Source organism: Populus trichocarpa, chromosome 2, assembly GCF_000002775.5.
Source record: "Populus trichocarpa isolate Nisqually-1 chromosome 2, P.trichocarpa_v4.1, whole genome shotgun sequence".
In the NCBI taxonomy this organism is placed as follows: Eukaryota; Viridiplantae; Streptophyta; class Magnoliopsida; order Malpighiales; family Salicaceae; genus Populus; species Populus trichocarpa.
Genome location: NC_037286.2, coordinates 23880083 through 23952171, shown reverse-complemented (window position 1 = coordinate 23952171; position 72089 = coordinate 23880083). Strand labels below are relative to the sequence as shown.

The 72089-nt window shown below is 32.0% G+C and overlaps 7 protein-coding genes and 1 non-coding gene across 9 annotated transcripts in view; 4 read left to right on the top strand and 4 right to left on the bottom strand.

The window, feature by feature from the left end:
- LOC7459506 (auxin-induced in root cultures protein 12) overlaps positions 1-600 on the bottom strand; it is a 1217-nt gene extending 617 nt beyond the window's left edge. The window contains exon 1 of the mRNA XM_002301777.4: positions 1-600. This exon is cut by the window's left edge and continues 617 nt beyond it. Within this exon, the coding sequence (XP_002301813.1) occupies positions 1-266 (266 nt within the window). The 5' untranslated portion in view covers positions 267-600.
- Positions 601-4696: 4096 nt separating this feature from the next.
- On the bottom strand, positions 4697-8388 carry LOC7471179 (protein NRT1/ PTR FAMILY 4.2). Of its 2 annotated transcripts, XM_024594974.2 has the most exons (7): positions 8222-8388; positions 7974-8125; positions 7644-7749; positions 6739-6956; positions 6245-6649; positions 6038-6129; positions 4697-5753 (listed from the first exon to the last, which is right to left on the bottom strand). In XM_024594974.2, the coding sequence occupies exons 2-7, from the start codon at positions 7974-7976 to the stop codon at positions 5015-5017; spliced, it is 1563 nt and encodes a 520-aa protein (XP_024450742.2). In that variant the 5' UTR covers positions 7977-8125; positions 8222-8388; the 3' UTR covers positions 4697-5014. The 2 variants fall into 2 exon arrangements, with proteins under 2 accessions (XP_024450742.2, XP_002301812.3); XM_002301776.4 differs by having other exon boundaries at positions 7974-8377.
- Positions 8389-14374: 5986 nt separating this feature from the next.
- On the top strand, positions 14375-16172 carry LOC7459505 (60S ribosomal protein L32-1). The gene is made up of 4 exons (XM_002303040.4): positions 14375-14526; positions 14647-14741; positions 15611-15792; positions 15888-16172. Exons 2-4 carry the CDS (start codon positions 14652-14654, stop codon positions 16015-16017), a joined length of 402 nt encoding a protein of 133 aa, XP_002303076.1. The 5' UTR covers positions 14375-14526; positions 14647-14651; the 3' UTR covers positions 16018-16172.
- LOC112326715 (small nucleolar RNA snoR100) lies at positions 15068-15184 on the top strand. Its single transcript, XR_002980645.2, has one exon. It is a non-coding gene; the product is annotated as a small nucleolar RNA snoR100 (small nucleolar RNA).
- A 4768-nt stretch (positions 16173-20940) lies between the features above and the next one.
- LOC7471178 (serine/threonine-protein kinase OXI1) lies at positions 20941-22536 on the bottom strand. The gene is made up of 2 exons (XM_002301775.4): positions 21954-22536; positions 20941-21866 (listed from the first exon to the last, which is right to left on the bottom strand). The coding sequence occupies exons 1-2, from the start codon at positions 22370-22372 to the stop codon at positions 21020-21022; spliced, it is 1266 nt and encodes a 421-aa protein (XP_002301811.1). The 5' UTR covers positions 22373-22536; the 3' UTR covers positions 20941-21019.
- A 4745-nt stretch (positions 22537-27281) lies between these two features.
- Positions 27282-31312, top strand: LOC7471177 (adenylylsulfatase HINT3). The gene is given in 8 exon segments (XM_002303039.4): positions 27282-27768; positions 27913-27968; positions 28395-28452; positions 29655-29721; positions 30407-30462; positions 30694-30747; positions 30836-30937; positions 30939-31312. Coding segments are annotated over 8 exon segments (603 nt in total). The 5' UTR covers positions 27282-27579; the 3' UTR covers positions 30960-31312.
- Positions 31313-32876: 1564 nt separating this feature from the next.
- Positions 32877-37525, top strand: LOC7459504 (E3 ubiquitin-protein ligase CHIP). The gene is made up of 8 exons (XM_002303038.4): positions 32877-33288; positions 33370-33437; positions 33528-33591; positions 33995-34066; positions 36349-36482; positions 36605-36767; positions 36869-36979; positions 37074-37525. Exons 1-8 carry the CDS (start codon positions 33169-33171, stop codon positions 37203-37205), a joined length of 864 nt encoding a protein of 287 aa, XP_002303074.1. The 5' UTR covers positions 32877-33168; the 3' UTR covers positions 37206-37525.
- A 7413-nt stretch (positions 37526-44938) lies between these two features.
- Positions 44939-47671, bottom strand: LOC7471176 (U-box domain-containing protein 9). The gene is made up of 2 exons (XM_002301774.4): positions 47030-47671; positions 44939-46298 (listed from the first exon to the last, which is right to left on the bottom strand). The coding sequence occupies exons 1-2, from the start codon at positions 47312-47314 to the stop codon at positions 45213-45215; spliced, it is 1371 nt and encodes a 456-aa protein (XP_002301810.3). The 5' UTR covers positions 47315-47671; the 3' UTR covers positions 44939-45212.
- Positions 47672-72089: the final 24418 nt, after the last annotated feature.

Sequence of the window (72089 nt, the reverse complement as noted above, 5' to 3'; positions counted from 1 at the left end):
CCGGTGCCGTTAAGGTTGATGCCCCAACCGGTCCAGCCATCGGGTTTGGCCGGAGAAGCGATGAACGCGACTGAGAGTGAGGAATTGGAGGAGTTGTAGGTGTAGTGGAGGTATGACTTGAGGGCAGGTAGGGCAGTGCAGTTAGTGTAATGCTTGTTGTTGGTGAATTTTTGTGAGGTGCTGCAGGTTAGTGAATGCGTGGGCAAGACTAGCAGAACACAGAGGGAAAAAAACAGAGAGAGGGCAGAAAAGGGAAGGGAGGCCATTGTCAAGACTTAAACAGAGGAGCTTGTGTGAGGATACTCCTCTAGATTTGTAAGAATATATAGAGGCCATAGTGGGAGCGTGGTGTACGCCAAAAAGTGCAAGTGAGGTGTATGCTATTTACAGTGTGCTCACCAATTAGCTGGTGACACGTAAACATGGGGGGTGAGGTCTTGGACGTGGATTTATGTTAGTGGTTAGACGAACTGTGGTAGTTTACTTGGATTTGCGGAGGTGGGAGTCGGTGGGGGAGCTCGAAGAAAGGGGAGGAGGGAGGATTGTAAGGGAAGCATTAAAGGAACGTGGAAAGAGCATGTGGGTGATGCCTAGCTACTTGCAAAAATGTACCGTTAAAGGAGCAGTGAGAAGTGGTGGCGTTGAAATGTAGGGGAGGACATGTTCACACTTCCACTGTCCATCCATATTTCTTCATAATTCAATTCACCGAACTTTTTAAACAATTTTTTTTTAATATCACTGTAACGGTACTATAGTTAGAACACCTCTGTGAAAGTGTCCATACCTCCTACCTATGTGAAGTACAAGATTTTAAAGCAAACATGTTTTTCAATGGAATTCCAGTCAGAAAGAGGGCCCAAAAACACGTTTGACTGAAAAATTGGTTTTAGCAAACATACTCGAAAAACATATTACAAAAACATATTAGGTTATTGCATCAACCTTCAGATCATCATTTTCATTAAAACAATATTATTATTTTTTCCAAAATAATTCTTGTTATTAACTCAATAGGTTCTGTAGAGCCAACCAGATCACTAAAAATCCAACCAGATTAATTGAGATAATTTAATTAAAAACTTAACTCGAATTAGATTTTAATCAACTCATTAAATAGATAAAATTTAACATTTATAGTTTTGAAAGTGGATTTTTCACGTGAAAGTAAATTGTCAACAATATCGCACTTAAGAATTTCGAGGTTGGGTGGAGAAAATGTAGGTATCATCGCATTTGTGTGAACTGGCTGAAATCCCATCATCAAAAAGGGAAAAGAAATCAGCAGAGGATCCTTCTGTTCTTTGTTTCAGACTTGAAAAGGCCAGCCAACAAAGCCCTCCCTCCCTCAAAAAATAAGTCGGAAAAAGTGACTTCGTGCACTGAATAACTTGTTTGGTAATTGATCATTGAGCAATCCACAAGACACCGAATCCTTAGTGACCATGTGAACTTCACCGATTATCCAGAGATTTTGACTCAAGGCTGAGATTGCGTTGGTCAAAATAAGCTGCTAGACTTAATAGTACCAATCTTCAAAGCAGAGAGAGAGAGAGGGGGGGGGGGGGTGTTCCTAATTTATGTTTTATTAATTATTTTAAAACTTCATCTCAAAGAAAATTATCTATTTATAGAAATATTACTTTACAGTTTAGTTGTGAGTCAACCCATGGTGGTTGTGGTCCAGCATTTAATTTTTTAAAATAAAATTTTAAGTTTGAGCTTTGTGTATGAAATATATTATTATTAAAAAAAATTATTTTTTAATAGGGTAATTTTATTCTACCAGATTAGTCGAGATTGAGGTTAAAAAAATCAGGAGACAGATAGAAGGCTCGCAACCAAAAATACAATAAAAAAAACTTATGTATTGATTTAACGTCTTGTTTGTTTTTGTTTTTTAAAAGTATTTTTAAAAAAAATTAAATTTTTTTTTATTTACTTCAAAATAATATATTTTTGGTATTTTTTTGATTATTTTGATGCACTGATATAAAAAATAATTTTTAAAAAATAAAAAAAATATTATTTTGATATATTTCTAAGTAAAAAATATTTTAAAAAACAATCGCAACTATATTTTCAAACAAAATATTTTTCTAAAGGATATAATGGTAGTTTTATTGTGCAAATAATAATAAAACAAAATAAAAAAGCCCTTGAACCAATATATACATTTGTTTTGCTATTTAAGGGCAAAAATAAATTATACCTTTGAAAAAGGTGATTCTGCCCCTGCCAGCCTGGCTTCGATTTGTGTGGAGAAGGGTAAAAAAAGACAATTCAGTCTTGTAATCCAGTGGATTTTGTCACACGATACAGTTGTAAATGCAGGGCTAGAATTTTAAGCAAAGAAATATATACAATTGGGATTGACTCCAGTATGAATGCAGGTGCACCGAATTAATATGATCGTGCATGTGAACAGAACATAGAACACGATCAGATTCATTGTTTATCTTTATCTTAGCTTTTAATATATATATATATATCCAGTGTTTTCTTATTTATTTATTTGCTTACTGAAAGGTTTGCTCTCTGATCTTCCCACACTTCAGTAGTAAGTTACAAATTTTAAAATGTCCTCCATGTGCTAGAACAGCTTCTACAGGATACTTAATTATTAATTATAAAAGGCATAGTTGTGGGTCAACCTGAAATTTAAATCGATTCGGGTTAGAAAAAAAAAAAAAAATTAATTGATAACGTCAAAAATCCAGGTTTACCAGTGACCTCGGTTTAACCCGGTCAAAACCCGACCAGTTAACCTGGTAATTTTTTATTAAAATAATATTATTTTGATTTTTTTAAAAAAAATTAAAATTTAGAATTAATACAGATTGACTTGAAATAATTTATATTTTTTTATTAACGTGGGTGTCCGAGTTAGTTTGCGTATATCTTAACTAATTTCACGAGTCCTGAAATTAATGATCATATAAATTTCTAGTAAATATAAAAAAAATTTAAACTTATAATCATTGAAGTACATACTCAAAATCGGAACATAATCTTACCGCATGTTGATACTCGGAACGAGATTTACAACTATAATAAAAGGAATGCTACCGTGATTTATTAACCAAGGTGTGAAACGGGTATGAAAAGGTTGCTTCAGAGCATTTCACTAGTAATTGGGATTTCGAAATTTGTTTTGCATCTCTTGGTAATAAATAATAATGTGAATTAGGTTTCCGAATTAATAAAATATACTTTATCAATCTGATATATATAATTATCAACTATATGTTTTATGTCAATTTATTTTATTATATGTCTAAGAAAGCAACCAAAACCTTATTAGATTTAGATTAAAGATAACATTGATATAATCCATCATATTATTCTTAATTTTCGGACAACTCAATCCCACATTACTTTGCGAAAATTATTATAAACAGCATGCTCGAATAAGCTTTGTCAAAATGTTCAATAAACAATCATGTCTACTAACTTTCCATCAACATGTTAACTGATGACTCCTAAATTTATACACAGTAAGCTGTCGGGATCCGGTGAAAAAGCATGTCAAAGTGTCTGTGTTCGTACTGCAGTTGTTTTTGCAGTTAAGGTAGGTTATTCGCAACTAAAATCTTAAAATTCATATAAAATTACAGTGCGTGTTAATTAATCAAATATTTTTAAAATTATGATTAAGAAAAAAAAACATTCCGGACGGTGGTCTCTAATTATGGCTGTCTTTTTAGCAACAAGCATAAGCTCATTTAACATTTGAAAATCACTCAGGATGATGAACACTTCTTTCTCAAACGGACCAGGGTGGGCCAAACCTCGCAAACTTCTTATCATGTTAATTTGGTATGATTAGCTGACAATAATCGGTAATTAGTAGATAGGAGAACTTTTTAGTAGATTGGTGAAACATGGTGGAAATCTCTAGATGGTCAGCTATATATTAATTATTACACAGCTGTAGTAGAAGACATCTTTCAAATGACCCATCCTGTCTTGTGCTCAAGGCAAGAAGGATCAGCTTGTGGGGCATAGAATTATGATCCTTTTCTACATTAGCATCATTTCTCCTCAAGGGACACATCAATCACGCACAATTCACCGTTTCAGCCATGGAAAAAAAAAAACCCTGTGGACAAACGAGCTGAAAGCTTCATTGATGCTTGCTTTTTTAGCTTGCCTGGATCAGTAAATGGCAACTTGGGATAAATGCCATTAGCCATGTTATTTAGAAAATCATGATCTCGTGTTATATTCTCCTATGAATATGAGAGGATCTAGATACTTAATGACCAACTCCAACTTCTGTACATCGTCTACAATATTTATCTAGCTTACAGAGGAGGTCCCCCGAATTTAGTTTTGAAATAAGTTGTTGCTGAAGATATTTTTGGTTCTCTGTTTTGCTTCTCGTAAATACATCACAGATTCAGGAAGGGATCAACATTAATTTAAGGTCTAGCTAGTGTAGCCACTGTGTATCAAAGAGATGCTTCGGTTCTCTCAGAACCACCTCCTAAGGGTTCAAATTCTGGTAAAGTTGTCATCCGAGATGATAGATTTGGAAGGGTAAATTAGCCGTGTAAAATGTTTAAGAAAAGTCTAGTTTAGAGAAGTTGAAGAGTGGGAATACACGAGATTCATCTCTGATACAGTGCAAACAATGAAGACATGCTAGGCTGTGAAATCTAAATGTGTTTTTCGTTGTAATCACGCTCTCGACTTGCTTTAACAAGTGGTTCGATTATGGATTCTAAGAATCTTTTCTGCAAACTCATTAACAGGTAATTCTAGTTACCTTCAATCTTTTATCCTACAGGGATGAAGAGCTAGGACAAAGTACACGATAGAAGACTCTTCTGGTTTCTCTTTCTAATGATTTACACCAGTCTTGTTATTCATAGATAATGAGCTAGACATATCATCAATTTCTCGGAGCCTCCTGCTGGGTATAATCAACCAGGCTACAACTCTCCCTGTTTGGTAGCGCAGCCAAGAGCGCGGTTGGAATTGCTATCAAACAAAGCCTTAGAGACCCACCCTAATACTTCTTGGCCCAGTAAATATAATTCAGCAAGTTCAGGAAGTTCAGAATACAAAGAATTGTGTAAAATAGATCCAAACGGTTGTGATTCAAATTATGTCCCCCAAGCCATTCATGATCCAATTTGCCAGTAATAGAGTTGATTATGGACACTAGTACGGAGCTAAGGAAGTAGCCCATAGAGGTAGAGCACCATGACAAAGCAGTGCAAAAACTTCTCATGCTATCTGGTGCTTCCGAGTAGAAAAATTCAAGCATCCCCTCAAGAGTCAGCATATCTGAAACACCCAACAAAAGGTACTGCCCCCCTAGCCAAAACACAGACAATGTGTGCCCATTCTCTGCTGCTTCACGTCTCTTAAACTCAATAATAGCAGCCACGGCCATGGATGCTGATGCTAGTGCTAACCCAAGTCCAATCCTCTTGAGTGGGTCGAGAATGTAATGGTTTTCCGACATCTTGTTTTTGTAAGAGTTTGCTAAATGTTCGAATAAAGGTATGCTGGCAAGCACGACTATGAGGGGGAACACTGTCAATGACTGGGTAGGGATTTGGAAATTGTTTAGTTTTCTATTCATGATGCTCCCTTGTTCCACTGAAAATGTCTGTAGCTGGGCCAGGCAACAGTTCATCATGATTGTGCTAGCAAAGATGGGAAGCAGGCCAAGGAAGGTCCTTGTTTCCTTGACCTGAACTGCACTAATGGTGTCATCAAATAATGCCTTGTCTAGGAATCTGCATATCACATAGTCAGAACAGAATTATATTCAAAGATTTGGAGCTCAAGAATAGTTTTATATTACTCTAACATACCTCTTCAAGTGGACAAACCCAACACTATCTTTTACTTAATAATACTATGTTACGAAATCATCTCAATTTAAAAACTAAAACTGCTAGATTAAAAAGAATAGTTTTACATTACTCTCTAACATCTTGAAACAGTAATCTCAGGAAGCATAACTTTAAATACAACCAAAGATTGAAAATCATACTGTGAAGTATAAAGTAAAATCTACCTGAACTTCTTATGGGATCTTTCTCCAACTTCATCATTTATCAGCTCTAGTCCTGATGAGACTTTTCGGTTCCGAGAAGCAGAAGCAAATACCTATAGCAGTGCCACACATGCCAAAGGAAAAGGGTGCCTAAATGATTAGCACCTAGTAGACTGGCTGAGTTTTTAATATTCTTGATTAATTAATGTTTGTTGCAAACTTCTCTACCTTTAAGATTCTTGTGATTGGACTCCCACCAGGTCTTTTGAACCTGTAAATTGGAAAACCTGCAATGAAAATGCAAAGCGCCACACCCAAGACAACAACTGATATCTTAAAACTCCAATTCCAGCCTCGGTTCTCTTCAATCCATACCATAATAGTCGAGGACAGCAAGCCTCCTATGCATAAAGAGAAGAAGAACCAGTTGAAAAATGAGGAAATGGACCGCTGCTTGCTGTGGTCGGACTGATCAGCACCATGTGCAGGCAAGGTAGCCTTGATTCCACCAACTCCTGTCGCAATGGCATAGAGTCCACTAAAAAGAACAGCAGCTTGAGAACTAGAAGGCTTTTCTTGCAATGCTGGTTGCAATCGAGTGTCATGAGCTTGAACGGTCAAAAGGATCATCCCCTTCATATAGTCCATGAATTAGATAAACACAACCTAGTCGCTTGCATGTAACTAATCAAGAAAAAAATGAGCGTAACAGGACTGCATACCAGTAACTCAATTATACAGAAGACAACGAAAGTCCTGAATCTGGTGAAGAAAGAGTCGCCGATGAACCCACCAAATATTGTGAGAAGAAAAGAGGTTCCAATAAAATTAGTCACCATGTTTGCAGATTCAGAGATAGTGTAATGCATTGTCTTAGTGAAGTATGCCACAAAGTTGGTGGCGTTAGACAAGAATACCAAGTTCTCTAACACCTCCACAACTGAGACAAGAAAATTACATAGATGATTAACAATCTTTCTTGTGTAGACACTTCAGTTGTGTTAAATGTTTCTAAATTTCTTTGTTTTAATTGACAATAAACTAGATCTCATAGCTACTTTTATTTGATAACAATTATTTTCAGAACTTGACCTTCAGGCCCTAGCTATATCCCTTCCCTTATTTTTCTGGGAGACTATCATTGAGCGTAAACCCTTTAATGATAAAAATAGATGCCGAATATTTCTTGATTTTTTAATTAATTTTATTTTGTCAGTGATTCCATCATTCTGTCTGTAATTAAATTCAAAATTTTTGATAAACATATGCCGCAGATATTATTATCGAAAAGTCCCGACGAAATATCCGTTTCTATTTGAAATTTTCTGGTAGTGACCGAATATTTTCCTCTTCTACGCTGTTTAAAAAGATGAAAACCACAGTACCACCTTTATATATGAAATACCACTAACATGATCTACCAGTTGTAAAATCCTTCCTAGATGATGCAATAAAATCAGTTCTATTGAATGCATGATTGACATAACAGACAGATTTGACCTCAGAAAATGCTTTATGGCTCAGAAATCATAGTTAAAAAGACCTGGATCCTTACAAGGACACGCACACAAAAAAAAAAGCATGCATTTTGACAGAAAAGAAAAATGGTACTAGTTTTAACAGTTACCACAAGCCAAACTAGCAGCTCTCATTCCACCATGCTTTTTAGGATCTGCCTTCTTCCCTTTCCAGTCGAAGTACTCCTCAATTCCACTATTCCCCTCCTTAGTTTCCTATTATATTTATACATAGAAGCAAGAAAAGAGAAGAATATTGAGCAAATTTTACTAAAGTTTTTCTCTAATTAAGATATTAGTCCATTCTGAAACCACAAAGCATGTACGAACATAGCTAGCCTCCTCTATATGTGACTAGCTACCACCATGATCACCCAACTGGGGGGGGGGGGGGGGCTTGGAGTGTCAATATTGCAAAAAGTATGGTAGCAGTCACTCACCATGATCGGACGGAATTTGAGCTCTCTCTCTCGATCGCCAAATCAAACTAAACTAGCTCAAAGAAATTGAGAGATGAAGTTAATTATGAATAAGGGGTTGGTGTTACTTTCGCTTTCCAATATGTGGATTGGTGGCTTGGTGTTGATCGCATCTGGAAAACAATTTTATCTAGTAGATAAGAAAAGAATAGATTCCTGTGTTAAGGTTTCTGCAGAACAAAATTCCTAAGTAGGGAAATTGCGGTTACCTCTATCACTGAACAAAGTAGACATATGGACAAGGATTCTGCATGCTGTCAAGAGCAAAATAGTAATCAATGCATGGGTAGGATTCATCGGGTTCTCTCATTTAACAGCTTGCATGGAGGTTAAGGATTTGAAATATGCCATTCTAATCCTCTTCTTCCCGTTCGTATTTACTATATCAAACCCATTACTGTCACAAAAGTTCTATGTATCTGTACTTAATAATGTATTTAGATTATTTTTTTATTTTTTGAATTTCAGGATTAGATAGTCATTAGATGATTGCCCGTGCTACACTGCCACTCGTATCAAAAACATCCAGACATAGCTAACATTTTTCTAGTAAAAAAAAATTAAATTATATAGAAGTTGATCTGATATGATGCGGTCAACTCAACGGATTCAAAAACAACCTAAACAATTAGTAAAAAACATAGTTTAACTAAAAAAATTAAGATAATATTTTTTAAAAAAATATTGAGATAGAAACATAATGAATGGACCCGGGTCAATTCAGGTTAACCTTTTAAATCTGCAACTAAAATCATGAGACCACGATAACCCCATATAAAGCAAATTGAAATAATTTATAAAGTTAAATTCTCAATCAACTTAATGTTGAAGGATGAAATTAAAAAATATTAATTAAAAAAGAAAAAAATTAATCCAAGTCAACCTGAGTTAACATGCTACATCCACGACCCGACTCAAGAGACCATGATAACCTCATAGAACATAATCAAAATAAATTATGAAACTTAATTCTTAACCAACTCAAAGTTGAAAGTAGAAATTGAAAGTAAAATCAATTTCTAAAAAAGTAATAAAAAAACAACCTAAGTCAATATAGGTTAATTAACTCACAAAACTCAGGTCAATCTGGGTGAACTTGCCAAGTCTGTTATACGAGTCATAAGACTAAGATAAACATATAGAAAGTAAATCAAACAAATTATGAAGCCCAATTTCTAATAAACTCATTGTTGAATGATAAAATTAAAAAAAAAACCAATCTAAAAAAGGATACATTAAAAAGACTTTATTCTATCCGGGTTAACTCGCAAAACTCATGACTCGGAACATAAGACCAAAATAACCTCATAAAAAATAAATTGAAACAAATGACAAAGCTTAATTTCTTAATCAACCAAATGTTGAAGATATTCAAGGATGGAACTGAAAAAAATTGTCAATTAAAAAAAGATACAAAAAACACTTGATTCAACTAGGTTAACCTGTCAAACCCGTGATATGGGTCTTAAGACTAAAATAATCACACAGAAAATAAACTGTAATAAATTATAAAATCTAATCTCTAATAAATCAAATGTTAAAGAATAAAATTAATAAAATAAACATAGATTTAAGAAAAAAAAATAAAAAAACATTATTATGATAAATAATATTTTGTAAGGCGGAGCATAATAAAAGCAACAGGAGGTTCATATACATAATTTAACTTATAATAAACTTCATTATCAAAATGCTATGAACATCGGTTCATATACATAATGATTGTCTTCATTGAATTATGGTGTTAGGGTTTCGACTTCTTCAATTCCAGTTTTTTAAATCAAAATATTATGAACATCAATTCATGTACATGATGATTGTGTTCATTGAATTTTAGTTTCTGTCAGCATTTAACATCAAACAAAATTCACAATTAATATCATCACTAAGGGAATAATACTTATCACTCAACACGTAACTTTAAGGTTAATGAGCATTACAATATGCCGATAAAAGGAAGTGATTTCCAGCAAAATTGATCTTACATCATCCTGACAAAATAAAAAATAAAAGGTTTATTAGGAGAAAATGATTTTCTCAAAGTACTTTTCAAGTTAGTTTTCAAAATTCACAATTAATATCATCACTAATTTTACCGATTGATATTATAATATAGAATATTTTTCAAAAATATTTTTTTATTTAGGTTTTGTTTGTTTGCTAGAAATTAGGTTTTTTTAAAAGTTATCTAAAGAATAAATTGTTTTCATATGTTTGACAGTGTCAAGAAAAATAAATTAAAAAATAATTTTTAGTTTTTGGGTACGCTCTAAAAAATAAACTGGAAAATAACTTAATGATATTTTAAATTTTTTTCAAGTTTATATAACGTATATAGAACATTATATATAAATATTTTACCACTTGTAATAAAGAAATGAGATATAAAATGTGTAATAATTAAATCTTTTTTTATTATATCATATATTTATATATATAGTTTATTTTATAAAATATAACTATAAATATTTTCAATATAATGTTATTACTATATTAAAGTCATTACTATTTGTAATAGGAAATAGAGTATAAATATCATTGTGTGTTCGTCTGATATTGTGGTAAATGATATTTTTTATAAGTATTTTTTGCTTAAAAATATATGAAAATTACTTTTCTTCAATTTTTTTTACTTTTAACTTCAATATATCAAAACCATAGAAAAAAACATCAATTTAATATTTTTTCAAATAAAATATATTTTTAAAACACACCAAAAAAACAAAAGCATTACCTCCCTTTCAAACACTCACTAATCCTGAATATCACCAATAGATTCGACTGAAAGTTAAATAATTTAGCCATCTAATTGGCCCAAGTTATGATCGAGACCTGCAAAATATCTAGTCAAGTCATAACCTATGTTGACCCGAATTAATCCAAGAAAATGTTTTTAAAGTCAAGTCATGTTTATATCAATTGTATGAGTTTTCTTAACCTATTAAGTTGATCGGGTCACGTCGAGATAATTTTTATACAGTTTAATTTAAAATTCAAAGTTATTAAATCTAGATATTTTGATTTAATAACTTTGATAGTCAAAATATGATTTTGGGTGGCAAAGACCGAAAGGGAGGACGAGTTCCCCTTTCTTGTTTGAATTTTCTACTTCCACTTACTTCGTTTTCCACTTTTAAAGATTTCGTTTCTATTGAGCTGAGGAGAATTTCTTATATTCTTTTCCTTTCTCAATCATTTTCCTAGAAAAGGAAAGGTTCCACGGGCTGTGCAAATCCCCTCATGCCCACTAAACTAAAGTCATTTCCATTGCTCAATTGGTATGAAATTAGTTCTCTTCAAGTGGGCCAACGTCTCTTGATGCCTTGGTTAAATCCATGGTATTGCTGTGGAAATATTTCTATGTGATGGAAATGAAGGGGAAAAAAAAGGATGATAGTTTATTTGAACTTAATATAGAATTTTTAATGGGTAGCATTATTTATGGACGTTAAAAATGTGATTGGTGCATTATTTGCATATGAGTGTAAGTTAGCAGAGAATTGAATATAAATTTTAAAATTAATAGATTTATTGTATGTTAAATATTTTTTATTATTATTATTCTAGAGCTACAAGTTAGCGTTTTAGGCCTTTTTTTTTTTTGAATTCGAGGAAACCCCACCTCCCGGAAAACGTATTTTGTGGGTCTAGGTGAACGAGTAAAACCCCGGCTGTTTCATACTCTTACAAGAGGTGCACGCCCTGACTCGAACTCGAGACCTGCTGTGCAGATCTCAAGCTCTTTGTCATCACACCACGCTCCTTGAGGACGTTTTAGGCTTTTGTTAACCCTATTAATATAAAATTAAAAATGTGATTTTTTTATTATTAATTCTAGAGCTACAAGTGCATTAAATTGCATATGAAGTTCTTCTATGCTTTAGCTTTTACCTTATAAACAAATCATGAATGGTGAAAATGTAAAGAATATAATTGAGAGGGGCAGAGAGGAAACATATGTTAAAAGGGCTAAATCTATGTTGTGTTTGCTTATGTTTTTCAAACTATTTTTCATTTAAAAAAATATTAAATTCATATTTTTAAAATAATTTTTTTATAATTTTGAGGTGTTTATATTAAAAATAAAAAATATTTAATATTTAATATATTTTTAATCAAAATTCTTTTAAAAAAAATATCATGCACCCTAATACTTTGCATGTTGGACTCGGATTATACCTCAATTAAATCATTAAAATTGATCATAGCCATGCTCTTGTTGATAGTTTCAATTGAATCGGCAGAATCGTGTGATTTCTTCCTAAATGGATAAAAAATGGTAAGTCAAGATGAATACCAGAAGAAAGTAATTTCCTGGCATTAGGATTACAAATATTTATTTATTTTAATTGTCAATAGAAGAACAGCTCAGTTAGGGGGCAGGGCAGTTTTGAGGATTAGATTGCAAAATCTTAATCCTTAGGGGCTCATATGCTGGGCTGAAGGAATACAATGTGATTTACAATTCACTATCCTCCATTTCCACCAGCAACAATCTTTTAGCACATAACTTATTTGTTTGTAAGCCGAGCTCTTGGAGAAAAAGATGTTTGAGAGTTTTTTGTGGTTATTTTTTAAAATGTATTTTAATTGAAAATATATAAAAAAAATGTTTTTTTATATTTTAAAATTTATTTTTAACATCAGCATATTAAAATGATTGAAATATACAAAAAAATAATTTTTAACAAAAAAATATTTAAAAATTTATAAAACATGATTTCTATCGCAAAAATAAACACCCCCAAAGAACTAGATAATTTTTTGTTCTATGATGTGGCGGAATAAAAAAAATTGACATGTAAAAAATAATATCCAACTCAAGAAAAATTATTTGACAGTGTTATTAAACCTAACTCAACAGATCGAACATGAATTCTCCCAACCATACTTCTTACCTGGCTCAATCTTCAAATTAAACTGTGTAAGAGTTGTCTCGATGTGACCCGATCGACTTAATAGGTTAAAAAAACTCATACAATTGATATAAACATGACTTGACTTTAAAAACATTTTCAAGATAATATATTTCCACGAGAAAACAGTGGGATAGTGACACGTTGGATCAACTCGGGTCAAGTTAGGTTATGAATTTCATTAAGTTTAATAACTTTGTTTTTTCAAAACAATTTTTATTTAATTGTATGATAAAAATAGACACCTGCAGAGCCAAGCACTAACTCAATAGTGAGAGTGTTTTTATGAGACCACATAAAAAAAGTAAATCAAAATAAATCATGATTTTCTAGAATTATATTTTATTTAATAATATGATAAAAAATAGATGCTTAAAAAAACAAGCACCAACTCAACGCCGATATGCTTTTCTAAGATCGCGATAACTCCATGAAAAATAAATAATGAAGCCCAATTGATAGTAATTATGTTTTTCTTTTCATAACCATTTTTTATTCGACAATATGATAGATCAATTTTTATTTATAAATATGATAGAGAGAAAAAATAGATGATCGTAAAAATAAGCATCAACCTAGTTTTGTGAAGTTTTTTCGAGACCATGATAATCCCATATAAATATAAGTGAAATAAATAACAAAATTTAATTTTCAATAAATTCAATGTTAAGAGATTGAATTAAAAAAAATCATGCTAGTATTCCAACTAGCATTAACATGCAAGGAGGGGAACATTGATTTCCTCTCCTTGATTAATTTAAGTTAATAATTATAGAATAATCCATTATTATTTTTCAAAAAGTTATCGCGGATCCAATGAATAATCAATTTAGAATTTGATATAAACCAGGTTTTATTTTAAATTGTTTTAGATATTTACTTGATCAAATTTGAATGACTTAATAGTGGAATCATTACTTGGTTAATTTTATCAAACCTAAATGACTTATCAATTTAGAATTTAAATTAGAACTCGTTCTATTTTGAATTGTTTAGATATTAACTAGACCAAACTCGAATGACTTATCAAGTTAAAGTACAACTTGGTTAACCCTATCAAACACAATTAGCTGACAATCAAATAATTTGTGTTTTAAATTAGATAAAACTCGGATTAAAATTTCCAACAATTATATAAATAATATTCTTCGGGATTGTTTGAGAATGTAATAAAGATTATTTTTAAAAGTTTTTTTATTTGGAAATATATCAAAATAATATTTTTATTTTTCAAAATTTATTTTTATTATTAACATGTCAAAATGATTTAAAAATATTTTAAAAAAATTAAAAATTAAAAAACGCTGTTCAACCACGATATCATGGCCTTGATGTGCCGTGGTGCACTACTGGAAAAAGGAAAAGGCAGCCCACGGCCCAGAAAAACATCCTGATTAATAAAGTCGTCCAATCAGAAAACCCAAATGTTGTGGGCCAGTTAAGATAAATCCACGGCACAGTTTATTACGGTAGTACTGAGAAACACCAAATCTAAACTCACTAAATATATATATCGCTTAAAACCCTAGCTCATCTCTTTATCCTCCTCACTCCTTCAGGGTTTTCGAACAGGAGAGGCAGCGCAGCTATCCAAGCAGGTTCCAAACTCTACTCTCTCTCGATCGACCCTTTTGCTTTTCATGCATAAAAAACTATTCTTTGAATCTTGTAGGTCTTAGATCTCTTATTCATTTCTTGCATGCTTTATGTATTTGCAGAAACAATGGCTATTCCTTTGCTGACGAAGAAGATCGTGAAGAAGCGGGTCAAGAAGTTCAAGAGGCCCCAAAGTGACCGCAAGATTTCTGTCAAGGTATACATATTAATAAGTAATGACATTGAATTTATGGTCTTTGTTTGGTTAATGAAGCTGGATCGATGCTCAGAGTTGTCTTATGCATGGCTAGTTTACTGTTCGAGTATTTTTCTTGTAGTGTTCTGTTCTCAGATGGATTTGGGGTTTGCCCAGTATTTTGTTGTGCTTGTCAAGTTGTCTTTCGATTTATTGTATGTCTTGCTCTGTTTGTCTTTGAATTTCAGAAAATGCATGTTGTATTTTATTTGTATTGTACATCTATGATTTGGCTAGAATTTAAAGCTAATGATCCGTGTACAATAAGCCGATGCTCTGGATTGACTTGATGAAGGAAGCATGGTAAGGTACACGGAAATTGAAGTTTTGGGTCAGCATGTCTGCTCCCTCTGATGCCTCTCTTTGGAGGATTTGATTTGGAGGCCTGGTTTAGACCCACATTTTTTCTGATTCTACTTGTTTACCAACGGATAGGTCATATTCTAAAAATTGGGAGCTCAAGAGCTGTACTTTTTTTAAGTATATTGTCTCCTGGTCTGCAACAGCTTTATATATGTTCAGATCCATGACTAGGGCTGTTGTGTTTTTGTTAATTGTACCCCATTAACACCATCAAATTACAACTACGGAAGTCCTAAGGGGCTGGGGTTGATATTGGTGATTTAAATTTGAACTGCACAAAAAAATGAAATTTGATATCTGTACTGCTATTGAAATTTAGATTTACATGTTGAGGTATTTGTATGTTCTTGTGTTGTCTTTTTGATGTTCTTTGTTTTTTCTTTTCAATCTAGCTCTTCAAAAAGCTTTATATGGCTTCTTGATGTCTCTTACACGATATGTTAAATGCTTATTAATGTTTGTGGCAGACAAACTGGAGGAGGCCCAAGGGTATTGATTCTAGGGTCAGGAGAAAGTTCAAAGGATGCACTTTGATGCCAAACATTGGTTATGGCTCCGACAAGAAAACTCGTCACTATCTCCCCAATGGGTTTAAAAAGTTTGTTGTGCACAACGTGGGGGAGCTTGAAGTCCTGATGATGCATAACAGGTAGATGACTCATACCTCGATACATTTGCTTCTGTCTAGTCCACTTTCCTCTTTATATGGAGACCTTAATTGCTAATAACTTATAATAATTCTAGAACTTACTGTGCTGAGATTGCCCACAACGTATCAACCCGGAAGAGAAAGGAGATTGTTGAGCGCGCAGCACAGTTGGATGTTGTTGTCACCAACAAACTTGCTAGGTTGCGCAGCCAGGAGGACGAGTAAAAGTTGGTTCTATGTTATGTCTTGTTTTGCTTTTGCTAAGATACTCCCCTTGCACTAGGCAGTTTCAGCACCTCGAGTTGACTGTTTTTATGATTATATTGTCTTTTGATTGGAGGCCTTTAATTTTGAATCAAAACAGTTCAGTTTTCTATAAATTCTTGTCTACAACTCAACTATCCAAGACTTAATATCCTTTGATGTCTCGGCTTCCTATGCATGGCATGACCCATTCTAAATGTTTCTTGTGGATCATGCATGGTTGATTTGGTTGCCCCAGCAAAACTTGGCTAAGAACCGGTTGGGTTAATTTCAAGGATTTTTTTTTTAATTTTATTCAAAATTACGTCCTTTTGGAGTTAACTCAACAAACCTAAGCTTGAACCTCAGCTTGGTAACTATGATTTTATGTTATCTCATACACTTGTAAATTATATGAAATCTTTTAATTACTAATGCTGGATGGATGGGAGGGTTGCAGGTTTGTGTGATATTGTTTAATTTTGAATATATTTGAAGCAAAATTGATAAAAGGAAAAGGTTTTTGACTGGATTAATAGCCTGGGTTTTGCGTAAGGGGCTAGAATGAGGTTTCTCCAGCTGTTAACAGTAGGTTTCGACTGAGGGAAATGGAAGGTTAAGTGTGTTACTATATGAATTTATGATCAAGTATATGTTTTTTAATTATATATTCATACTATTAAATTCATCCATGGTGAAATTTTTCTTTTAAAAAAGGGTTACATTTACAAGTCACCTTAAATCGTTATCTAGTAATAAATAAGGTTTTTTCATTATAAAAAAATAATTAATTATTTTTTAATTTATAATACGTAAATAAGTGAGAAAAATAAACTGATGGAATTTTTTAAAAAAAGAAACGTAAAAAAAAAACAATATGTAACCTAGGCTTGGACCAAGCTAGCCCATGCAAGCCTGGGCCACTGTGCAAGCACAGGTAGAAGGAAAGGAATGGAGCGAGGCGTCATCTGTATGGATGATTAGTATCTTCTTCCTCAGAGTTTTCTTTCAAATTTAAGTTTAATTGTTAATTAAACATTTTTAATAAAATTAACGACGCAACAAATCCCATGTTAAAATAAATCATAACTGGACTCACGAGGAAAACAGATTAATGAGTTATAGAGATAAATATCGTTCTTTTAAAACCTGAACTAAACTGTTGGGTATCTGGACTATTAGGTCAATTTTAAATTTTAAATTGGAATAATAGATTAATTTAATATCCGTTGATTTAAAATCTCGATTAAAAAATTATATAAATAAACAAATTTCAATTAATCCATTTAAAAATACAAGTTGATTTAATTACCTAATCAAAATTAGGGTGAGAAATAAACCGAAAAACTGATTAAACCGAGAAAACCGGAAAAAACATAACTGAAAAAACCAAACCGTGAAAAAAACCGATTAAACCAGATAAAATTTTGAAAAAAATGACCGGTTCGGTTACAGTTTTATAAGCCTGAAACAAAAAAATCGAATTAACCCAAACTGAAAAAAAACCGAGCCAAACAGAGCCAAAACCGAGCCAAACCAAAAAAACCAACCCCAAACCGAGCCAAATATAAAAAATCAAGCCAAACCGGTTTGAACAGGTTTTTGTCCTAAAAAATCAAACCGAAACCAATCGGTTTGAATCGGTTTCGGATCGTTTGTTTTTTTTTTAATTTTGATTTTGTTGTTTTTTTTATAAAAACCAAACCAAATCAAAAATAATAATCTCTAATAAGTTTTAAAATTATAATATAAATACATGCATCCATACAAAAGATGATGGCACATGTACATATCTTTCCTTAGCAGCAAGGTCGGTTGAGTTCTATAAGAGGGGTTCGTATTTAATGGACTGTCCTTTTCCTCAAGTACGTTCCCATGTGCCTACTTTTATATAGCATCTCTCAGTAGTGCATTAATAACAAGCATGATGCATGTTTTGTGGTGGTAGAAAAGTTGAAACCACGTGGTTTTGAAAATAAAATAATAAAAAAATAAAATCGAATCGAATCCTTTGTGAATTTTAAACAGATCAGTTAAGTTAACTGGACTTGATAAAGTACACTTCTCGCATAGTTTGATATGAAAAATAGGATAGGTTAAATCCTGGGTTAAAAAATTCAACGTGGGGCCTTTCAAAATCTGATCCATCTACTTTTAGATTATTATTTTTTTATTTTAAATAAACTATAAAAATTACACATATTTTTTTAGATTCATTCTTTTTATATTTTAATCTTTTAAATTTTATCATCGTTTTTTTAATTATTATTTTCTCATTATTTTGAATAAATTATAAAATTATATATTTTTTTTAATTTCATTCCTTTTAATCTTTAAAATTTAATTTTTATTCTTTTGATTGCTATTTATTTTGTTTGGTATTGTTTATTATATTGTTTTTTTTTTACAATTTCATTCTTTATGAGTTTTTTTTCCATCAAATTTGATCTTCGTTCTTTTTATTATAATTTTACTTTATTTGACAAGTTTTTTAAATTGATTTTTTTTCATGATTTCATCATTCAAGATTAAATTGGTTGAGAACTTTTTTATTGAATTCAGGTTAAGGATTTCACAGTTTACGAGTTTTGGAGATTAGAACGGGTTTAAAAGGTTTGACCAGGTGAAGTTGGTTTTTTGTTATTTTAAAAGCTAATGTATGGGTTTATTTTTATGGGTTTATTTTTCTGTTGCTATGGGGTTAGTCCTGAGTTCATGACCAAAGTCACCAATTTAAAAGGTTAATTCTAATTGATTTTTTTGGGTAATTTTTTAAAATTGTTTCATTTAAATTTTATTATTCAACATTTGATTTTTTTTAAAACGATCTTCATACTATTTTTTTTTTAGGGTTATCTCAATCTTGTGCTCATGGTCACGAGATTTGCGGATTAACCTTGGTTGAATCATATATTATTTTTGTTGCTTTTTAATTTTTTTTGTTCCTTCAATATTTAGTTGTTCTATAATTGAGTCTCATAATTTTATTCAATTTGTTTTTTAGTCTGGTCATCTTAGTATCATGATAAGGTTAAAGATTTAGCATCTCAAATCGGATGGGCTCAGTTCAATTTTTTAAAATATTTTTTAATTATATTTTTCTCTTAATTTGTCCTTCAATATTTTATTTACTAGAGATTGAGCTTAAATTTTTTTCATTTTGTTTTTTTTATATGAAGTTGTTATATTCTCATTTAATTTACTGATTTTCAAAGGTTTTTTTTCTTTTTTTTTTCTATAAAATTATCCCAACTTTATATCTACGATGGTAAAGTTTGCGAGTTAACCGTACGGGTTTTGTATTTTGTTTTCTTATCATTTGTTTTTATGTTGTTACAGATTTTATCGCATCTGTGACGGAGCGTGCACAAATCTAGTTATATATATTAATAAAGGATGGAGACGAGAAACAATGCTTTTGGTAATGGTACTTGGAATATATTCTCAGACCACCTCCTTCTCTGACTTGGCATATATTCCTAGACCAACCCCCTCTCCTTGACTTGGCATATTTTCAATATTATATATATTGCAATAACCCAACACACCATATTAGAATAAAAAATTTGAAAAACCAAATTGGAGGAAAACAGAGCAAGGAAGCCGCTAGGAAAATAACAGCAGCAAAAGAAACTACACAGAAGGGATCCAAAAAATCAACCAAGAGGTTTGCTTTTTCTTATAAGAGCTTGGAATTAAAGAGTTTGCTTCTCTATAATTTCAGGTTCGAGTCATGTGACTGTTAATATAATGATCACTGGAGACTTATATAATCGTTAGTTTCAGGGCCCGTGAGATTAGTCGAAGTACGCACAAACTAATCTAAACATCCACGTTAATAAAAAAAAATCTAAAAATATAAAAAAACGTAATTTTAAAAAAACTTTAATTGACATAAAAAAGAAAAAGCTCTTCCATTACTTTAAGACTAAGCTATTTTAATTTCCTAGAAAGATCTTACGGTTGTTATGTGGGAACTCTTGGAATAAATTAAAGTGAAAGATGGCAATCAATTTGCGTGTGTTGTTGAAAAGTTATAATTTATATTTTTTTATGAGTGTAAAAAAAACCAACGATAAGATAATTTAGAATATAAATTGTTACATGTGCAAAATTTAAAATATAAAATATAATTTTAAAAAACAAAGGATAAATAAAAAAAAAAAAATTATAGAAAGATAAAGTAATTTTTCCTTTAAAAAATCAAGGATGTTGAAAATAAACTGAAATTTAGATTTTTTGTACAGCGTAACGAGCAAGCTGCCATATTTAAAGATCCTTAGCTATTAAGTTTCCCAAGTAAAAACACAACTACTAGGTGTTGAAATATTGACCACGCAAGCTAAATATTATATTTGTTTGTATAGTTTTGGTTATTTTTTAAAGTAATTTTTATTTTGAAATGTATTAAAATAATATTTTTTATTTTTTAAAAATTATTTTTTACATTAGTATATTAAAATGATCTCAAAACACCAAAAAAATATTAATTTAAAATAAAAAAATAAAAAAAAATTAAAGATATTTTTGTAAAAAAAAAATAAAGATTATTATATGGGATCTTCATATTAAAATAAAATATACAAAAAAACAAAGAAAAAACTGCATCAAAGAATATCCTTGTAATTGTGCGAGCATATATATATATATATATATATATATATATATATATTAATTTGATTCGGTAGGAGAGTTTGATTAAAAATATAAAAGTATATGTCTCGAGTAGAATAAATTTATTTTATGTTTATATTTTTTTAATCGGACAAGTTTCTATATTTTTTTGTATTTATTCATTGTATTCCAAGATATTAACCAAGCACAAATATATTAATAAATTAAAAAATGAAAATCACTTGTATCTAAAATAAATCATCTGTAGTAAAATCAAATAGCAGTTAAAAATATCTCAATATTCATGTATGTGTATATATGTTGGGTTAAAAAATGAATAAATATTACAATTAATTAGTTAAAATTAAAGTTAAAAAACAAGAAAATTCTCAGCCTCACACGGATGGTTGGTATTGAGTCCATTAACCCAAACCTTTTTATTCTCATTCCCATGATGATTACCATCAAGATTCTTCTTTTTATCATCATCACCCGCACCAAAAATTTCTTGGACAAATATCTCCACATCAATTTCCTTAATTCCATTCTTACCCTCTCCCTCACTCCAATTATCCATGAAAGGAATATATGGTGGCCTCAAGATTTGCAGCAATAAATCCCAATCAATTCCTTTAAAAAAATCATGACCCTTGATTCCCTCAACCCTAATCCTCTCCTTAGGGTCCTTGATCAACAACTTCCCAATCAAGTCCCTCAAAGGCGTCGCTTCACCAACTAAATCAGGTTTTTTAGTTAAAATCCTGTAAAAAGACTCCTTCCTACTTTCCCCCTTAAACGGCGTCACTCCATACAACATCTCGTACAAAACGACACCCAAAGACCACCAATCAACACCAAAATCGTGACCGTCCCCTTGAATCACTTCCGGTGCCACGTACTCCTCCGTTCCAACGAACGAGTTAGACTTGGAGGTCGAGTCTGGCTCCGACAATCTGTGGCCCAGTTCCTCCCCTGAGTCATCCGGTGAAACCCCCCTGTTGAAAAATCGGTGGAGAGGAGACCGTCGTTTTCTCCGATCTGCCACTACCGAAACTGGGCTTGCAGATTTTGGAGGAAGTTTTGTGGATAGATCGAAATCTACAAGCATTATGTGACCGTTTTCTTGAACCATTATATTATCCGGCTTTAAATCTCTGTACGCTATCCCTAAACGGTGTAGATACTCCAATGCCAAAACCAACTCTGCCGCGTAAAACCTATAAATTCAAACCCAAGATTAGATTATACATATCGATATCAATATACGAGTTTGGAAACGAATATATAACACAAGTACTACGCACCTGATAGTATCTATGGCGAACATTTTCTCGCTCTGTTGTTTTCGCAAGAAATGAAGATCACGACCAGGGCAATAATCTATGGCGTAGGCAAGAATCTTGTCAGTGGCCAAAACACCTCGCAGTTTTGGCAAAAGTGGGTGGTTAAAACGACTCACAACTTGCTGTTCAAAATAAATCCTCCTGTATTCTTCCCCTTCCATGTCCTTATCATTACTGCCACGCTTCTTTTTCTTCACAAATTCCCTCGAGACCACCTTCAAAGCGTAAAATTCACCGAGTGGCTCCTCTTTAACGAGAAAGACCACGCCTTTGGCTCCCCGCCCCAGTGGGGATATCACTTTCATGCTTTCCATGTTTAAAATCGGCAATCTTTCTTCTTCTTCAGATTCTTCAAGGTATTCGTGATGGACGATGTTCATTGAGATTAGAACTGACCTGCCGGAGATATCGTCGGAGATTTGCTTTTGTTGGCTGCAGGATGATCCGGTAATTCAGGAGGAAAGAAGAGAGCTTATTTATAAAGGAAAATGAGTTGGTGTTCTCACTGGGACATTTCTTGGCAAACAAGGACTGGCATTCCAAGAAGGCAAGATTTGGTGCGAGAAGCCCATGACTTTGAAGATAGTGATGAGGTAGGTGATGCAATGAAATTTGTACACGTGAGACAAAGGGTCGTTTTACATGACGTGGCTGTATCTGAACCGTGCTAAGTAAAGATGGGTGTGTCCGCGTGAGAGGGGGAATAAAGGAGCGCTGGATGACGTAGGAAATTATTACTTGTCATGGAGGACTTCTAGAAGGGGTGGAGAGAGGTGGTAGAATTTTGAAAGCTTCAAACGCGGCGTTGGTTCATTTGCGGCAGCCAAGGTATTTAACTATTTATCCACTTTTCTTTATTTTTACAAAATAAAATAATAAAATAGAGAAGGCTTGACAATTTATTTTTTCCTCGAGATCTTGTACATGAATCTAGATTAAGGGTGTGTTTGTTGTGTTTCAGTCTGTTTTTTAAATTATTTTGGTTTGAAAAGTATTAAATTGTTTTTTTTAATGTTTTTGAATTAATATTATTTTTAATGTTAAAAATTAAAAAAATCAATTTAAAAATAATTTTGTAAAAATATTTATTAAACGCAACGATTCATGCACTTAGATATGAATGAAGATTAATTCATGTACTGTTTTTTTTTTTAGATTGTTGAATTTGAATTAGTTGGCGAGGTTTAAAGAGTAGTTGTGCATCCTAATTAATATCTAAGTTTGAGTATTAATATAACAATGGTAGTACAATGGTTATTGCTTGTATTTGAAATTTTATGTTTAATAAGTAATTAATAATATTTTATTAATTATTTTTAAAATTTTATTTTTAAAAAAAGAGATAGATATACAAAGTAGAGAGAATATAAAATCAATAATTTACTGGAAGTTATAACAGTATTTTTATTTATAATTTCTCTCTATTAATTGTATTTTTTTAAAATGAGTTTAGAAAATAATTAATAAAATGTTTTTACCTACTTCCTGACCACCATAAAAATTATTGTTTTCTCACCCCTGGTTTGTATATATTTAAATAATTCTTTTATTGGAATATTTTATTGAAGAATTATCAATATGTATGAGGTTTATTTTTATCTAATAAAAATTATATTGCTGAGAAGAAGACAGTCTTTTCAGATGAAATTATAATTAAATTTATATAATAGAAAAAAGGTTTTTATTTTGAGTGTGGTTGCTTTTCAACGTATTTTTTACTTATAAATATATTAAAATAATATTTTTTTATTTTTAAAAAAATATTTTTGATATTAGCACATTAAAATAATTTAGAAACACTAAAAAATTATTAATTTGAAATAAAAAAATAAAAAAATTTAATTTTTTTCAAAAATATTTTTAAAAAACATAAATAAATAAGACCTTCATGGACACGAAAGATATATAATAATAAAATAAGAATGGAGTATGACTTCATTGATCGGGTGACACAATAATGTAAACACCTCATTCTCGTATACTCCGAGACACTTTATTTTTCTTATATATTCGACATATAATAATATGTCAACTCTGAAACATAAAAATATTTAAATTTTATATTAAAACACTGTATATCATTTTTTGCAACACTTGCTTGTGCTTTTACTGAACGACACCTAAAAAATATTTGTATATAAAAATGGTTGTTGCTCATTAATGATTATTTTTATGATAATTTATGACTCGTTTTTTTTTTTATGGTACAATCATGTTTTAAAAAAATTAATTTTTTCAAGCTTTAAATTAACTTTGTTTTTGTGTTTTCATAATCTAATATAAAAAATTATTTTTAAAAAATAAATATTATTTTAATAAATTCTCAAACAAAAAAACATTAAAAAATATTCTCTATATTAATATCACATCTAGTTTGCCGCCCCTGAATAATTACTTTAGCTTCGTCACTGCTCAGATACATGCAATCAATGACGTAGCCATAATTTTTTTTCCAGTGGGTCGATTAAAGAGCTTACATGGTCAGGAAACATTTGATATTTTTTTCCTTTAAAAGACAGGCTGTTTTAGAAAATAAATTAAACAAAGAACTAAATATTAAATAGTTTATCAAGAAATAAAAATAAAATATGAAAATAAAATAGGTTATTAGTAAATCCTATTATTTTTTTCTATTCCAAATTTCCAAGAGCGTCAAATGACACCTTTAAATTGGTCATGGCCTTACCGGTGAATGCAGTGCTGGACACTCTAGTATCTATGAATGTGAAACATGTAATGGTTGTTATGAAATACATGACAAATATTTATATATATTAAAAAAAATATCATAGATTAATTATATAATCATCGATGAGGAGATAGTAAAATTGAGGCATTATTATTCAATTATTAATATAATTGTATTTTATGAATGTTTAAAAGTGTGGTAGTTTCTGTTTTTTTAATGTGTTTGAAAAGTATGTTTCACTTAAAAAAATATAAAATTAATATATAATTTTTAGTGTTTTTTTTATGATTTTGATGTGTTGATGTAAAATAAATATGAGAAAAAAAATTAAAATTTAATATGAAAAATACGCTACATCATAATATCAAATACACTAGCAACGCAAACCTAAACCATGATTAAACTAAGTACCGGTCATCTTGAATCAACCTACAAAATAAAACATTAGGTTAACTCATGAATTATTTTTTCTCATTTTAATTAAGTAAAAAAAATAAAAGAAAATTTTTTATTGACTTGGCAGGAAATAAATCAAATTGACAAGGGTTTAATAAAGATAACCAAATTTCATTAATTTCATTAATATATAGTTGATATAGTTTGATTACAATCATCACTTAAGTTGAGATTTAGGTTATCACTGAAAAAATTATTAGATTGTAAGATCCTAAAAAACATATAGAATTTAAATTTTTCCTTTTATTTTTATTTTTACATGGAAATGCCTACATAGATTGGTCCATAGACAAGGTTGGGCTGAACCTAGACTAGCCTGGGCTCGACTTGAGCTAAATAATTGTTCAGATCAAAACTTAAATTCGAGCTTAGCCTTTGATGTGTGTGTGTGTAGAAGTCAAAAGATAAAAAAGTAAGCAACATAGCAGAGCTTCTCTGTTCTCTCATTAATGGTCATAGAGGTCCGTAGGGCATCAATACATCAACCTGTGAAAGGAATGGTGGAACAGCTGCATGCCCAAGGAGATTGATGGATAAATATAAATGATTTTTCTAAAAACAAAAAATAACAGAAAACAAGACGTTAAAGTGATTGTATACAGGGGTGATTATTTTTGATTCAGTTTGGTTTTTATAAAAAAAAAAAGTAATTAAACTGAATTTATAAAAAAAAACCGAACCGAAACCAGTTCAAACCGACCGGTTTCGATTCGGTTTGATTTGGTTTTTTAGGACAAAAACGGTTCAAACCGGTTGGGTCGGTTTTTTCAGTTTTGGCTCGGTTTTTTCGGTTTGTCTCGGTTTTTTTCCGGTTTGGGTTCAGTTCGGTTTTTTCAATTTCAGACTTATAAAACTGAAACCGAACCGGTTGGTTTTTTAAAAATTTTAATCGGTTTAATCGATTTTTTTTCACGGTTTAGTTTTTTCGGTTATTTTTTTTTACTTTCTCGGTTTAGTCGGTTTTTTGATTTTTTTACCCACCCCTAAATATACATAGGGAAATTTTTATTGTATATAACCAGTTGCTTACGTTGGAGTGTCCTTATTGAAGATATTTACGTGAACAAAGACGTGGTTGCTTAGGAATGAGTTGAAAATGGACAAATATTCACGAGGCCCCTGTTTCTGTTAGCCTTATGGACAAATATAAACAGAGGAGAGGAAACTGAGACAGCTAGAAATGTTAGGAGGTTAATTGATAGAAAGCACAAGAGAATTTTTTGTTTTTGTTTTTTTTTGTGAAACCGAGACAGCTGCATGTGATCGTCATTTCAAACAGTGTGGTTTAGATAAAAAATAATATAAGCAAACTGATGTTTTTTTAAAAAAATTAAAGAAAATTAAGAATGTTATTATAGCAATTTATTTTTAAAATGATTTTTTTATTTAAAAATATATTAAAATAATATTTTTTAAATGTATTTTTAATATTAGTACATCAAAACAATTTAAACATATATTTTTTTGTGAAATACTGTCTGGACCTCGTTCTAAAATGATGTCCAAATCAAATAATCAAACCAAATTTATTTTTTATTTGATTTTACATTTATTTAAAAAATTGAATAAGCTCAATTTAATTTATGGTTTTTTTTAGTTGGGTTATTATTCATAGGGTTTGTTTTAATGAACCTTTAGTTTATAATTTTTTTTTTGGTTTGATTTGATATAATTCAATTTTTTTAGTTTTAAATATCCAACCATTATTTTTTACACTTTTTAAGTACAATCATTAAAAAAAATTTAAAAAATATTATATTAAATTAATTTATTCAGGCTCTATTTTTTATGTGGTGTGATATAATGTATTCTATGTTTTGCTTTAATTATAAATTTAAAATTGTTTAGTTAATTAATATATACTATAATTATAATTTTAGATAAATTTCATTTAAAATTCTCTATTAAAATCCTTATTATAAAATAAACTTTAATTTATATATATTTTTTAAAATGTAACCTCAAAAGAGTATTTAAGAGTGAATTTCAACTTGTTTTTTTATTAAAATTTAATATTTTTTAATATTTTTTGATATTTTAATATGTTGAAGTTAAAAATAAATTTTAAAAAATAATTATTAAAACAATAATAAATTAAAACAAAACTAATCAAAAGTAAAACAAAACTAAACCAACACTCACTGCTGAAGACAACGATGAACAACCAAAGTGATAAGGCAGGGAGGGTCGAGGGGAACAAAATAATAGCCCCAGAACCAGACAGTCGACAAGTCCCGTACAAAATCAAAGAACGTGGATAAGCAAAGCCAACGCCTTCTCTGTAACCTCCTACGATCGAAACAATCCCAACTGACCTGTCTTGTCCTGTCAAAATCCTTCTGCCTCTGCACTTCCAATCCTTTCAAACCCCTTCAATTTTCACGACACAAGTATTTTATGGCGACACTGGCGATTCTCGTTAAAGCAACTAATTTCGCGTGAATGGAGTCACGAAGTAGGCTCTCCATTATCTGCTCCCATCTCCTCCCTGGCTCTCCCTCTCCGCCTTCACGTTTATCTTCTTCCATCACTTCTTCTGCCTCCATTAATGATGCTGCTGGCGACACGAGGAATCACCAACTAGACTGCGTTTTCTGTAGGATTGTTCGCGGTGAATCTCCTGCGTTTAAGGTAAATCTTTGTGCTTCCTAGTGTTTAAGCTTCAGATGCCTGCAAACTTTGCTATTAGCTGTGGTTATTTGTGCAAATCAATGACTTTCTTATATTTTAGCTCTGAAATTTTGCTCCTTCCTTCTGCCCATCTGAATTTTACAGCTTTATGAAGATGAGACATGCCTGTGTATTTTGGATTCCAGTCCATTGAGTCCCGGGTGAGTTATCATGTTCATAAAGCACTGTCATGTCCTTAACTTTTCACGATAGTAGAAACCCTCTTGGAATGGATTGAATTCTCATTAGTGTGCAAGCTTTATTAAATTACTGGAATTTCTTAGGAAGAAAAAGGAAAAAAAAGGGGGTAATTTTCGTGTAAGTGAAAGTGAGAGAATTTGATCAAGTAGGCACCAAGGTTGTTCCGGAAAGAGTAGCCTGATAAAACTACCAGTGTGTGTTCTATGTATAGAAATCAACAAAGTTTAACTCTTCCTCCTTAACCAAACATTGTCTCATATGTTATCATTGTAATGATTTCATGTCCTCCAAATACTTCCAGGATTCCAAGATTTTGAATTGTTTTCCTGTAATTTTGTCTGTGGTTGAATGATGAAATGATATGAAGCTGCAATTTTTTTTTCCAGGCACTCTCTTATCATCCCAAAATCTCATTTTTCTTGCCTGGAAGCCACTCCTCCTTCTGTAAGTAACTCTCACTTGATGCTAATCCCTCCTGAGTTATTCAAAATTGTTTGCCAACTAAGTACACATAGTATATGCAAGGGATGTTATTACTGGTTTAAACGTAAGAGAAACTCCCAACAAAGCTGAATCCATGCTTGATCAGCTGCCAATAAAGGTGTAAGTGAGATGTTTTATTGGTCTGCGAGGCTACAATTGAGGTGTTAGAAATGTGTAATTTGCTAAAATCGGCTTGTATTCAACTGGAGCCATGCCAGAGCTGACTTGACTGCCCGAGTCCTTCAATAGTTATTGTGCTTTTACTGCCTTTAGCTATCAACACCAAGCTCAGACAAGGAGGCCTATCTTTTGTAGATATGTGGAGTTTGATCTCTGAGGGTTGAAACCTTTTTTCAGCTCCTTGTGTTATTTCTGTAACTACATGATTCCACCCAAGTCACACGAACAAACTTTTCTTTATTTTTGTTGAGATTACACCTATATCACGTGTTTTTTTCCCCATAGTTACCATGTTAGCATGAATTGCATAGTGTCATGAAACCTGGGTTGGACTCTGCATCAAAGATGCAGACATGTTTGGTGCTCAGAAGATGACAAGGTCAATGACTGCGCTGAAAGTTTCTTGTTTGAGCAGTGAGAGAGGGATGGAGGGAGCCAGGGAGGGGTGGTTACCTGGTCTTAGAAGGCTGACTGAAAATTTGATTATAGAAAAAGAGAGTAATGGAGAGTAGTTCTGACCTTGAAGCTGCAGTTTCATGCTGGTACTGCTTTACTTTTACTTTTTTAATGGACGGTGTTTCTGAAAAGATATACAACTGTCTTCCTATGAATTAAAAAGTGAGCATTGCTGGGTTGCAATGTAAGCTAGCCAGCAAGTTCAGTTCTGAATCCCAATCAATCAATTTTCTTGCATTCGAGCTGGTGCTCCATGCCCCTTTTTTTTCCCCGGTATATGTGGAAGTCATGTGATTTCTTATTGGGGACAAAGGAAGCCCTGTATCAATGTTCAAGTTGGATCCATCTGACCCTGATCAAAAATTGATTTTTCCACCAGTCTGGCCTGGCATACAAACCCTTGCGTGATACTTCATGTTTTTGTGAAATGTTAAAGCTAGTCATGTAATATCAGAGTTCAGAGTGTTCCTTTTTTTCTCCGTGAAAGAAAAATCATGGATGTATTTTCTAATAAATTGGGTCTGCAGGTGGTAGCAGCAATGTGTTCAAAGGTGCCTTCAATTGGTAATGCAATCATGAAAGCAAATGGTTCTGGTATGTATCCAACATTTCCTTACTGTTGCTGTAATTAACAAATATCCTTTTCCCCCAGCATCTCTGTTTGTCCATATTCTTTCCTTCGTTCATAACATGCCTCAATTGTCAACGATGTTGGGGAGCATGTATAAAATTACAGTGGAGTTAGGCTGATGATTACTCATTTAGAGCTGGGTTTACATCTGCATACCTAACTGCCAACCAACCTTGACCCAACAAAGAACTACTGTTTTCTGGGTAGCCTGAGAAGTGGCTCAGATGGAACTGGGATTTCAAAAAAAATTCTAGTGTCAAATTGAAAATTTTCAAAACTTTGGGATGCCATCTCCCCCCCAAAGCAAATCCTGGTCCTTCCCCTGAGAAGTGGGAATGCTGATTGACATCTAGCCACGGACATAAATGAGTTGAAATTCAAGTGATAACATATCTTTTCTTTTCTTAAATGTTTTTGTTTTCGCATGTCGATATTTATTTTATAGGATTGAAGGCACTTGTTCCTTTTTATAGGGGGGCAGGGGTGAATTTCTTAAGAAATGAATGCCGCATCTGGCATGACTAGGGAAGCATGAGTTCATCTGCTTTCTCACTGTATTTACAAGTTTTTGGACCATTTTTAAACCTAGTGTTCTCTCGAACTTGAGCTCCATCTGAACTTCTGTTCTTGGAATGTTGGTGTTTACAGATTCTTTCAACTTGTTGGTAAATAACGGTGCTGCTGCAGGCCAAGTCATTTTTCATGTAAGTAATTCTAAAGTTGTCTCTATGGAAAAATAAAAGCTTGATGTAATAACGATGGATTGCTGATGTGACCAGTGTTGTGCTGTGTTTCTTGCTGAACCAAAAACAACACTTTCGTTGCTATTTATTTGTATAGAGAATAGATACTCTCATCTTATAAGCTGTAAGTATTCACAGCAACTGAATTCTTCGATGTTTCCTGATTTCTCTTTATCAACATTGAATTTTCAGACGCACATCCACATAATCCCCCGTAAGGCGCGTGATTGCTTATGGACCACTGAGGTATGCATCTTTTGTTTTTTGCTTGATTGTATTGTGGAACAACACAGTAGCATCCTGAGAGAAACATTGGACCAATGACTTTTCACAGAGTTTGCGAAGGCGTCCCCTGAATTTTGACCAGGAAGCTTCTCAACTTGTCAATCGTGTTCGAGAGCAGTTATCAAGCATCTCTCCCGAAGACGGAAAAGATTCAAGAATCTAGTCTCTCCTGATCAGCAACGGTTAAAGATCTTCTGATACATTGTCTGCAAACATCGCGAGTCTGTACCGTAAGAGTATACAGTACCAATCCATTCGTCTGGTTAGGCACCTTGAATGAGATGCAATGGGTTGCTTTGTTCACTGGAAGTCTGGAACAATCTGATTCCATACCCAAGAACAATGAGGCTAATTTCATGTTTGCGCTTGGAAAGTGACCAGAAAGGGTACAGTTTTTCAAGAATAGATAGAGCACAGGTTGGAATAACTGATAGCTGCTGTCATTTCTCAACACAGTTTTGTGGAACTTAAGCAGTTATTTTGTCACTTTTACTATATAGCAATGGCTTGTCATATGCTGGCATCTCTTCCTGTCTTTGAAATTAGTTGCATGGCAGTTTGTGCTTCAGGCAAGGGAATTGTTTTAAGTATTTTTTATTTGAAAATATATTAAAATAATATATTTTTTAATTTTGTTTTTAACATTAATATATTAAATGATAAAGAAAAATAAAAAAATATTAATTTAAAGTTTTTTTAAAATTTTTTTAAAAAGTACAGTTTAATTGTAATCCCACACGTCCTCTTTTAACTGCATTAAATTTGAAATCAAGTCTTCTCATTGAAAACCATCAACCAGGTATTTGGCCCTTTAGAACAAAAGAAAACTTTTGCCCTTTGGTCAGTCTGATTTTTAATGGTTTCTCACGAAAGATCAAACTTTCTATATGCATGAATTCCATATTATCTTCTATATTTTTTCAGAGTCGAAAATAGCATTAATCTAAAAATTTACTTGGCCCGAGTTTCAGACCGCTCTATCGATTGGATGGGTTAATTTAGGTTAAAAATAATTTTTTTTTTTAAATATAGTTTTTGAGTAGGTATTAGATTACTGGATCGTTGGATTTACCCGTAGAAAAAATAATATAATAAAAAAATAAAAATCTTGATTTTGTTTTTTCTTTTAAATCATGATGATTGGAGTTTTAGAACAAGTTTTGCAGGAAGTTGTAAATCTTGGGGCTAGCGATAAACCGTGTAAAATTATTTCCATGTGAGGGGACGGAGCTTTTTTGGGCGGGGTGGCATTTTACAACTACTTGTGCTAGAAGTTGTTGCTTTGGGTTTTCTTTCCTTTTTAATGAAGAAACGACGACCATCAACATCATGTTGACTCGCAAAGGAAAATCAAAAGGTTGTTAATTAACTAATTTATTCGCCTAAACTGATAAACATATTTTTGTCTCTAATGTATTTTCTTATTATTAACTAGGTTTTAAATCTCTTAAATTCATTAAATTCACTTCAAATATAATCGATATCATCACATACGCTTAAATTTGCTTGATAGGATAACCTACCAAAAAAATTGCAAGGGCACGTGCTTATAGTTGTTTTTTAAAATGTTTTTCATATTGAAATGTATCAAAATAATATTTTTTTATTTTTTAAAAATTATTTTTAAGATTCGCATATCAAAACGATCTAAAACATACAAAAAAATTAATTTTTAGTAAAAAAAAAATTAAAATTTTTAAAAACACGGATTAACCTGCATTTCTAAACGGGCTTTTAAAATATTTCTTATCTTATATTTTTAATCCTCACGTGCTGTTATTATTAATGAAATCTTTTTTATTTTTATGTCCTGAAACTAGCTCAGCTAGGAAGCAACTAATTGAGAATGGAACAATCTAGATATTAAAAAAAAACTTGATTGATTTAATTAAAAATTTAGATTGAATATTAACTTAATCAAAATTCATTCCTTATTTATTAATTTTTTTATTAATATATTTTTTAAATAATATTATTTTAATATTTATTTTTAGAATGATACCATTCTTGTTTGGAGTCCAGCTTTAGGAGCGTTTTTTACAAGCAAAAATGATAAATTGGAGGTAAAAATGTTTAAATAAGAAACTTTAGAGCTCAATTGATAACAAAACAATAATACATCAAACCCACCCGTAATCTTCCCCAAAACTAAAACCCCCACCTGCGACCCCTCTCTCCACGATCACTTTCCCTTTGCTCCTCCTCCAACCTCCAGGCGAACCGTTTCGCTCGCGTCGTCGCCTCCTCCATTTCGCAAGATTTTTACAGCTCCCATACAATAAATTCAGAAAAAGGAAAAAAAATAGATACTAGTTTTTATTAATACAGTAATTAAAGAGAAAAATTAGAGAATAAATCAAGAGATAGATAGAGGGAGGGAGGATGGGACCGGGAGTATCCGCATTGAGTGACGAAGAGAAACGAGCAGATAAGTTGAGGCAAGAAGGGAATATATGCTTTAGTAAAGATCGATTTCAAGCCGCTATCGATGCGTACACTGCGGTGCGGTATTTTCTATATATATTTATGTGATTGTCTTTTTTTTTTGTTTGCTGATTTAATTTTCTTTTTTTTGTTGAAAAGGCGATTACGCTGTGCCCTAAAGTTCCTGTTTATTGGACTAATCGTGCTTTATGCCATCGAAAACGCAAGTATGTATATCATTTTTTTTTCCTTTTTAGGTCGAATTTCTGTAATATTATTGGTATAAATTATTAATTTGACTAAGTTTTGTGGTTAAGTGATTGGACTAGAGTAGAAGAGGATTCTCGCAAGGCCATTCAGCTTGATCATTACTCTGTCAAGGTAATGGTTTTTTATTTGATTTTATTAATGTCATAATCGCAATTGACTTATAAGATAGAATAAGAATGGTTTGATGGAAGTGAGTGGGTTATGTGTTCGACGCGTCACGAGTTTGTGGATGTTGTACTTGTTTTTCTTGATGATGGATAGAGAAGTATCTTATGAGTCGGAAAATGGGAAAGTGATTGAAAATGTGATGAATGGTGTTAAAATCTTGAAAGGAAATGTGGGTTGTGATTTTTTTTTTGGAATCTTGATTTTTGTTCTAAGAAAGTAGATAATGGTTCTGAGGTGAATGTTTGTTTGTCTTTTGAATTTAGAAGAAAGCGGTTGCTTTTTTTTTTTTTACTTCTATGTAGTGTGGGTGGTTGTGCAAAATTCACCCTTGCTTGCTGCTTTACAGGCTCACTATATGTTGGGACTCGCATTACTTCAGAAGCAAGAGTACTCTGAAGGAGTCAAGGAGTTGGAGAAAGTAAGAGTTGGTTTTCTTATCTCGAGTTGTTTCTTGAATTGTTTTTCATATCAACACAAGTTACTGGTAGATGTTTTTTCTGCTTTTAGCATTTGGACTCGTAGGTTGAAGAAGTTTTTGAGTTACATGATAGGTTATTTTTCACTTTCTTGCTCGAGTCTTTTGTTGTGAATCCATTGAATAAGACCTGCATTAGTTGCCTGTAAGCTAGTAGTTTAATCTTCTTTCTGTTGGCTGTTTTCTGAAATGAAGCTTTTTGAATGGGCCTTGAGGCTTCTTATTTAGATCTCCTATTCAATCGTTTCCTTTGAACTTTCAGTACATATTTGAGAATGTCTCTATCTGATTGTGTCTTCAGCATGGCCTTCTTTTTTCACATTATTATTATTGAATAATAGTCTATAAAGTGGCATAGCTCTTTGTGCCTTTTCTTAGCTCCTTCTTTCTGGTAGAATCCACTTTGCTTATGGTGATCAAATGTTCATAACATAAACTATTATGAGGTTGTAAATATAACAACTGTAGATAATCAAACTTCAGTGACAAAAGGTTGAAACGTAGGGAATGCATGGTTCTAGTTTTTTGTGGTTTACCATGATGGATTGTCGATCATAACAGCCTATTTCTTCTAGTTATTCCTGTGAAATTTATCGAGTCGGAATTTTGAATAAAAGCTGTAGGGTCACAAACTGTCTATCAAGTAGTTGTGTTGGTCTTGGTAAGGGCCATTCAAAGTCTGGGGCTTGTAACCCCACAGTTGCAGGTTTGAGTGCTGGGAGCAACCGCTTCATGCAGAAAAGCTCTAAAAGTTGTAGATATCTCCAAATTCCCTCCTCCGGAACATCATGTGATTGGACTACCATAGCTAGTGCTGCAATCTTGTTAATAGCCTGTTTCTTCGCGGAGGATCAAGAGAAAAGAAAACCCCTCTAAATAAGCCAAGGGAAAGAAATGTGTTGGAGTCACAGTTTTTCATGTTGCTGTTCCTCTTAAACTTGTCATTTTCTCTGCTTTTGCATGATTGCATTTGGCCATTTGGTTTTACCTGCAAGCACAAGGCTGATAAATGAACATTTACACCTCATATTTTTTAGCTTTGAGCCTCTTGTTATTGCTCTTTATAGATTTTTTACTTGTCATTTTTATTTGTTTTAGCTCCAGCCTATTGATTGCACATAATAATCTGGTCATAACAACATCAACTGAATATGGGTATGTCCAACCAGATGTTATGAGATTGCTACTGATAAAGAGAATAGGAAGGTAGGGGTTTGTAAAGTATGAAGTGCATGTCTTCTCCTCTGCACACATCAGCTGTATATGTTACCATTTCATATATTCAAGATTAGTATTGCAACCGGGATGTTCTTGTACTACAATGCATGTCCATATATCAAGATGGTTTACATGTATATTTCAAACATCAAAGGCAAGATTATTTTGTGTAGGTCAACTGGATTACATTTCTTTGTAGCACATAAGAAAGCCATCTACCTTTTAAGCATGGCTAGAAATGTGTGCGGCAGCAGCAGCAGCAGCAGCTGCTGCAGCTGAACATTGCTATTATATCATGATTCCAATAGTGTCAAATTATTGTTCTGACCTTGGTAATCTGGATTGATATGGCCTATCTGGTGTTTTTATGCTTTGATCGGCTGGGGATTTAATCTTGTCTACACATGTTAGCAGCTGGAGCTAAAATTGTGTATGTGTGGTTGATGGTGTTATTAATCGATGTTAAGGGCCTCATAATCATGGTTATAGTGGGCAAAACGTAGTCTAATGAAGACTTGTTGGATAAGTTCTAGCTTTTAATTTTACAATGAAAATCCACCCTGGTTTATACATGCTTGTCCACATATATATATTGTCTTCGGGTATCTGGTGAGCTTTGCATTAGGAGTATCTTTCACTCTAAGTAGGTTAAACCTAAATGTTCAAAGTAGTGACAACATACCCTGGCAATGGACAATATGATTTTTGTAGCATGTATGTAAAAATTGAACAGCAGTTGTTACTATCCATACTATGATGTTAATGCTAGTAGCAGCACTGTAGTAGCTTGTGGGATTGACATGATAGATGTGGAAAAGGGACAAAAATAAGATGAATCATTCATGGTACAAATTTTATGAGTGACTTTGATCATATTAGTTTCTATAGCCGCTGTTGCAAATTGGATCCTAATACATGTTGAATTTTAGTTGCTGTTGGATACAAAGAAAATGTGCAGGCTATTAATCTTAGCACTAAATCTTAAATTAGCATTATATTTTTATCAGGCATTGGATCTTGGTAGGGGTGCCAACCCGAATGGTTACATGGTGGAGGAGATCTGGGAGGAGCTAGCAAAGGCAAAATACTTGGAGTGGGAGGAAGAATCTACGCAGCGTTCATGGGAACTACAAAGCTTGAAGTATGTAATTCCTGTGAGTTTAGGCTGTACCATTATTGCAGATCTTTGCTCATATGTGCTAAGAGAACTATAAATTGTCCTATTTCCTACCTTCTCATGCTAATTTCCCTGGTTTGACTCAGAGAAGCTTGTGAGAGGGCTCTTAAAGAAAAACATTTCCTTGATGATTCTGAGACAGAAGGATTCCTGGATGACCCAATTGTTTCAATTGTTTCCCATCTGCAACAATTGGAGCTTCTAGGACAAGTATTCCAGAAAGCTGCAGAAGATGACACGCCATCCGAGGTGTCTTTGGATTTGTTTAATTTACATCTTTTTTTTCCCTTCTCTCTTAAAATTACTGACCGCTGATTTATAATGTTGTGGGATTAATTTGAAAATTCCAGGTGCCAGATTATTTATGTTGTAAAATCACCCTTGATATTCTCCGTGATCCTGTCATTACTCCAAGTGGGGTTTCATATGAAAGAGCAGTGCTCCTTGACCATCTTGAGAAGGTGATTTGTGTTTTTGATATTGCTTGTTCAAATTGAGATGCCTTTCATTTGCGTTTTATTTATTTGCATTGATTGGTGACTTAATTATACACAGGTGGGAAATTTTGATCCAGTCACACGAGAACCTCTTGAACCATCTCAGCTGGTTCCGAACTTAGCTATAAAGGAGGCGGTCCATGCATACTTGGACAAACATGGTTGGGCATACAAGACTGAATCGAATTGATTGTTTGGGGAAAACTAGTAGACGTTGATGCCTGCGCTCAATGCCTGGTGGATTAATAGGGTGGGGTTTTACTATCTTAAACTACAGATGATATCTTTTGTGTGCATCGTCAATCATGCTAGCTATGTAATTCTTGCAAGTTCCTCAAAGTGTGAAGCCATGTCTTAAATTACATGAGCTCCATTTAACCTTTTAAATTGTACAGTTTATGTCATGGTGACTGCTTGCACAAAATCAACTGAATCTACCTGACTGAGGAATTTGATGTTTCTTCCCAATAGAAATGGAGAACTGCTATAAAATGGTTGCAGATTGACTTTGCCTCCCTCGTTTCTGTTCTTATGTGGCACAAATGTCAGGGACCATTCAGACTCTTTCCCCACGGATTAACATGTTTCTTGTCACTCATACTCGAATCACAAACACGAGTCCGAGTCCAGTTTGGTGACTGTTTTTCTTTCAACTAATATATTCTGAATTTTGTGAAATAACATGGCTACATTTTGTTGTATTTGGAATCAGCAGGGATCATCCAAACAAAACTAGTAATTAAGTAGATCATTGTTGGTGCTATGCTGTGGTTGTATAATTTTTTAAAAAAACATTAAAAAAATATATATATGTTGTTAATGTGGTTTTCAAAAAAATAATAATTATATAAAGATTGATTTGATGTAACCTGAATGATTTGATAAATTTAAAAATAACTTGAAGAATTGATAAAAATGTAATTTGATTTAAAAGAAAATCAAGATATTTTTAAAAATATTAAAACGACAACATATTGAATTGACTTTGATCAATTCGGGTTAATATGTTAAATCTGTTATCCAAGTTATGAGAACTTGATAACCCATTAGAAAACAAATAAAAAAATTTATTAAGTTTAATTTTCAATCAATCCAATGTTGAAGGATAAAATAAAGATAAAATTCAACTAAAAAAATAAGTCGAGTTAACCTCGGTTAACCTGTCAAACATGGGTCATGAGACCGAGATAAATCTATAGAAGCAAATACTTTTTTTTTTTATATAAAACTCAATTATCAATCATCTCAATGTTAAAGGATAAAGTAGAGAAAAAACTAATTAAAAAAAAATAAAAAATAACCCGAGTTAATACAGTTAACCTGTAAAACTTACAATCCAGATTTTAAGATTTAAAAACTCTATATGAAGTAAATTAAAATAAATTTATAAATATATATTAAGTTAGTGGATCTTAGATTTACCCGTGGAAAAAGAGCATAGAGCTACACAATGATAATAATAAAAGAAAAATAAAAATCTTGATTTTGTTTTTTCTTTTAAATCATGATGATTGGAGTTTTAGAACAAGTTTTGCAGGAAGTTGTAACCTTTGGGGATAGCGATAAACCGTGTAAAATTATTTCCATGTGAGTGGATGGAGCTTTTTTGGGTGGTGGCATTTTACAACAACTTGTGCTAGAAGTTGTTGCTTTGGGTTTTCTTTCCTTTTTAATGAAGAAACGACGACCATCAACATCATGTTGACTCGCAAAGGAAAATCAAAAGGTTGTTAATTAATTAATTTATTTGCCTAAACTGACGAGCATATTTTTGTCTCTAATGTATTTTCTTATTATTAACTAAGTTTTAAAATAATCAATATCATCAAATAAGCTCAAATATGCTTAATAGGATAACCTAGCAGCAAAATGTTGCAAGACTTAAAGTATTTCTTACCTTATATCTTTAATCGTCACGTGTTATTATTAATGGAGTCACTTGTTATTATTAATGGAATCTTTTTTTTATGTCCTGACACTAGCTCGATTAGAACCTAACCTAAGTCAACACGGTTAACCTTCGAAACTCACGATTCAGGTTATAAGGTTGGAAAACTCCATATAAAATAAATTGAAACAAATTATGAAGTCCAATACCCAATAAACCTAAAGTTGGAGGATGAAATTGAATTTTTTTTGAAATAATAATTAAAAGGAATCCTCACAAATGTGAGGACCAAAGTGAAAAAACAAAGCCCTTTTAGTATATGTTAATGGGTGATGAGGTGAGGAAAAAAAAACGAGCGTGGCTGGTAGTAGTTCCAACTGAGAGAAGAGAAGGTAGAAAGAAGGGGGAGAAAAGAGAGAAAAGAAAGGAGAAAGAAGTAGGAAAGAAGTAGAGATGGACTAGAACTAGCCGAACCAAGGCTCGAGGCTAGATGGGGAGGAAAGGGAAAAGAAAAGAGGAAAAAAAGGTTAGCCCAACCAAATCCTTTCCCCCTTTAATCTAACCAAACCTCTCTTCATTGGCTCAACTAAACCCTCTCAAGCTCAACCTAACCTTTTCTTCTTAGCCCTTTCCAACCTTGGCCCAATCGATCCCTCACCATCCTTGGCGAAGCCCAATCGACCCCTATTCATTATCTATAATGAACACCCTCTCTTGCAAATAATAATCTCTTTCAAACTATCATCGGCCAATGTTTTCACCAGAAGTTATCCCTAAACTTGAACATGTCATTATTTTCATCAATGGCTGTCCATAAACTTGACTCTGCACTAACTTTTCTAGCCTGCTACTCTTATCACCAATGACTTAATCTTAAGCACTAATCTACCCACCAATAGCAAGCATGACACCAATTAGTGACTTAACTTTCTAACAAAGCAAATATTCCTCATTATTTGTATTCTTTTTAAGCGTATATTCCTTTTGGTATCTATAAATAATATAAGTCACTAATTAAGAAAGACATGTTTTCTCAATCATATACCATATATTACTCCGTACTCCACACATTATCTCTTCACACACACTTTAATCTTTTTATATTTACTAACTTAAACATTGGAGGGTTTTTTATTCTTATAAAAGACTTGTTTTGCAAGTCAGTCATGACCTAGGAGGGAGTTACAGAAAACCCGAGTTCAATTTGAATTTTTTCACGACTTTATTAACAAGGGATGTTTGTAGATCATGCATTTTAATGAAATAATAATTATGGTCCTTATGCACTTATCTGAAATATAACATAACCGAAAGAACTTTTATGTTTTGGCACATATAGATCTATTTATGGGGTCATTTCAAGCAAAATTTTTTTTTCTAGTTGGTATCCTCTGTTGACGGGCTCATGATTGTTAAATATATTTTTTACGTTGCATGAGAATGATGAAAAAAAAAAACTTTGTCAATGTTGCAATCATATAATAGGATTATAACCTTTTTATGTATTTTGTTTCTCATTTTGAGCTTTGTTTATATTGCTTTGATCCCAACTAAACTGAATTGAAACTAGATAATAATTGTGGTTGAGTTAGTGTGTGTTTCTGATATGACGATGGTGTATTTTAAAACTAGTTTTCAACGACAACAAAAAAAAAAATATATAAGTTTAATGATTTTTTTTAATATTTTGATATTTCATATCAAAATATTTAGAAGTACTTAAAAATCATCAAAATTGATGTTTTTATTGTCAAAATGTATTTTAGAAATCACTTTAAAATATATGGTTAATTATATTCAGCCTTATTTTTTTTGTTATGCTTTTGTTTTTTTTAGAAATTATACTTTATTTATATCCCATTGAATCACAAATTCCAAGTAAAATGAAGTGATGAAAATACCCTTATATATAATATATGAAACTTGCAAAAACAATAAATCACACTCTCCCTCATCTGGAATTATTTCTCTCTCTCCAAACAACCATAAATTGAAATCAATCTAGGTTTTTTCAGTCAATTCCTCCCTTTTCATGATGTTCATTGTTGAAGAAGAAACAGTTTGTGAAATAGAAAGAACGTCAATCATGCTAGACCCATCTGGTTATTTCCTTTTCATCATTATTTTTTTTTGGCATGGAAATAACCCTTGAGCTAATCAAAGCCATAATTTGAGCGTGTCGGTAATGCCATTGATGGCAATTTAGCATCTCATCGAAAGCTCCTCCTTTTGATATTACAACCCCCGCCATGGAAAGCGACTGATAGTACAATAATATAATAGCTAAATCTAACACAAAATCTGGTGTCCAAGAACACCCTTTTTTTCTTTTTAATTTCATAATAAAGAATGCTTTCAATAAAATTTCTATATCAATCATAACAATTTTTTATTTAAACACCTTTAAAAATACCCCTCTCACACCAACTATATATTAAAAATATATATATATATATATATTTTTAATATAAATTTTATAATCTAAACTAAAACCAACTAATTTAAATAAAAGAATTACTTGATTTTTTTACAGTGTTTTTTCATATAAAAAATATCAAATTATATATTTTAAACAGTTTTTTAATGGGTTAATATTAAAAAATATATATATTTTAATATATTTTTAAAAAACGAAAACGAAAATTAGATGTTGCTTTTGGAATACTTTGGTTTGACTAATTCATGTTTGCACCAATGGTAACCATTTCAAAGGGACAATCATTCAAAATACACAGTTCCCAATTCCCTCTTTTGACCTTTCACTCTGTTGGTGAAAATCACTTTATTGATTAAAAACACCTTCATGCAGCTAGTGATATTTTGGGTGCCATCTTTTCAGAGCTGAAAAGTCTTTGGGACAACTATTAAGCTCTTCTTTTTCCAAAATTAATATACGATTGAGGGATGAAATTAATCTGAATTATTTTATAAAATCCATCGGATTGGATCGTGAGCTTGGAGGATTCAACCAGACAATATCCTCGAATAAAGGTTTCTTGACATTCCATGAAAACAGAACCTCGAATTCACAAAACAGTTCCTGAATATGACCATATCCATGAATCCAGTAAGAAATAATATAAATAATTTATTTTATGTATTTGAATCGCATAAATAAAAACATTTGAGCAACGAGTCTTCGTGATGGTGTCTTTTCGACGGTGTTTAATATAATTTTTTGTTTTTATATTTTTTTAAAGATGTTTTTAGCTTAAAAATATATTAAATTTTAGTATTTTATTTTTATATTTTTAATAGGCTAATGTTAAAAATAAAATTTTTTTTAAAAAAACTTATTTAAATATATTTTTAAATAAAAAATTATTTTAAAAAGCATTTTACAGTAAAATTTCAAAAACTGACATCATTATGTTCTTCCAACATGGGTGTTTTATCCCTCCTATGTACAATATGATTGAACAATGGCATTGGCTTTTCTTTTAGGAAATTTTCTTTTTTTTTTGGATTAATATAAGTGTTCGGATCAGCTTACTCGTATCTTGATTAATCCTATAAATTCTAAAATTAACGATGATATAAACAACAATTATATTAACAAATTTTTTCAATTTTTTATTCCAATGAGAAGCTCTAATTTCTCACCACTCATTCTTGTTGATCTAATCCAATCTCTTTTATGTATGGATGAATGAACAGACCTTCCTCCTCGTATCACTTCCAAAATAGCCAGCACATACATAGACCAATCATTCAGCAATAAATAATTAAATCACATCAAGCAATGATTCACACACTCTAATAATACGACACATTGGGTGTCCGATCGAGAAATCTGTAATTATATAACAGGATTGAAATAAAATTTCGAGTTAAATATAAAAATATATTAATTTTTTAGAATTTAACTAATCAGATTAGATTAAGTTGATCTTAACCGGATCAAACCCAATTTAAACTTGAAAAGATCAATAAAATGATACTGTTTTAATAAATATAATCAACTTAATGACTCACATAGTCACATGTTAATTCAGTAACACAATATTTTCTGTACAAGTTAATGATAACTATGCTTTTTTTTATTAATTTAATCTTTACATGTAGTCGACAAATGTTATGTTTATGTTCTTCTTAGTTGAAAGAAGTGGGAAACAAAATAAATAATTGCATCCCATCCTTGCTCCTTGGATGGCTGTGGATTTGTCAAGCTATCCAGTTTCAGAGCCACATGGCAAACCCAGTACGTAGTATGATTGAACTTGTTTGATGTGGAAAATTACTGCCAGCTCCTCTCCTGATGGCTGCTGGCACGAACGATTTCGCTCCTTCACTGATTTCTTGAGCATCGGGTTTTTCTTCTATTTTGCCTCTTATCTGGTCTTTCATCTCATAGAGACTGGCAACATGGGATGGGAAGCTAAGATCCCCGTCCATTACAATGGCACTGGCTCTCTCCAAGCCAATGCGCGCCATCTCCACTCTTGAAAATGTCTAAAGCAAATTTCTCTGTTTAAGGGTATCTGCTGAGCAAAAAAACAGTAGAAAACTATTGAGAGAAGGAGCTGGAACCCCTCCACATAGAAGCCCCTTGACTAATAATATCTTAAGATTAAATTTTCAGGTGATTTTCTTATGATTTTGATATTATCATATTAAAAGCATCCAAACTGCTTGAAAACCATTCATTTATGATTTTTTTGAACTTAAATATACTTTGAAAAACACTTTCGTACAAGCGAATAACCAAACAGGCCCCGAAACTGAACCTATGAAGACTCAAAACAGCCAGCACTGCCATCATCTCCTTTTGAATTTAATGACAGGATCTTTCAACTGCTCGTGTGAATTGCCCATTTATGGAACATATTGTACCTGTGCCGGCAAATGTGTGTTGTTATTATATAGTTAAAAAAGGGTCACGCATAGAGTAGAGAATGGAGATGCACCACCGTGGGATCTGCCTGCTTAATCACTAGTTGTCGCCTTCTGGCAAGTATTAATTATTTATATTGCAGCAGAGAGGATAGGGTTTGGTTCCATTGACCTACTTCCAGAAAAGGGCAGGCACCACCTTGATGGACCACATTACCAGAAATCACAGCTCCATTCAATATGGCGCATTATTCCCGTTGCCCTCCAGCCCTTTTTATGGAGTCTGGACCGTCCATTCACGCATGTATCATCCCTAACCTTACAAAGGTTTGTGTCCTTCTCTAGGCCAGACAATAGTGTGGAAGGGCCACCCTTTGCTATTTGATAAAGTAAAGATCCTGTAGTACTTGTGCAGAAATTAACTGGGAAAGGAGTAATAACTGGTAGAGATTCAAGGGAATGCAAGATTGGTGGGTTATTGACATGCTTGCTCCCTGCGATATGATTTTGTATCACAGTATTTACCTCTATGATTTTGATTTCATCATTGTTATTAGGTTATATTTGTTTTTGCTATTAATTTTAAGATATTTTTACTCTCACCATAACTTTAAAAGTTTTTAGATTATAAAAAGCATGCGTGAAATCCTTCATTTCAAATTATCAGTAAATATTTAAATACGAAAAAAACTTAAATTTATATTTTTTTCATATAACAATCCTACTATAATAATAAAAATACATCAACTTTTAATGTTTATTTGTTTTTATGGTCGGAAAATGTTTTCGCAAAAAATATAATATGTTATAATGTTAAAGATAAATTTAAAAAAATAAAAAAATATATTATTTCAATTCATTTCAAAATAAAAAATAATTTAAAAAATAATACTGACAAACAAGTTCTATAATGACAATGTCAAAACTGAAATGTCAAAGGCAGGAATCATAAGCGTAAATATGACCTATAAGTTGAAGTACAAGGACAACCACCACCACACTGAAACTATTTCATGCCCAAGAATTGATGCTGGCAAACAAGATGATTCGTGGGTGATTGTTTTGTTTTTTAAATTATTTTTTCATATGGAAAATCATTAAATTAATGATTTCTTAGGTGTTTTTCGTGATTTTTATTAGTTTATATTAAAAAAATATTATTTTATATACACTCTCCACCAGAATACTAAACACACATGAAAAGTCAAAATGGTACCAGTAACATCCAGAATACCTAGAGTCAAGGCACATATGAAGAAGCTATAGCACCAAACAAAATTGAAAAAAAATTATGGCGAGTTTAGTGTTTATTCACAATGACTAACCCAAAAGCCTGAAATAGAAATACCGATGAAGAGAATTTACAGGAAGATGATTGAGAATGACACGTGCGGGAGCTGCCTCGACAACCAAAGTGCTGAAAACAGATGTAGAATTTACACGTTTGAATTTGAGAGGGATTCATAGCTGGATTCATTATGCTGTATGAGTCAGATTGACAGCCCTATTCAGTCTCTCGAGGATGCCATTAGCTTTCCTCTTGGCCCTTGAAGTGCCATGTCGAGCCAGTTTAGAAATTGTTCCGTAAGAACTCTCCTCGTCCCTCATTACTTTCCACTTGGTTCGGTCGTTCAAACAGATGGTATGGAGAATGGCGATGCAATTTTCCTTGTTGCGGTCACAGGTGCTCTCCCTGATAATGCGAAGCAGGCAAGGAACAGCTCCAGAGTCTCCCAGTTCCTCGACCACCTTTTGATGACTAGCAAGCACAGCGAGGATAGCCAATAACTCATCAACATGCATACCATTCATGATCTTCGTCAGAATCACCTTTAATGCACCATCCCTCACAGCTCTCGCCTTGTTTTCATGGATAATACACAGGTTAAAAATTGCAGAAGCAACATCTTTCATAGCTGAAGGATGTCCCTCCTCTAAAAGGTCAATAAGTGGTTTCAGGGCACCTGATTTGCCGATCAGTGTCTTGTTGGAATCTAGAGCAGAGAGTGTGAAAAGGGCAGCAGCTGCATTAGTCCTCGTCTCAATACTTCCAGACCTTAATGCTTCCATAAGAAGAGGAATTACCATGGGGGTTTCAGCAACAAGCTTCTTGTTATTGTCGTGGATCGAAAGGTTCAACAGGGTGGTGATGATATCTTCTTGGAGATTAGGGTACATCGAACTTCCAGACTTACCCTCAGAGAGTGGTCTGAGCAATTGAGGAATGGCCTCAAGTGACTCGCTAAATAACGCCCGGAATGAAGGCATCCTCTTTGTCAACAGCCTCAGCTCCCTTGCTGCATCTTTTTGTTCAGGAAGTGTTAGAGACATTTTTTCAAGCAAAGACAGAAAATGGTCGCGATCTGCTTCTGTTATTCCTTCCTCGTTAACATTTTGAGAAAGGTCTGGCAATTCTAACCCCTGACTCTTACACCACTGCGATATCATTTCCCTTATCAACAGATTAGGAGTGAGAATTGTGTGCGACAGTACTTGTTGCGTTAGAGGGCACGTCCGATTGCCTGCTTTCAGCCATTTCTGGATGAAGGGTCTATCATACGTCTGAACAGTACAAGCATAGAAAGTAGAACAAATTAACATCCAATAAGAAGCTGATATGAAGGACTAGCAGAAAATGAACTCATCTCATGCCATGGCCTATGAACTCATCTCATCCACAGTACTTTGATCCCACCAACCCCACAACAGATTTCGAACTCCGGTAACAAATATTTTACCAAAAAATATATTCACTATAAACCACCTAAACACTGTATGTTTACACTCACACGCATACACCAGAACAATATACCCGTGTTTGGTTTCTGAGAAAATAAGAGAGAGAGAGAGAGAGAAAAAGAAACTCCTACCAATTACGTTACCCCCTTTCTTTCTGGCCCCTATGTGCAGTCAAAGAGCTGCCTAAAGGCCCTAAACTGATCAAGAATTGAAGATAGTGTACTATTAGGGCCAAGTGACAAGAATCAAAATTTTCTACCCAAATTCACAAATGGGAATCCAGAAAAGTACTCATTATAATCAATCCATAATTAAAACAGAAAAACAAAGAAGCGATTCGAGATTTTGAAACCTGGTTCTTTATTTTAGAAGACTAAAATCCCATCACCATTTACTCAAATTAATGTAGAAAAAATACAGGTAATTACAACGTTTCCCAGCTCACCAAGAGCTGAAAAACCAACACAGACGCACACAAAAATCTGTTAATTTTTTGCGTTTTCTTGGGAACCAAACAGAGTGAAACTCAAAATTCCCTTAGAAGAAACACTAACCTGGCCTGTAGCCAAAACCACAGGATCTCTCATCAATTCCTTGGATAAAGGGCACTTAAACTCTTCAGGGCACAACACTGTTTCACGCAGCTTCAACGACGATGATCTCCTCTTCACCTTCAGTCCCTTCAAAGCAAAAAGAGTCTCTCTTGCTTGATCAATCAATTCCGTCCGGTAATCCTCATCATCCACAATGTTCCTCACTAGCTTCTGCAGTTCTTTCTTTAATTCCATCGCCTTAGTCATCACCATCGGATCGGATTTAAAGACCCCTGTTTTCGCCATGGGACGGAGAATATCAAACGAGGGCCGACGTTAGTTCCCTTGAGTGGCCGAACAGACTGCTCTGTTTCATTCTTCCTTCATTTATTTCATCTCTTGGCTTCGAGGGTTTTTGTTTCCTTCTCAGAGTAATTCTACCGGTCTGAGAAGAAAGCTCTCTCTCTCTCTCTCTCTCTCTCTCTCTCTTCACCAAAACACAGTCTTTTCTCTAATATGGCTTGCTCTAATTTCTATCTATAGAAACTTTCACACGCTTTAAGTGAGAGAGCAGCCAACCGCTTCTTCTCTCCGCTCCACCGGTCCATCCTTTTCCTTTTTCTCGGAATATCCTCTGTGTGTGTGTAATGTGTATATCATTTATTTTTTCAAACTAAAATAAATAAATAAAAATGATTGAGTTGTGAGTGTTATTAAAACGTTAAATGGAAGAGGGTTGCGTGTTAATTAAATAATTTTTAGAAGTGGTTAAGTATAAATTATAATCACAAGAGCTTTAGTTTAGATCATGATCCACTAAGATTTTGAATTCAAAAAGTGGATAGAACAAAAAAAAATAAAAGATTGTATGAATTTTAAATAGATATCAAAGTAGTTTTGATGATTTAATAATATTATTATTTAAATGGAGAATTTCTAGTTGTGTTATTTGAATGAATAAAAAACTTATCGATAAATAATTAAGTTATAATTTATTGGTAAACTCATTAAATTTCTTTTACATGTTATTATAAAAATAAAATTGGATGTTTAAGTTATTTAATTATTTATTTTGAGTTGGTTGTTTTTGAAAATCAATGTTATACATACAAATTAATGGGGGCATTCACTCTTTTCATTTTTAATAAATTATTTAATATTTTATAAGATCATAATTAATTATTTATTACTTTCCACGTTTGTTTGTTTATATAGAGTTTTATTAAAATTATTTGTGTTGGGTGCATAGTATTTTTCAATTGTTTTTATTTATTTAAATTGACAGATTCTAAGAGGATATACTAATATTCTGGGATTTATATGGAAGATTTTATTTGAGGAAATATAGATTGAAGAAATGTATTTATTTTTCCATGTCACAAATGACAGCAATAAAGTGTCATGTGGTAATGTTTTCAATTTTATTGATAATAATAAATTATAAAATAATCATTATTTTCATACTACATCCAAGAAAATTATAATTTATTGTTTGTAAGAAATAATTGATAGAATTGTTTTTTTTATTAACGTTGGTGTCCGGGTCAGTTTGCGCGCACCTCGATTAATTCCACGGGCCTTGAAGTTAACGACCATGTAACCTTCCAGCGACCATCATATTAGCAACCACATAACTCGAACTTGAGATCTTAGGAGAGCAAATTCTTTAATCTCAAACTCTTACCACTGGATCACCTACTGATATTATTCTTAATATAATATAATCTTGTGAACAACAACTATATTTTTAATAATTTAAATAATAATGAAGATTTTGGTTATTTATATAGAATTGAGTTACATCTTACGCATTCATATAAATAAATTAATGAGAGGATGGGCAGTACTACCCGACTTCATTAATAAAAGATTTAATATTATTGATAATTGCTAATCTCCTTCGTTCAATTAAAATCATCCACCATATTTTTATTTAAAAAAATTGACAACAAATAACACAAATAAATACCTATTTTTAAATAATATTCTCACTTCATTTAGTAAAATATCCTTTTCCTACTCCAGCATCACTCTTCAGCTTTTTTTCTGAAATTCTCACCCACTAACAAAGAAAAATTTTGTATATATTAAGATGAGATGAGATAAATCAATCAATGTAGCTACTTTTAGTATATTATTTTGTAAATAAAAATAAAATACTCATATTGCAATTTTCTTTAAAAATAATCCAATAATACGAAAAGAAAAATAACAAGAACAATGAGCAAGAGGGAGGAGCATGGGACCCGCAAGGTCTCAGCATAATGCGTAATCACGGAAAATCCATGGGCAGAAAGCTGGCATGCCGCGTGGATTTAAAATTAATTTAGGTTGTAGTTGGACACAAGCAGACATGTACTTCTTTCGATAAATTACATCCTCCTCTCAATAATTTTGATCTATCATTCTATCTAATTAGTGATGCCCACCAGAACAATTATAAACAAAAAACAAAAATAAAAATAAAACAATATTAATATAGTTATTTAAATCTGGACTGGTACATGACCCGACTTTAAATTTAGACAGAGATTAATCTCAATTAACTCGTCTCCACTCAAATTAATTAATATTATTTCAAGATTTTTTTTAAATAAAATGATGTTATTTAAAAAAATAAATTATATTTTGACACATTGAACGGATCACCGATTAACTTGTTGAGTCGATTAGATTTGACTATATCAACCTTCATGTATTTTAATTTGAAACTTGTTTTAGATTGACAAATTACTAAATTGACCTGTTAGATTCAATCGAGTTTATTAACACCGGTTAAAAATGTTAGTGCTTATTTGATATCGTGGTAGGTTTTGTTTTTCAAACTGTTTTTGAAGCATGACCTGACTTTAAATTTAGATAGAGATTAATCTCAATTAACTCGTGTCCACTCAAATTAATTAATGTTGTTTCAAGATTTTTTTAAAAAGTAAAATGATGTTATTTTTAAAAAATATATTATATTTTGACATATTAATCGGATCACGGATTAACTTGTTAAGTCGATTAGATTTGACTATATCAACTTTCATGTATTTAACTAAATTGACCTTTTAGATTTAATCAAGTTTATTAATACCGGTTAAGAATGTTAGTACTTATTTGATATTTTGGTAGTTTTTGTTTTTCAAATTGTTTTTTAAATTGTATTTCATATGAAAAAATCAAATTAATATTTTTTTAAATATTTTTATGGTTTTATATGCTTAAATAAAAATAAAATAAAAATTATAAAAAATATATTATTTTAATATATTTTCAATTAAAATATAAAATTTTTAAAAACACCGACACCAACTCCTCCCAAACGATTAATAGTTGGATTTAGGAGTAGGCTGTTTGATTAAGGAAGGGGAGAGTTTTGCTTGTCATACATATCACGTGTAGGTTCCAGGCAAAGACTTACATCAATTCATTTTGCTTACATGTGGCAGAGTGAGTATAGAGAAAATTTTCTGAATCAATTCATCCTCTTAATTTCAACTTCAATTCATAGTTTTTATATCTGACCGGTGGCCATCCCGGTCTTAGGAGGTTCGGGTTCCGAGTTTTGACCGCGTCGTCTGAGTTAATTTTTTTAAAAAATCGAAATGATATCGTTTTAATAATAATAAAAAATCAACGGGTTACAACTGGATTTTTAATCGGGTCTTGCCGGATCATACTGAGTTTTTTATTTTCCTGTTTTTTTTTCAACCCGATCTAGTTTTAGTCCCGGATTAGTCGGGTCCCGTATCGATCCATCGGGCCAGATTTTAAAATTATGCTTCTATTAACTTCATTTTGCTTACATGTGGCATGGATTTTTTTTTAAAAAAAGAAGCTAGTTAGATACGGACATGACAAGATAGACTATGATTACATTAAAAACCAGTTTAAATTCTTTTTTAAAAAAATTAAAAAAAATAGATTTGGTGATATTTGGATTTATATTGTCGAGCCCATCTCGTTAATATTAAGTTTGGAGTAAATTTTAGAACTAACTCAACTTTTTTTTTCCTATGGATGAAAGCCTGAAGTTTTGGGTGAAGGTGGTATTGCATTTTAGGCCTATTGGTGGTATTAGGATCGTATTAGGATTAGATGCTCTTTGGTGGTGCCTAATTTTAGGCTTTAAATTACTTTTTAAGGGGTTAGAGATTAGGATCAACTACCCGAACTTTTAAGGTTGTGTTTGAAATTAATTTTTTTGCTGTAATTAAATTTAATTATAATATTTAATTTGAATTTAATTAATAAATAAATTGAAATCTCATATTTGAATAAGATGAAATTCATATTTTTTTTTCTATATTACCCTCTTTACCATCACCTTATTTCTTCAAATGTTTCTTAAAAAATAGGTAAATAAGTATTTTGGAATTGTAAATCAAAGATTTGACCTTTAATTTATTTTTATAGTATAAATTCCATTTGAAATTTAATACTTAACACTCAAAAGGATTAAAAACATGAGATTTCATTATAACACTTAAATTGAATTTAATTTAGGGATTCCAAGCATATTGTTAAAATAGTATTTAAATTCCATTTAGAATTTAATTCTTAACACTCAAAATAATTACATGAGATTTCATTAAAACACTTAAATTGAATTCATTTTAGAGGATTCCAAGCAATAGTGTTTTGTTTGGGAGTGTTCTGTATTTATATGGATAAAGTTCTTTAAATTCTTTTCATTTATTTAACAATATAGAACACATTTATTATTAAAATTTGCTTTCTGATGGTTGCTAGATGATCGTTGGAGTTGAGGTAGTGGAAAGGAAACTTATCTATAGTATATAGTTGGAGAGTCAAGTCCTATCACTTCCATGAGCATCCTGAATTTGATATATATGGATATGATTAGAATCTCTTTGTGAGTGTGAAAAGCGTAATATTTTCTATCCGGATGCGAGATCTTCTTATATAAATATCCATTATATATATATATATATATATATATATATATATATATATATATAAAAAAAAAAGATGGGAAAAGTTCGAATTTTTAGAAAACCTACAAATAAAAGGGGAAGATCCTCTTTATAATGGTGAGTTCGAGCTTGTTTAGCCTCTTACTTTTCTACCTTTTTAATGGTTTTTTATTAAATTAGAGTAATTAAAAGTATCAAATAAGTGTTTGATAAATTTTTTAATACTTTATTGCTTAATATTTAAAAATGGAAGGTGATTTAATTATGATAATCACCAAAAAATAAAAAAATATTTTTTTAATAAGAAAAAAAATTATTTTATTTTTTAAAAAATATTCTATGTACATGTTTAAAAATTATTGTAATATATATATATATATATATATATATATATATATATATATATATATATATCCTGGTTTAAAGGAATGAAAAAAACGTCCATGCACGTTAATGTAAGAGAAGCTAATAATAAGATATTAAATATCATTTTATATTGGGATATAATATTTTTGACGTTAGAGTTACAATTATGCTAATTTCTTCATTGTGCCTAGCATTGTTTTAAAATATCAGTTTAATGAGTTAATTTGGAATTTAATTAATATTAGATTTAAACTAATTCAAGTTAAAAAAATAAAAAATATAAATTTAATTCACCCAATTAAAATAAAAAATATGGTTGGTAGACATTGCAAGTGGTGAACTCAAAGGAAAAGAAGGATTTTTTTCACATCCTATTTTCTCTTCTTTATTTTAAAGTGTGTTTGTTTTTGTTTTTTAAAAAATATTTTATTTTAAATTAATTTTTTATGATTTTAAATAATAATAAAATTATTTTAATATAATTTTAAATAAAAAAATATTTTAAAAAATAATTATCATTGTGAGGTGGACGTTACCTATACATGCCAACTCGGATCGCTGTCCATACGTGTAAGAGTGGGACCTATTCACCCACGTGTCTGTCTTCTGTGTTTCCTCGCCTGTCTAAACTGTCAAAACATCTTCGGTCGTCGTTTTCGGTGTTGCCGAGAAGGACCATCAATCATTGATAAATGCACTTCCCTAGTTCCACATTTTCATGTGACAAAACAGGAAGATTGTTCGTTAATGGTGTCACTTCAACAGAAAAATGTTTTCTTTGAAGGGGTAACGTGTCAATTGCCTTGTGAATTTGCATTTTAAAATATGAAAAATTAATATTAAGAATATTTTAATATGGTATTAAACCTGTAAAACTGTATCAATCTTGAAATTTTATAACCTAACTCTTTATTTAATTTAAATTTCAAATTAAATCTTATAAAAATTAAATTAATTAATTTTACAAATTAAAATATAAACTTAATAACCGGTAAAAAGCTCATGTGTATTTAGATATTTAGGAGATTGCAGATACTGTGAAGTCTTCAATTTATTCAAGATGATGCCAAACTTTTCTGTAGTTTCTTCTTTTAACTTGTCGTTTCTATTTGACACGCACGTTTGAAAGTTTTGCCGTGCACATGTTTTTTCAAAATTGCATAATCTTCTTACCGCATTACATTGACATAATAGTCTTACTATAAAAAACAATTTAATTATTGTGATACAAATATAATAATGCTAATTTCATTCTAGTTTTTTTTTCCAAAAAAAAAATCAACCATTAAAGCATGTTTGACTTGGATAAAAAAATGCAAGGATGTACATATGAAAAATTTTATATGAAAATTTATTTGAAAAACAAATATCAACTAATGCATTATTATTATTTTTTAATGATTTTTTTTTAAAAAAAGAATCATGCCAAGTCTACCACGTGGCCCAATCAAGCAACGGCCTGCGAGCATGCCTTTATTTTTTAAAAGGTTAATGGGGCGGATGCATCAGAAAAAAAAAATGATTCGTCATCTGCATCGGCAGATATTGCATCGTCTATTCATCTCTATAATCTAGCCACCACGATGACTGGAAAAACATGATCCTTTGTTTTTTTACTCAAAAACTCTTTTTTGGATCAAAACACCTATGAAACACCATAGAGACCTTATTAAACCAATTAATGGCCATGAAAAATGTAAACAACCGCCCTAAAACCTGAAATGCACCCAAAAAAATTCCCAAGCTCAAATATATTTTTTTAATATGTTTTCAAGGTAAACAAAAACACATAATTTTAACTCCCCTCAATATATGGAACCATTTCACACAAAAAATAATTATTTTGGTGGTTGGATTCCTCAACAACGAACACTTTTTTTCTCTAAGCAAGAATCTGACGACCTACTCTCTCTTCTCCGACCAAAAAAGGACCGGAAAATGAGTGAAATGAAATTCGGTATCAAAATTGAATTTTGTAAAATTTAAGGAATTGTTCTCCTATTAGCTAAAAACGATGGGGGACTCAAATGAATTTGTGAAATAAATTTTTAATTTGTCACCAATGTTACTCGTTTTTTTCACTCCAATCTCCTTTCTTGAAATGTATTAAAATAATATATATATATTTGATACCAACACATTAAAATAAATAAAATACTAAAAAATATTAATCTAAAGCGTTTTTAAAAAAAAATCAAAGATTTAGAAAAGTGAAGTCCAACCACACTCCCAAACGGTCATTTAATCCCTTTGTCTACGTCATTTTTTTATTTATAGAAATTAATTTTTTTCATGTTTTTATTGCTTTTAAGTATGTTTGGTATTATGGAAGCCTTTGCAGTTGTAATTTGAAAAAGTGGGTGTTTAAGAGCGCGGTAATTTTTGTTTTTTTGTTTTGTTTTAAAAATGAGTTTAACTTGAAAAATGTTAAATCAATATTTTTCAGTGTTTTTGAATGGTTTTAATGTGCTTATAGAAGAAAAAAAATCCTAAAAAATAATAATTTTAATGTATTTCCAAACGAAAAATATACTTGGAAAGCAATTTGCATCAGAATACCAAGCACGCAGAGTTAAAAAAAAGGTTAGAAATTGTAGCTTCTTTGTAATCAATATTGTAAGAGGGAACTTTTAGTAAAATCTATAATTGTGGTGTATTGATTAACTAGATATTTTCAAAACTATAATTAGAACAAAATATAATTTTAACCACACCTCACTATATTATCAAATCAACTAGTTAAATATTCTCGATTCAGTCACAGCATCAACAAAAGTTAAGTTCATTGTTGTCTAAATTAGATTATTATCGGACCACTTTTGACATTGGATCAATTTTACTAGCGGTGTCCAATAACATATAAAAGAGATACAAGGACTCTTTATGAATGAAAATCGAATCTCTAATTTGATAAATCAAAGATACAAGTTCTTACCACTTCACTTGCAACCTTACTTCGATAATTGTTATTCCAATAAAAGCTCACTATGTTATCAAATCAACTAGTTAAATATTCTCGATTCAATCATAGCATCAACAAAAGTTAAGTTCATTGTTGTCTAAATTAGATTATTATCGGACCACTTTTGACATTGGATCAATTTTATTAGCGGTGTCCAATAACACATAAAAGAGATAGAGGGGCTCTTTATGAATGAAAATCGAATCTCTAATTTGATAAATAAAACATACATCTTCTTACCACTTTACTTGCAACCTTACTCCGATAATTGTTATTCCAATAACACCTCACTATATTATCAGATCAACTAGTTAAATATTCTCGATTCAGTCACTACATCAACAAAAGTTAAGTTCATTATTGTCTAAATTAGATTATTATCGGACCATTTTTGACATTGGATCAATTTTATTAGTGGTGTTCAATAACACATAAAAGAGATAGAGGGATTCTTTATGAATGAAAATCGAATCTCTAATTTGATAAATAAAACATACATCTTCTTACCACTTTACTTGCAACCTTACTCCGATAATTGTTATTCCAATAACACCTCACTATATTATCAGATCAACTAGTTAAATATTCTCGATTCAGTCACTACATTAACAAAAGTTAAGTTCATTATTGTCTAAATTAGATTATTATCGAACCATTTTTGACATTGGATCAATTTTATTAGTGGTGTTCAATAACACATAAAAGAGATAGAGGGATTCTTTATGAATAAAAATCGAATCTATAAATCAAATATATATCTTCTTACCACTTGACTTGCAACCTTAATTCAATAATTGTTATTTCTTCGTTTAAATATAAGAAATGAAGGGGGTTTGCAAAACCAAGAATAATCTTATTATTATTATTATTATTATATTAAATTAAGAATTATAGCTGGAACAACTTGCTTTAATACTGAAGTAGGTCACGAGATAAACTAATTGGTCCACGTGAGCTAGAAATTATGTTGTTCAAACTTGATCCAATATTCTTCCATTAATAATGGGAACACACCTAGTCTATGTTTATTCGACGAAAAATATTCTTCCACGATTTTTTTCCCACATTAATTTTCGTGTTTGATTAAAATAGAAAAAATCTAACTCGTGGAAAATTGAATACAGTACATAGAAAGGTAAGCAAATTATGAATCAGGAAAAACAAAACCCCACGCAACGGCCATAAAAGCACCATTACTGCAATATATATCCAAGCTTTCTTAATCTTTTTACATATACAATGGAGAATATATTATCATGATATTAGATGATTTTCATAAAAATTAGTGGAAAATGTATATGAAAAAAACTAAGAAAGCATATATATATATATAAACATTACTAGATATATTGTTTCTCGGAAAGAAAGAAAACCTAAACCGAGAAAAAGATTACTAGAATATTTACTATATTTATTGCTATAAAATCGAGGAGAAGACGACTTAAAACAGCTTAACATGTGCAATATTGTCAATAGCTTATAAAATAAGGTTTATTAATTTCCCCTTTAATTATTCAAGTTTGATTGGCGGTGAATTAGGCAATTAATGTTTCATGCTTTCGATTTCTCCCTTCAAATTTTTTAAGGCTAATAGTGTCGTGAACTACACTCAAACGAGTGGAAAAAATCTGAGGGCAGAGCCTCATGGATTAGTATAGAAGAGATCTGCATGCAAACACGAAATCCCTGCCGGCGGCATCACCACACGTTGCCTGCTGAAAAATTAAGCAAGAAATGGTCTGTGACGGGCTATAATTATTATTATTATAAACGCAGTGTGACTCTGTAGTGGCTGACCAGATTCCTTGAGAAAGTATTGAAAAAGAAAACACTCTAGTTAGTTTCCAAGTCCATGGATGTATAATGCTGCTTCGATGCCACCAGAAAACATCGTGCAAACGGCACGAGGAAGCTTTGAAATGGGGAGATTAGATGGAGATTTGGTGTCTAAAATCTTGACGAGGGATGCCATGCTTTTTGTAATATGTGCTGTATATTGACTCGAATCTTTGCGTGTATAGTGAAAGTCAACGCAGATTTAGTAGAGTTTGATCAGATCAAGCCTAATCTTTCCTAGCTAGACCATGTATGTCTATGAAGAATAAACTTGGTCTAATAACTCATCCTGCATCCATCATAGAAAGGAGAGCCAAGAAGTCGATGGATGGATATCATTTGTATGTTGAATTTCAAGCCCAGAAAACCACAAAACCACTCAGTTTCTCATAGGATTAGTTAATAGAAGGACCCATTTTTTTTCAACTACATTTTGAATTGTATTTTTTCTAGATATTAGGTATATGAAAGTTCTCATATGACTCGTTTGACAGTTTCTTAAGCTCTTAATTATACAAACAATTGTTAAAAGCAAGAAAACTATATTATTTCAGATGAGAGATTAAGGCTTTATATCAGCCTTTACACAGCAGGAATAATGGAAATAACGGAACCACTAAAGACGTGGTCAAGCGGTTACAAGAAAATCGAATTAAAAACTGAAGTCCAAAGGATCCGGACATTATTAACTTAAATAGCAGTAACGGTTAATACTAAATCAAACCAACAAACTCTCCCTTAAACTGACTTGCAATTTCGTCAGTTTAAAATTGGTGCTGTGCAAACTCCAAGTAGTTCTCTCAGTCTTGTGAATACTTCAAGCGTCAAAGGCTTAGTCATAATATCTGCCAACTGATCTTTGGAACCACAAAACTCTAACTTAACAATTCCATCCATTGTTAAGTCACGAAGAAAATGGAATCTGACATCAATGTGCTTGCTTCTTCCGTGCATAACAGGATTTTTTGATAATTTGATAGTAGAGCTGTTATCACAGAATATATCAGTGCACTTGCTTCGTTCAAAACCAAGTTCATCAAGAATTCTTCGCATCCATATACTTTGACATGCGCAAGCGGCAGCAGCTATGAACTCGGCTTCAGTAGTGGAAAGAGTAACTACTGGTTGTTTCTTTGAAGACCATGCGACAGCACCTGAACTGAGTAAGAATGCATATCCTGATGTGCTTTTCCGGTCTTCAGTATCTCCTGCATAGTTGCTGTCCGTATAGGCTGCCAACTTCTCTTCTCCTCCTTTTTGATAAGAGATTCCCAGCTCAGCTGTTCCTTTGATGTAACGAAGAACTCTCTTTACAGCTTGTTGATGTAACTCAGTTGGTCGTTCCATGAATCTGCTGACCAAACTTACCACAAATGCTAAGTCTGGTCTGGTGGCAGTCAAGTACATGAGGCTACCCACCATCTGCTTATATGTTGTGGCATCAACACTTACCCCACCTTCGTCTTTTGCAAGTTTGAAACCTGGTATAATTGGATTTTTGACAGGATTGCAGTTTCTCATGCCAAATCTTTCAAGCACCTCATTAGCATATTTCCTTTGATTGATGAAGATCCCTCCTCTATGTTGTACTACTTCCACGCCAAGAAAATATTTCATTCTCCCAAGATCAGACATGTCAAACTCTTGTTTCATAGAGTTCTTGAACCTTTCGAACATTTCTACATTATTTCCTGTAAAAATAAGATCGTCAACGTAAACACTTACAAGAAGACATTTCCCTTCCATTTTCTTTGTAAACAAGGTATGTTCACTCGGACATCTTTCAAAACCTTCTTTAATGAAATAGGACTCCAGTTTGTTGTACCAAGCTCGAGGAGCTTGCTTGAGTCCATATAGAGCTTTCTTGAGTCTATAAACCTTGTATTCTGCTCCTTTTACTTCATAGCCTTGTGGTTGTTCAATAAAAACGGCTTCGTTGAGCTCTCCATGTAAGAAAGCACTTTTCACATCGAGCTGATACACATCCCAACCTCTACAAGCAGCAAGAGCTAGTATCATTCGAATAGTATCCCATCGAGCTACCGGTGCAAAGACTTCAGTGTAGTCAATTCCAAATTTCTGTGAGAAACCCTTTGCGACAAGCCTTGCTTTGAATTTATCTACTTTCCCATTCTCATTGAGCTTGGTCTTGAAGACCCATTTTACTCCAATCCGTTTGGCTCCATATGGAAGTGTAGTCAGCTCCCACGTTCCATTCTTCTCAATAGAATTAATTTCCAAATCCATTGCTTCTCTCCACTTCGGGTGCTTGGCAGCTTCTTCAAACAAGATGGGATCATTGGAGGCTGTGAGCAACATGAAGTTACTTTCTTCATCTGAGTCAGATAAGCCGTCACCAGTTACATAATCTTGCAAGTAAGCTGGTATCCGTCTAACTCTCCCTTGAGCTGGACTGGAAATATCTTCGCTGGATGAAGAAATAATTCCAGGAGAATTTGCATCAGCAACTCCAGAACTGTCACCAGTAGTATTGCTGTCACTCTGTGGCTCTTCTTCTGCATTATCATCTCCTTCAAATGCTGGTTGCACATTAAGTTCATCATTGTTGTCAACCAACTGTTCTGCTTCTACATTGTCATGTTCTCGTGCTGGATGATCCGCATGCTGCCATTCTGTTTCTGCATTGTCACCCCACGTAAGAGTTTGATTTTCAGTTTCTACCGTACTCCAATCCCATTGCTTATCTTCTTCAAACACCACATCTCTGCTCACAATGATTTTTGCAGACACTGGATCATACATTCTATAAGCTTTAGATTCCTGACTCAACCCCAAGAAGATACACCGAAGGCTTTTATCATCAAGTTTTTGCCGGTGCTTATCATAAATATGAACATGACCAATGCAACCGAACACTTTGAAGTATTCTACTGATGGCTTGAACCCAGACCAAGCTTCCTCTGGTGTCATGTCTTTAACTGCAAATGTAGGACAACGGTTGAGCAGATGAACTGCCCAGTTGACAGCTTCTGGCCAAAATATTTTTGGTACCAGCTTTTCTGCTAATATACAACGCACCATATTCATAATAGTTCGGTTTTTTTCGCTCTGCAACCCCATTTTGCTGAGGGGTATAGGCTGCTGTGAGTTGTCTAACAATACCATTAGAGCTGCAGTATTCATTGAAATCAGACGAAGTAAACTCCCCCCCCCGATCAGTTCGAAGACAGCATATAACATTTGCAGATTCTTTTTCTACTAGACACTTGAACTTTTTGAACATGGCAAGTGCTTCGGATTTAAGATTCAGAAAATAAGTCCACAGTTTTCTGCTATAATCATCTGTAAATGTGAGTATATACCTCTTATGACTGCTGGACTCGGGTGTAATGGGACCACAGATGTCAGCATGAATGAGTTGCAATTTTTGTGTAGCTCTCCACATACTCTTTCTGGGGATGAATTCTCGATGCTGCTTCCCTGTCATACATACTGTGCAGACAGTAGAGGACTCATGGAGATGAGGCAGGCCTTTCACCATTTGCTTACGGGACAAGATACTCAAGCCTTTGAAATGTAGATGCCCATATCTACGGTGCCATAGATCAGCTGGACTTTCAGATGTAGTCTTGAAGCATGTAGGAATGAGGACTTGAGTTTGCATCTGTGTTTCTCGTTCAGCCAGAAGGATAAACATCCGATTAGCAGACATTTGAGTACTCATAATTAACCCTCGTTTATGATGATAAATTTTGCATTCACCATGTTCCATTAGAATAGCCAAGTTGCGTTCTTGAAGCTGACCAATACTAAGAAGATTATTTCTTAGCTCAGGTAAGTAAAATACATCACCAATCAGCTGACTTGTGCCATTAATCCGAAGCTTGATGTTTCCTTTCCCCATCACAGCCATTTTGGTGTCATTGCCAAGCTTCACAAATTGCCGAAAGGTTTCATCCAGATGACTGAACCACTTCTTATCTCCTGTCATATGATTGCTGCAGCCCGAATCAAGAAACCACATTGTTTCTTTTGAGTTGGTAGGCGCTGTTTGACACCAGGTGCTGTTTGAGCTATCATGTGCTGTGTAAGCCATCAGCAACATTTCTTCTTCATTTATTTCAGCATAATGAGCGCCCTTTTCCCAGCTAGGACATTCATATTGAAAGTGTCCTAGCTTGTGACACTTGTAGCACTCCACAAGTGCTTTGTTAAATCCATGTCTGCCTCTACCTCTTCCACGACCCCGAAACGCATTTCGACCACCGCGACTCCTTCCTCCTTCATATGAAACATTCAGTGCTTGTTCATCATTTTGAAAATGACGATTCAATCTTTGTTCATGAACAAGTAAACTGCTTTGCAATTCATCTATAGTAAGTTGGCTTAAATCATTAGACTCCTCTACTGAACATACCACATAGTCAAATCGAAAAGTCATTGATCTTAGAATTTTCTCAATGATGGTCACCTGCTCCATTGTCTCACCATGAACCCTCATCTTATTCACAATCGTTAATGTTCGAGCAAAATATTCATCCACTTTCTCCCCTTCCTTCATCTGCAGCACCTCAAATTCTCTTCTTAAAGCTTGCAGTTGAGCCCTTTTGACTCGTGTTGATCCCTGATATTTCTGCCTCATAGAATCCCATATGCTCTTAGCACTTCTTTTATCAAGGATAGTCTCCATGATAGTGCGATCAATGGACTGAAACAGATAGTTCTTTACTTTTAAATCTTTGATTTGAAGTTGTTTTTGAGCCTCGGTTGGCACAGCTCCAGCTCCATCTTCTACTGCTGAAGAAACTCCTGTTTCTATTAGATCCCAGTACTCCTTTGAACGAAGAAGATTCTCCATACGCATAGCCCAGTGGTCATAGTGACCATCAAACTGAGGAATGGTTGCTTGAACATATTTATCTGTAGCCATCTCAGCCTTCTCGTTCTCACAAAAGAATAATTCTCACAAAGTGATCCACTCTTGCTCTCGTGTTTCACTCACTCTCGTGTTTCACTCACTCTTGCTCTCGTGTTTCACTCACCAGTTGCCAAGTGATTGACTCTTGCTCTCGTGTCACTCACTCTTGTGTTTAGGAATTGCAATTCCAAACAGAACACTCAACCAAACTCTCTCTGTGTTGAGGCTCTGATACCAAATGACAGTTTCTTAAGCTCTTAATTATACAAACAATTGTTAAAAGCAAGAAAACTATATTATTTCAGATGAGAGATTAAGGCTTTATATCAGCCTTTACACAGCAGGAATAATGGAAATAACGGAACCACTAAAGACGTGGTCAAGCGGTTACAAGAAAATCGAATTAAAAACTGAAGTCCAAAGGATCCGGACATTATTAACTTAAATAGCAGTAACGGTTAATACTAAATCAAACCAACATCGTTATATTTCAATATATATATATATATATATATATATATATATATATATATATATATATATATATATATATATATTAGGGACATTTTTTTCTCTTTGATACTATTAGGACAATATTACAGTTTAACCAATTTTATCTATAAAAAAACTCCTGAGTTATAAATAGACCGTGAATCTTTTAAATAAAAGGTTCAGAATTTCTATTTTTCATTGCATATTTATTTTCAGGGTATCTCTTGTAATATTATTGTATTTTCTCTAAACAAATCATTGATTTAATTATCGGAGAGTCCTTAAATTCATCAAAGAAGACCTTTTACAGGTATCCAGCACCAAACCACCAGCCATCTCAATAGTAGAATTGAACATATCATTAGAACCCAGAGATTAATCGATTATTTTTTACATCAGTACATCAAAATAATTTTAAAAAACAAATTAAAGTAAAGAAAAAAAATAAAAAATTTCAAAATAGTCGATAAGGAAGATTAGGTGCGCCTTAAACAGTGAACAAGAAAAGAAGAAAGATTGGTGAAAGAAATATAAAATAGCTGTAGTTAAAGCATGATTGTCTCAAGTGGTGACAGAATATTTAACTTTGTTAATTTTATGGAAAAATCTTTTGCATAAACGATTGATCCCATATTGCCTTTCACTTTTAAGACTTAGCACAAATTAAAGAAGATGAAGATAGTTGGATGGAAGGTCTTAATCCCAACATGTTTGGCTTTTAGCTTTTGTAATCGAGAGGAGACATGGAAGAACCCTATGCTTCTCAACCCTCTTGGATAAAATACTTGAGCAAGTCAAATCTTTTTTCTTTTTTCTTTTTTTATTCTTGTATTATAAACCAAAAACCCTAGGCTGGCCACCTTTAGAATACACTAGGCACGTACCATCATCATAATTGTCAGAAGGCCTGGTCCAGTCCTTCTAGCCAACTCTTGAGATCGAGCCCGAACCATCCTATGATGGGTCTTAGGGTTTTGGGTTTATTAGAAAAAGAAAGAGGTTGGAGGTGGGAAAATTAGGCAGACCTTTTCTAGGTTTAAATCTATTGATATATCTCAACTAACACAAGATATATTATCATAGAATGACGTGAATTAAGCATGGCGTGTCCTAGTCTAGTGGATTGATATGTTAAACCTGAATTTTATATCTAAATTGGTTTTAATACTGAATTGGCTAAATTTAAAGGTCCAGTTGACTTATTAAAATTGGATTTAAATTAAACCGGGTTTAAAATAGTTTTTTTAAAAGAAAAAATGAAATAATATTGTTTAAATTTATTTAAATTAACCCAATGATTTATAAATTCATTCGACAACTCAATGATTCAATAGGGTTCGGACAATTATGTTATTATCAGCACTCGTAATCTCGAAGGCATGATATTTTTGGTGCTCTAGGAAATATCATAGTTCTTCGGACACCATCCATGCTAGTCCCAAGGCAATACAAGTGATGGTAAATGGGTGGATGTCGTGCGATAGTGGAATTCACAGAGATTTCTTTTTCTTCCTCGCAAGACATCAATAGAAACAAAATGGAGAAAGCAACTGCGAAAATGTTTGGAAGTGTGATAATTTTTATTTTAATTATATTTTATTTGAAAAAATATTAAATTAATAATTTATTTAGTATGTTTTGATAGTTTTAATATATGAAAAATATAAAAACAAGAAAGATATTTTTTTAAATTATTACACACCACACTACCAAACCCACTATTATAGGCTTAAAGGGTTTTTAATATATACATGCATTTATGTCTCTATTTGCATGGGTCGAGCCAGCCCGCTGGGTAAAATGCCAACTTGCCTAGTCTGATCACTCAAGCCGGGCTACAGGGCTGAAAATTGCACCCCAGGCCCATATAAATCATATGGGCTGAGACCGGCCTGTCAAGCAGTCTTCCCCGTCGTCAGGCTGCGCAGAGGTTGAGTCGACTAAAATCATGAATCATCAGGTAGCGATTACTTTTCTATATCATTAGGTTGATCCATTCCATCTCTCTCAAACTAATTTAGAAATGAAAGGGGATTATTTTGCATATATTCTAAGTTATTCTGCCAATTTCTTAGGGTTAGAACTTCATAGGAGAAGGATTAGAAATTATAGGTTTTTATTTAACTGAAAATTTCAGGATGTTGTGGTTACTTAGGTTTTTTTTTAAAAAAAAACATTATATAGAAAAAACTAAAAAAAAACACGTTTATCAACTAGAAATGAAAATTATTTTATTTAAAAACATCTGTTTTTTAATTCTTCACTTTTTCATGGATTTAAAAAACACCAAAATTTTTATTTTTTTAAAATTTCCACTATAAAAAATAAGAGCTTTGTTTGCTTCATTTAATAACTCATAGTCATTCCTTTAAATATCTTCATTTAAAACCAAACAAGGACCTTGTTTTCAATTTTCGAAGATTCATTTGTAATAAACATGTTTCCTTAATTATCTATAAAAAAACATTTTCAGAGTAAATAATAAAAATATCTTTAAATAAAAAAAAATACATGAAAGATTGTTATATTCGTACAAGTATTTTTATGTTGTGCTATTTCCATGCAATATTATAGGTGCTTATGTAGAAAAAACTACTTTGTTTTAGAAAATAAGTATAACAATATAATATTTTGATAAATAAAATTAAAAGTTACCCTGATTTGAAAAGAAAAAAAAAAGATTTTATCTACCAGTTAAATTCGTTTACTATTTTCTTGTAGTAGCATGGGCCTAAGGCCCACAACTAACCTGTTTGCAAACTAGGGCAGCCCTGTTAAAGTCACTGAGGCCCAATACCTTTAAATCACCGATGGGAAAAAGAAGAACGTTTGATTGGTTGACCAATTATTATTTCGGATAATTATGCAAATCACTCGATTTTTTTTCCTGGTGACCCAATTCCTTTTGGATTATCCTAATTTTACCTGAAATGTTTTACCCAAAATTATCCCAAAATCTACTCATGACGCTATTTAATTTTATTTTCACGATCCTTTAAAAGATTTCAATATGTGTGTTCGATAGTATGGTAGCTTTTATGATTTAAAAAACATAGTTTTATAAAAAGTATTTTTGGTTGAGATTTGTTTAGTATTTATATATGTTTTGTTAAATCTGTGGTTGAAATTGAGGTTAAACAAAAATAATTTAATGTATTTGGTTAAGAATACTTTTCAATTTGAGATTATAAAATAACTAAAAAAGATATATATATTAATATTGATGGTTTTTAATTTAAATATTGTAAATTTAACTACTGTTATTACATCATGAAATAAATAATACTTGATATAAATTCATCCGACAAGGACTATAATTTCCATGGTTTTTTGACGTGCAGCAAAATCAGGTAAAATATCATCAAGAACAAAATTGGAATTACGATCAAATTTTATAAATACTACACCATCATGCGATCTCTTTCTAATTGATACAGTGTCATTGAATAATGTTAAATACTAGTTTTTCAAATAAAACACAATTAAAATTTTAAAAAAATTGGTTTTTTTTACTGGGTCGGACCCGGTCCAATATATTTAGGTTCAGGCTGGAAAGTGAACAGTGCAAAGTGAATAAAAAACTCAGTGTGCACAGTTCTCCAGAGTGAATTATTCACTCTGCACATAGAGACGGAACACAGGCAGAGACAATAATTTTTTGCTTTTATTAAACTTGAGGCACAATTGTAAGTATGGTGGGTTCCACCCAAAGAAAACTCCGTTTTTTAACTAAATCAAATATTAATAGTTATTAGGGTGTTTGGCTTGGAGGTGTGGTGGTTTTTTTTCAAATGTACAATTCATTTTAAGCACAAACCACACCTCGAAAAGCTATAAAAACATGCCCAAACACTCACTTACCTTACCTGCAATCTCAGTACCAAACGGTACTAATTAAATACAGTGAAAGTTTTGATTACATGGAATTATGTTAAAGAATAAAAAATTAATCATTAATTTAATAATTTTATAAATACATAAAGAAAACAATTCTCATAACTTGAATAACTCAAATTATTTTTTATTTTACCTGAATTTACTCAACATCCATTTTTTTTATTAAATAATGTTGCCCTTAGTTGACCCTTTAACAAGCTGCCACTTGATTGGTTTGTGAGATAGATAATCCACAGCGCGAGTGACGTGAGCAAATTAATATAATAACTAATAATATATGTTTCGTGGTTTAGCCGCTGGTTTCATAGATTTCTGGTTTCCAACAACACACCGACCGTTTCATTTAAATATGATTTGTGTTTTTAATATAATAATATATTTCCCACATAAAATATAAACAAAATAAAGTAAAGAGATAAGGGTAATTTAATAATTTCAAGAATTACGAAACAAAGAAAAGCACTCCGCCAGCAGCGCCCCCTAGCTAAGTTAAACTATAGAAATTTGTCGTAAACTGCAGCCATTCCTTTTTAATTTTTTTTTAATTACTTTTGTGTGCAAGCCAGCCAAGTACAAAGACAAGGAAGAGACAGGGAAACTTGACGGGAAGTTGTTCATACGTAAACATTGTCTGCGTATGTGGACAAAGTTCATGCAAGACACACACATTTACTGTAAGAATAATAAAAATTAATTAAGAGAATAAAAGAAGAATAAAGAAAAACGGATTGTCAATGAACAAGCTGGCCTGCATTGCCTCGTGTGTTGGGGGGGTGTTTCTGCGTTGGCTTTACATGAATTTCTTTTTTTTTATATACTACCCAAACAATTAATATGTAATCAATTTTTATTTATTTATTTTTTAAAATACATATATACCTCTTATTTGTATTATTTAACAATGCCCCATGAGAGGTGATTCGATTTCAATAAAAATTGCATTCATAATTTTTTTTATAAAATAATATTTTATACAGCAATTTTGTCGAAATATTAATTATACTAGTTATATAATATTTTATACAAGAAGTTTGGCGAATGAGTTGTGTGTTTGTAATTTGTTTTCTAAATTCCGTACATCTTGTTTGTATTAGTTAACAACGCCCCATGACAGGCGATTCGATTTCAATAATATTTTTATTTGTGATTAGATAATTATTTTATATAACAATTTTGTCATATATTAATAAAAACAAAAAAATAATTAAGAGTTGATTTCACTGTTTATATAAATAATAAAACAAGTCAATATATTTTTTTAATTATTTGATTATCAGTTTTGTGTTGTAGTTCAGTAGTTAAAGTATGAAAATAATTGGAGGCTATGGGTTTGAGTTGAGCTAGTGTCATAATTTTTTCAATTAACAAAATTAAAATATTATTTTAAATATTTTAAAATAAAGTAGTGTATTAACTCGGTTGGTTGAAGTATACAAGGCACTCACAAGGTTACATATTCAAGTTGCCTTGAGCTTGATATTTGATTTAAAATAAACACAGATAATATGTTTTTTTTAAAAAAAAATGGAAAAAAAATAGATCAGGCGCACTAGTCTCCCTTAAGCTCACGCATCTGGCTTTTTAGGCCAAGCCCAGCCTAGCACAATTGAGTTTTTTTAGTCATTTTGTTTTTTTTTTATTTTGTTTTCAAATCCATCATTTAGATGAGGGTTTTTATTTAATTTTATCCTTCAGTATTTAGTTGATGGTAAATTATTATTTTATTTTTTTTATTATAATAAAATAAAAAATTTAAATCGATTAAGTGAATTCATAACCCGAGTTGCGGGTTTCATGAGCTGACTAAATATCAATCAAAGAGTCAGATTGAGATTTTTTGACAATTTTTTTGACATCTTTTGTTTTTTTTTTTTCCAATTCCATCATTTAGTGTGTGTGTTTTTTTTTTTTTGAATTTATCTTTTCATATTAGGTTAATAGTAAATTAATCTTGATATTTTTTATCATATAATAAAATAAAAAATTAATTCGATTCAACAGAATTCACAACCAGGTTACATGGTTAGCAAATTAACTAAATATCATTCAAAGAGTCAGATAAAGATTTTTCAGATTTAAATTGTTATACCAAATTTAATGACAATACTAAGAAGTTTTTAACAATTTAAATATTTATTTTTATGCTTTAAAAAATTTGTGTGTGTTTTAAAAAATTTGTGTGAAAGTAATATAAGGTTGTAGGTTTGATTTGAGTTAAGTTTCAAAAGTTTATTTTTGAAATCCCGGAAAGGATAGTTCAAATTGAATTGATGTACAATGCAACTTGTTAGAGATATTAGGTTATTATAGGATTTTCTTGTTTTCTACCTCAAACGAGATATCCTCTATTTCACAACAAAAAAAAAAAGCCCGATTAAATCATAATTTTTTCAACCAACAAAGTTAATATATTATTTTAAATGTTTTAGAATAAAGTGGTGTCTTCATTCAGCTTGGTTGAAGTATACAAGGCACCTACAAAGTCACATATTGAAGTTGCCCTAGGCTCGATATTTGATTTAAAACAAACACAGACAACATGTTTTTTTTTTAAAAAATAAAAGGGGTGGAAAAGGATGTGCTCTTAGCCTTCCTCTGGCACACACACCTGGCTCTTTAGGCTAAGCTCAGTCTAGCCCGGCATGGTCGAGTTTTTTTAGCAATTTTGGTTTTTTTTTTAGCTTTTTTTTCTCCAAGTTCATTATTTGATGATGACTTTTATTTAATTTTATCTTTTAATAATAGTTGATGATAAATCGCTTTTTGTATTTTTTGTCCTATAATAAAATAAACTCGAGTCGCAGGTTTGATGAGTTTACTAAATATCAGTCAAAGAGTCGAGTTGAGATTTTTTGACAATTTTTTTATATCTTTTTTTTGGTTGTCAATTCAATAATTAAGTATGAGGTTTTTATTAAATTTTATTTTTTAATATTGAATTGATAATAAATTAATTTTAATATTTTTTATTATATAATAAAATAAAAAATTAATTCCATTCGGTAGAAGTAACAACCAAATTACAGGGTTAGTATACTAACTAAATATTATTTAAAGTGTCGGATAAGGACTTTTCAGATTTAAACTATTATATCAAGTTTAATAATAATCTTGAGAAGTATTTAACAATCTAAATTTTTATTTTTATGCTTAATAAATTTGTGTGTGTTTGAAAAAATTTGTATTATTTTTGTTTTATTTAAGACGGAATTAATGGTATGACATCCATCACTTCCCAGTCAAAAATTCTAGTACACAGGTTAGCATTCCCAGCCAGATGGTCGTATCAGATGGAAAGGGAACGCATTTATATGATACAAAGTACAGTGCTGGGCTCTTAAATACTTTGAATTTCTTGATATATTGTTGGCATATTCATGCCATGATATTTCCCTTTTCATTAATTTATGGTCCCTTCTTCTTCTTCTCTGTTTTCAGTGTTTTGACACGTTTGTTGCATTGCTTTGTCATTAATTAATATTCGATACAAATCATGACCGGCATGGAGAGGAGACTTACACTCCATTTAGGATTGTGCACTCCATTTAGGATTGTGCTTCTATTTTTTTTTAGTATTTTTTTAAAATTTAAAAAACATTAAATTGTTATTTTATTCAGTGTTTTTTTAATAATTTTAATATGATAATATTAGAAATAAAAAAATCTGAAAATATTTTTAAAAATGTTATACATTATATTACAAACACACACTTAGAAAAACACGAGAAAAGAAGAAAGAAAAGAAAAGGAAAGAAAATCAAAAGACGGTGTGATGGGTGTGATGGGTTGGATCACATCTATAAAACTCATTTTGATAAGTTAATCTAGTGATTCACTTTTTAAGGTTGGGTTTTATTTCAAATTAGAATTTTTTTATGAAAAAAACCCTTAAATAACATTGTTTTTTTCATTTTATTTTTTAAAAAACTAAAAGGATATTGTTTGGATAAAGAATTATTTAGGTCACCACCTCTTGAATTGACCATACAACTCATAACCTGTACCTTAAGTTAGATCATATATAATCCATGGAGGTCTATCCGTGTCGGAGTTGCCCGGTCAGCAATGCTATAGAAGTAATGAAGTGCTCGATATCGATCGGTAGCAGATGGAACTGGGAAGCCTGCATTGTTGACTGGAATTTAATTCCATGCAAATCCTTGACTACGTGCTCCAAGACAAAGAAGGCAATGGCTACTGGCATAGCCTACTAATCTTTTGTCACAATCGTAAGCGGAAAATCTTCTATACCTAATAAATTATCAAAATTACCCACCGTCGTCGTCCTCTTTCTTCTTCTTTTTCGTGATCCACTGTCTAGCTATTTTAGTTTTCTTTATATGTGATATGATAATACTGTTCTACTAACTTTAAACACTACAAATATAAAAGATTTCTACCAGCACTGCTGCATATATATACGATTTTTTTTTGTTGAATGGTCAAAGTTACTTGCAGTATTGATAGTACAGTACTGAGAAGAGGTTCTTGAGGGAGGATATTGATAGATAAGAGGCGATTCATCTTGAATACCAATGCTAGCAAAGGACCAGCTAGATCCCTCAGCAACTTGAAATTAACGATGAGGACAAGTTTGATCAGAGGAATAATGAAATTATACTCCCGTATCTGATGTTTAATTGGGTGTTCACCAAGAACATGGGCCTTGGTCCTTCCATAGTTTAGAAGAAGGGGAAAAAATTCAAAATCCCCGTTGTTTTTTGGAAATTTTTCAATAAGTTTTAAATGGAATGACCACCCCAAAATAAAAACTTTACGTTCTAAACCTTCCAAGCACCAAAGTCTGCATTTGTCTATGCTCAAGACATGACCTAAATGATTGCCCTTATGATCGGTTTGGAGCAGGAGAAGAAGAAGAAGCGATGCGTTGTTAATGTTAATGGGCTTGGGACTTCCACTCCATTGATGAACTTATGATTTACAGTATCCTTGATCACTAGTACCATGGCACATAACACGCAAGAAACACTAGCTAGCTCAAAACTCTAAAGGGTTATGATACTTACTCCCACTAGGATTTAGTGTCTAAGTGTGAAGTACACTCATTGCTCCACTTAGACCTGAAAAAGATGACTCAACTTCTAGGATTTCATGTTCAACCCCATTAGCCCACAACACACTAGTCTCTAAATTCGACTTGGTTGTACATATAACTCAATAAGACAAACTCTCGAGTACAATATCAAACAAACACAACCTAACCCTAAAACTACTTCACCTATCCTCTTATGGTTTTTTAATTATAATTTTGAGAATATTTAAAAGTGTGATAATAGTTGTTTTTTAAAGTATTTTTTTGTTTTGAAATATATTAAAATAATATTTTTTTTATTTTTTAAAAATTATTTTTAACATCAGTACATTAAAACGATTTAAAAAATAAATTATTTTTTTAAATTTTTATAAAAAATAATTTGTGATTTACACTACGTTTTCAAACAAATACGTTTTCATTGAATATTATTAGAGTAGGTTTATATCTAGCTAGTATATTAGTCATATTACATCATCATTTCTGCTTAATAGTATTAAGAGCTATTATCCCAAATTATTGCCTCTAGAATAAGTATCATAATATTTTCCCTCTTTTACCCTTATCTATGCATAAATTGGCATGATTTATGACTAGATAAACATCATAAACTATAAGGTAAGGGATTCTTGTCTTCAGTTGGGATCGTTCTCTTGTTGATTTTTTTTTTATCA

Excerpts from the sequence above, each read along its gene's own strand:
- LOC7471179 (XM_024594974.2), bottom strand. Across the intron at positions 6,957-7,643 it reads AGCTGCTAGTTTGGCTTGTG|TTGTGGAGGTGTTAGAGAAC; the intron begins GTAACTGTTAAA and ends TTCTTGTCTCAG. Across the intron at positions 6,650-6,738 it reads TCTGTATAATTGAGTTACTG|GGGATGATCCTTTTGACCGT; the intron begins GTATGCAGTCCT and ends GACTATATGAAG.
- LOC7459505 (XM_002303040.4), top strand. The coding sequence starts at position 14,652 with ATGGCTATTCCTTTGCTGACGAAGAAGATCGTGAAGAAGCGGGTCAAG. Across the intron at positions 14,742-15,610 it reads ACCGCAAGATTTCTGTCAAG|ACAAACTGGAGGAGGCCCAA; the intron begins GTATACATATTA and ends TGTTTGTGGCAG. Across the intron at positions 15,793-15,887 it reads GTCCTGATGATGCATAACAG|AACTTACTGTGCTGAGATTG; the intron begins GTAGATGACTCA and ends TAATAATTCTAG.
- LOC7471178 (XM_002301775.4), bottom strand. The coding sequence starts at position 22,372 with ATGAACATCGTCCATCACGAATACCTTGAAGAATCTGAAGAAGAAGAA. Across the intron at positions 21,867-21,953 it reads TTCGCCATAGATACTATCAG|GTTTTACGCGGCAGAGTTGG; the intron begins GTGCGTAGTACT and ends TTGAATTTATAG.
- LOC7459504 (XM_002303038.4), top strand. The coding sequence starts at position 33,169 with ATGGGACCGGGAGTATCCGCATTGAGTGACGAAGAGAAACGAGCAGAT. Across the intron at positions 34,067-36,348 it reads GAGTCAAGGAGTTGGAGAAA|GCATTGGATCTTGGTAGGGG; the intron begins GTAAGAGTTGGT and ends TATTTTTATCAG. Across the intron at positions 36,980-37,073 it reads TCCTTGACCATCTTGAGAAG|GTGGGAAATTTTGATCCAGT; the intron begins GTGATTTGTGTT and ends AATTATACACAG.
- LOC7471176 (XM_002301774.4), bottom strand. The coding sequence starts at position 47,314 with ATGGCGAAAACAGGGGTCTTTAAATCCGATCCGATGGTGATGACTAAG. Across the intron at positions 46,299-47,029 it reads TGGTTTTGGCTACAGGCCAG|ACGTATGATAGACCCTTCAT; the intron begins GTTAGTGTTTCT and ends TGTACTGTTCAG.